At 61.7% G+C, this 67,046-nt stretch overlaps 3 protein-coding genes and 2 long non-coding RNA genes across 8 annotated transcripts in view; all 5 read left to right on the top strand.

Annotated features, from left to right (window-relative positions):
• Positions 1–9,183: 9,183 nt before the first annotated feature.
• ABHD17A (abhydrolase domain containing 17A, depalmitoylase) lies at positions 9,184–17,752 on the top strand. Its single transcript, XM_045491298.1, has 5 exons — positions 9,184–9,320; positions 12,828–13,364; positions 14,551–14,745; positions 16,997–17,176; positions 17,277–17,752. The coding sequence occupies exons 2-5, from the start codon at positions 13,033–13,035 to the stop codon at positions 17,500–17,502; spliced, it is 933 nt and encodes a 310-aa protein (XP_045347254.1). The 5' UTR covers positions 9,184–9,320; positions 12,828–13,032; the 3' UTR covers positions 17,503–17,752.
• Positions 17,753–18,603: 851 nt separating this feature from the next.
• LOC123605033 lies at positions 18,604–26,310 on the top strand. 3 transcript variants are annotated; one of them, XR_006715556.1, is made up of 2 exons: positions 18,604–18,674; positions 25,928–26,310. It is a non-coding gene; the product is annotated as an uncharacterized LOC123605033 (long non-coding RNA). The 3 variants fall into 3 exon arrangements; XR_006715555.1 differs by lacking the exon at positions 18,604–18,674 and adding an exon at positions 18,681–19,879; XR_006715554.1 differs by lacking the exon at positions 18,604–18,674 and adding an exon at positions 18,681–19,879 and having other exon boundaries at positions 25,912–26,310.
• Positions 26,311–27,994: 1,684 nt separating this feature from the next.
• Positions 27,995–39,698, top strand: KLF16 (Kruppel like factor 16). The gene is made up of 2 exons (XM_045491299.1): positions 27,995–28,665; positions 37,471–39,698. Exons 1-2 carry the CDS (start codon positions 28,185–28,187, stop codon positions 37,770–37,772), a joined length of 783 nt encoding a protein of 260 aa, XP_045347255.1. The 5' UTR covers positions 27,995–28,184; the 3' UTR covers positions 37,773–39,698.
• A 5,934-nt stretch (positions 39,699–45,632) lies between these two features.
• REXO1 (RNA exonuclease 1 homolog) overlaps positions 45,633–67,046 on the top strand; it is a 22,576-nt gene continuing 1,162 nt past the window's right edge. The window contains exons 1-15 of one of the 2 annotated variants that reach the window (XM_045491296.1): positions 45,633–45,918; positions 57,275–58,998; positions 60,059–60,163; positions 60,932–61,145; positions 63,214–63,377; positions 63,779–63,910; positions 64,076–64,199; positions 64,931–65,044; positions 65,192–65,329; positions 65,446–65,559; positions 65,666–65,739; positions 66,010–66,120; positions 66,556–66,671; positions 66,766–66,904; positions 67,032–67,046. The exon at positions 67,032–67,046 is cut by the window's right edge and continues 106 nt beyond it. In XM_045491296.1, coding sequence (XP_045347252.1) covers positions 45,762–45,918; positions 57,275–58,998; positions 60,059–60,163; positions 60,932–61,145; positions 63,214–63,377; positions 63,779–63,910; positions 64,076–64,199; positions 64,931–65,044; positions 65,192–65,329; positions 65,446–65,559; positions 65,666–65,739; positions 66,010–66,120; positions 66,556–66,671; positions 66,766–66,904; positions 67,032–67,046 — 3,441 coding nt within the window. In that variant the 5' untranslated portion in view covers positions 45,633–45,761. Of the gene's footprint in view, positions 45,919–47,639; positions 48,323–57,274; positions 58,999–60,058; positions 60,164–60,931; positions 61,146–63,213; positions 63,378–63,778; positions 63,911–64,075; positions 64,200–64,930; positions 65,045–65,191; positions 65,330–65,445; positions 65,560–65,665; positions 65,740–66,009; positions 66,121–66,555; positions 66,672–66,765; positions 66,905–67,031 lie in introns of those variants that run through there. The other variant, XM_045491297.1, reaches the window with a different exon arrangement.
• Positions 48,330–49,893, top strand: LOC123605029. Its single transcript, XR_006715553.1, has 2 exons — positions 48,330–49,038; positions 49,283–49,893. It is a non-coding gene; the product is annotated as an uncharacterized LOC123605029 (long non-coding RNA).

Here is a 67,046-nt window from a genome sequence, read left to right as displayed (position 1 = left end):
CCACACCAGACCCCTGGCACCCACCAATTCCCCTGACTCTACGGATTTGCTCCTTCTGGACATTTCATGTGAGTGGGACACACAGCATCTGTCCCTTTGTGTCTCCTTTCACTGAGTGTGATGTTCTCAGGTCTCACCCCCTCTGTGTGCCAGCACGCTGCTCCTTTTTACAGCTGAATACTATTCCAGCGCGCTGGACCACATTCCGTTCATCAAAGGGTGAACATTTGGGCTGCGTCCCCTTCTTGGCCATTGCAAGTAGTGCTTCTGGGAACACGTGTGCACAAGTTTGTGTGCGGACATGTGCTTTCATTTGCTGGATCGGATGGCAACTCCGTGTTTAACCCTCGGAGGAGCGGCCGGCCTGTTTTCCGCAGCGGCTACACCGTTTCGTGCCTCCACCTGCCTGTGTGCAAGGGTTCTGACGTGTCCGTACCCTCACCAGCACTTGTTATGGCCTGTCTTTTTTTTGTTTTTTAACGTTTATTTATTTTTGAGACAGAGCGTGAGCTGGGGAGGGGCAGAGAGAGAGGGAGACACAGAATCCCAAGCAGGTTCCAGGCTTTGAGCCATCAGCACAGAGCCCAACGCGGGGCTCGAACTCACGGATCGTGAGATCATGACCCGAGCCGAAGTCGGACGCCCAACCGACTGAGCCACCCAGGCGCCCCTGATGGCCTGTCTTTTTGAAGGTAGCTGTCCTAGCAGGTGTGAAGAATCATCTCACTATGCTTTGGGTTTGCATTTCCCTGATGACTCAAGATATGGAGGTGACAATAATTATTGAACACCTACTATGCACCAGCTCCTTTCCTGGGCTCTAGACACAGGGCTCTGGAAAACAGACTTGATCCTTGCCCAGCAGAGCTCCTGAGCAATGGAAGGGGACAGATGACAGTCAAGGAGGACAAAAGAAGGGAGAGGTCATGCCGTTGGGGTGAGTATTCCGCGGAGGGCTGGAGGCAGGTGTGGCCTTCACAGGGACTGAAAGGCTAAGGTACATGAAGTGGTCAGGGAAGACATCTCTATGGAGGTGACACTTTCCCAGAGCCCCAAACAATGCAATGTTTTCTGTGGGAGAGCATTCCATGCATGGGGAACAGCCAGTGCAAAGGTCCTGAGGCGGAGCCTGGCTCAGCATAGTCAAAGCAGGGACAAGATCCTGCAGGTTGGAGTTTGGTGAACTCAGAGGTTCACGGAGGAGAAGCCAAGAGAGCCAGAGAGTGCTGGCACTTTGCAAAACCCTTTGGCAGTTTCCATTAAAGCTATATTCATGCATATTCTCTGACCACACAAATCAACTCCTGAATAGATAAGCACCTGTTATGGACCTAACTGTGCCCCGCCCCCCATTTATACCTTGAACCTGCCAAGGGCTCAGAATGTGACTGGTTAAACACGGAATCTTTAAAGAGGTGATTACATTAAAACGAGGTCACAAGGGCGGCCCTGATCCAGTGTGACCGGTGTTCTCATAACAAGAGGAGACGGGGACACAGAGGCACACAGAGGGACGACCCTGTGGGGACACTGGGAGAAGACAGCATCTATACACCGAGGAAAGCGACCTCAGGAGAAAACGGCAGACACCCTGATCTCAGACCCCCCAGCTCTAGGAGACAGGGGGTGTGACCAGCTCCCCCACCCGTGTTATAGACACGTCCGCACCATAGAGTTGTTTCACTCCCTAAAATTGCCCTGTGCCCCACCCGTGCCCACCCTCCCCAGGCCCCGGCAACCCCACCCCTCCGTGCTGCCTGCCTAGCTCGGCCTGTGCGTGTGTACTTTGACTAAGCTATGCGGGTAAGTTACATGCACGCTACTTTCTAAGGCATATCTTCATTGTCTAAATGTTATTTCCAGGTATGTCTGCGAGGATGTTTCTGGATGAGATTATGACGCGTGTTGGTGGCCTCAGCAGAGCAGAGGCACCACCCCCTGCTGAGTGGGCATCCTCCAGTCGGTCATGGACCTGAACTCGAAAGAATGTGAAGGGAGGGAGAATTTGTGTCTTCTGCCTGGGCCCTGGGGCTGAGCCCCGGCCTGGGACCCACACCACCAGCCCCTCCCGGGTCCCCAGCCTACGGATGACAGATCGTGGGACTTCCAGCCTCCATAACTGCACGGTCCAATTCCTCATAGTAAGCCCCTGTCCGTATAGCCGTTCTCATGTTCTTTTTTTTTTTTTTTTTTTTTTTGAGAGAGAGAGATTTCGAGCACCAGCAGGGAAGGGGCAGAGAGAGAGGGAGACACAGAATCCAAAGCAGGCTCCAGGCTCTGAGCTGTGAGCACAGAGCCTGACTCGGGGCTCGATCTCACAAACAGTGAGATCGTGACCTGAGCCAAGATCAAGATTTGGACGTTTAAGGGGCGCCTGGGTGGCTCAGATGGTTAAGTGCCAGACTCTTGATTCCGGCTCAGGTCGTGATCTCACCTTCGTGAGTTCCAGCCCTGCATTGGACTCTGGGCACGGAGGCTGCCTGGGATTCTGTATTCCCTCTCTCTGCACCCCCACCTCTCCCTCAAAATAAATAAATAAACTTTACAAAAAAAAAAAAAAAAGACACTTTTAGACACTTAACTGACTGAGCCACCCAAGCATCCCATTCTCATATTCTTTTTTGTTTTTTTAAACCTTTTTGGCATTTATTTTTGAGAGACAGAAGGAGACAGAGCATGAGTGGGGGAGGGGCAGAGAGAGAGGGAGACACAGAATCTAAAACAGGCTCCAGACTCTGAGCTGTCAGCGCAGAGCCCGACGCGGGGCTCGAGCCCACGAGCCGTGAGACCATGACCTGAGCTGAAGTTGGACGTTTAACCCACTGAGCCACCCAGGCGCCCGCTGCATTCTCATATTCTTATATGTCCTGTGGTTCTGTTTCTCTGGAGAACCCCGACTAATACAAGCTCCCGGGGGCTCCTCCCAGCACCCCCTTCTCTGCTTCCAAGCCCTACTCCCGCAGTGGGACAGACAGGAGGGACAGAGGACAGGAGGGGCAGGAGGGGCAGTGGGACAGGAGGGACACGAGGAGAGGGGGACAGGAGGGACAGGAAGGGCAGTGGAACAGAAGGGACAGGAGGCCCAGGAGGGACAGGAGGCATGGGCGGGGCAGGGGTGAGGAGTCTGGCCAACTTGGGAGGAGGAGAGGGCTGGATTCCCGGGAGAGGCTTCCTGGGAAGTCCCTGGCCTCCCGGTGCCCCCTCCTGTGTAGCCCCCCCTCCCCACCCCACCCCTAGGCCGCTGGGTGAGTGGTGCTATTTTAAGTCACCCCCCACTTCCTTCCTCACCCCTGTCAGGAGCCCACTTCCTGACTGGGTCTCGCTCGCTCTGTCCTCTCAGGGTGGGGTAAAGACAGACTTGCAAGTTGGGGTGTTTCTAGGGCCCCAGACCCGGAATTTGGGCTTCCCTGTCCTTTGCGCAAACCAGGAGCGGCCACGTAATTTGCAGATCACAGTTCAAAATGAGAATACAGGGCCCGTTGTTCAAAAATCAGTAGGAATTTCAAGACAGCAGCCACAGAGCAATAAACCACGAGTGGGATCCTTCGGAGCCTGAGGCTCTGGGCGACTGCACAGGTCCCAGCCCCCCGAAGCTGGTGCCGCCTTGAACATCTGGGGCTCTCCCCACACCTCGTGGCTCCATAAACTTGTATTTATCTACTTTATTGTGGTTAAATACACATAACACCAAATTCACCATCTGAACCCTCTCCAAGCACACAGCTCAGCGGCATCAGGCGCACTCACACTGTCGTGCAGCGGCCCCCACCATCCGTCTCCGGAACTTTCCATCTCCCCAGACCGAGACCCTGTCCCCATGAAGCACGGACTCCCCGCCCCCTGCCCCAGCCCTGGCTCCCACCATCCGCTTTCTGTCTCTGTGGACGGGACTCCTCTGGGGACCCCCTGTGATATGCGGTGGCAGGTGGCAGGACGTCCTAACTTTCGTGGCAGGTGTGTTCCCCGGTTCAAGTCCCTGCTCTCACTCTTGGGCAGATGCCAAGAAGTCTAAACATTAATTAAAAAAAATTTTTTTAATGTTTATTTATTTTTGAGAGAGAGAGAGAGAGAGTGTGAGCGGGGGAGGGGCAGAGAGAAGCAGCCTCCAAGGGCAGCCTCCAGGCCCCGAGCAAGCTGTCAGCGCAGAGCCTGACACGGGACTTGAACTCATGAACCGCGAGATCGTGACCTGAGCTGAAGTTGGACGCTTAACCAACTGAGCCACCCGGGGGCCCCAACATTAATTTTTTTTAATTTTTTTAATGTTTATTTATTTTTGAGAGAGACAGAGACGGAATGTGAGTGGGTTAGGGGCCGAGGGAGAGGGAGACACAGAATCGGAAGCAGGCCCCAGGCTCCGAGCTGTCAGCACAGAGCCCGACGCGGGGCTCAAACTCGCGAGCTGTGAGATCATGACCTGAGCCGCAGTCGGGTGCTCAACCGACGGAGCCACCCAGGCGCCCCCCAACATTAATTTTTTTAACGGCCAGTCTTCTTTAAGCCATTTCATTTTATTTCAGCCTCCGCCTGATCATAACAGTCAAACCTATCCTCTGCCAAGCAAGACCCGAACAAACTCAAAAGACGCACCAAAGTTCAAAGAACAGAAAACAGCCACCAGAAACCTCATCTCCCTGCGCTGCTGGCCGTTCTCATGGCGGCGTGTTTTTCTCAGAGGGGGACCTGTGGGTTCTTCCTTTCCCGGACCTTCGACCTTCTCCCTGGAATCCCCTTCCTCCAGGGATCTTCCCCGCTGGTCCCTGCCCACCGGCTGCCTTGGGATGGGATCATCCTTGTCCTGGGAGACAGGACCGAAAGCAGGACACTTTATGCGTTGTCTTCCGGACCCTTTATTTTGAACCATGCAAGTATATTTCCTATATAAATGCAAGTAAACATAAAATATTAAAAACAAGCAAACAGGGGCGCCTGGGTGGCTCAGTCGGTTATGCGTCCGACTTCAGCTCAGGTCAGGATCTCGCGGTTTGTGGGTTCGAGCCCCGCGTCGGGCTCTGTGCTGATGGCTCGGAGCCTGGAGCCTGCTTCGGATTCTGTGTGTCTCTCTCTCTCTGCCCCTCCCCTGCTTGCGCTCTGTCTCTCAAAAATAAATAAACATTAAAAAATGTTTTATAAGTACACAAGCAAACGAATAAAAAACAAAACCCAAAGAGCCTTGTATTGGTCTCCATATCACAGGGCTGCATTTTTGTTTGTTTGTTTTTTTTTTAATTTTGAAATCAAGAGTAGACCACGATTTTTTTTATTCTGTCGCCTGCTACACTTTGAGGATGTTGTTATGTGCTTCACCGTTGTAACTAATGCAGGATGGACAGCTATGGGCAGAATTAGCCGCCCTCTTTCTGTATTATTTGCTTAGATCCTGAGAAGGAGAATTCTTTTCCTCCCCTCCCACCCTCCCTTCTCTCCTTCCATCAACATTTATTGAGCACTTACTGAATGTTAAAACCTGACTCAGGCACTGGAAATACAACCGGGAACAAAACAGCACAGATGCCTTTCCTCTTGGAGCTCACTGGCTAGGTCGATGCTTCTTGAACTTTCTGGGCGATGGACACATTCTCTATCTGTATCATCTGGGAGCTACCAGCTGCCCTGTGGCTCTTGAACACTTGAAATGGGTCCTTGCAACTGAAGAACTGAATTTTAAATTTTATTTACTTTTTTAGTGTTTATTTTTTATTTTTGAGAGACAGAGAGAGAGAGTGTGTGCACTCAGGCACGTGAGCAGGGGAGGGGCAGAGAGAGAGGGAGACAGAGAATCCCAAGCAGACTGCCAGAGCCCAATGCGGGGCTCGATCCCAGGAACCACAAGATCATGACCTGAGCCAAAATCAAGAGTCAGAGGCTTAACCAACTGAGCCACCCAGGCAGCCCAAATTTTATTTACTTCTAATCAATTCATTAAAAACATTTTTTTAACGTGTATTCATCTTTGAGAGACAGAGAGAGACAGAGCATGAGCGGGGAAGGGGCAGAGAGAGGGAGACACAGAATCAGAAGCAGGCTCCAGGCTCCGAGCTGTCAGCACAGAGCCTGACGCAGGGCTTGAACTCACGAACTGTGAGATCATGACCTGAGCTGAAGTCAGAGGCTCAAGGGACTGAGCCACCCAGGCGCCCCCTACTTTGAATCAATTCATTTAAATTTAAATAACCACATGGGGCTAATAGGTTCCTTATTGGATGGCATATGGTTGGAATTCAGGGCTCCAGGGTGGGAGCATTTTTAAGACCATTGACTCCTGTGACCGAGGCTGTGTCTCAGGTCAGTAGAGGAGAAGTCCAGGGTCAAGACCGCTTGAGATCTATGCTGGGTGCCGCTCAGATGCTCACAAAAGCTGTCGGATTATCCTCATCCCAAGTGTCATGCATCCACGCATTTGTCAGACATCATGGGGGACAGTTGGGGACATGGTGAACGAGAGCCTGGGTCGCTGCCCTAAGGAGCTCACGGAATGTGGGGAAGACGGGGTAATCAAGGAAACAACCCCCCAGAATGACCAGAGATCAGGGTGCCTGGGTGTCTCAGTCAGTTGTGGGTCCGGCTCAGGTCATGAGCCCACTGTTCGTGGGATTGAGCCTCACATTGGGCTCTGTGCTGACAGTACAAAGCCTGCTTGGGACTCTCTGACTCTCTCTCTTTCTCTCTTAAAATAAATAAATGTAAATAAGAGATCACAAATGGTAAGTTCTATGATGGAAATAAATGAGGCCACGGGATGGCGGTGCATGTGGTAAGGACTCTGGCTGGGGGTGGTCAGGGTGGGCTCTCTGAGGAGGTGATGTGTGAGTGAGGCCTGAGGCCTGAAATGAGAAGATGTTGGCCGCGGGGCTATCTGGGGACAGGGCACCTCAAGCAGTAGGTGCTGCTGGTGCAAAGGCCCTGAGGCAGGAACAAACTTGGGAAGGCCAGCATGGCTGGGGCTGAAGGGGTAGGAAAAAATGGGCTGGCGTCTGGACCATCCAGGACCCTTGGGAAGGGAGGAAAATGGAGGTGACTGTCCTGAAACATTGGGAGGTTTACAGCAGTGCTTGTGTCTTTGCAGAGTTTGCTCTGGTCAGTGGGGGAAGCTCACCGAGCTCAGCAGATCTCATCTGGGTGGGAATGGAGCCTCATCCCCACCTCCTGGGCCCTCCCCCCTTTTCACTGGTAACCGCCAGCACTCCCCTTGAGGCAGATTGGTGCAGCCCACAGGGAGAGGGGCAGGAGAGGAAGGAGGGCTGGAGAAGGAGGCTGCGGACAAGCCTCTTCCTGCTCAGAGAAGTCACGAGGACATCAAGGAACCTGGCATAGTTGTGACCTTTGGAGTTCAGAGGAACTTGAGCTTGACGGAGGCAGCTGGGCAGGGGCACTGTGGGGTCCCTCTGGACAGCCCCCTGACACACAGCTGGGGAAGGTGGCCAGAGGAAATCACAGGAAGCCACCCTGGGCAGCCTGGACCCCCGAGCCCAGGTCCTCTTCTGGCCCCTGTCCGGAGATCTGGGGCCCTGGGGGAGGGCTGGCTGGGAAGCCCAGAGCTTCAGGCTTATCTCTGTAAACAAAACTGAAGATTAGAGTCCCTGGAGAGAAGAGGGAGCTGGGGCTTGCGGTGGGAGCATTTTTGAGCTGGTAAAGCCCTGCATGCAGGCAGAGGTGGCAGAGTGGAGGCCTGGAAGGGCAGGGCTGTCCAACTAATTCACAATCCTGCCTCCAGGCTGGGCTCTGTTGGCTTCTGCAGACTCTGCCTCTGTCCCTGTCACCTCTTCTGAAGGCTGGGCCTGATCACCCTCTCAACAGAGGCTCATCAGTAAACTTCCGCCACGTTCCCCATTTGGCTCCCAACTCTCATCCTCATTCAGCTTCTGTTCCTTCCTTGTTTAATGTTCTGCTCCCTCCCTGCAGCGGGAGCTGAGACTGGACTAGGGCCGGGGCAGGAAGCACTCCCTGAAGGCACAAAGTTTAAGGGACACAAAGAAAAAGCTCAGCTACGAAGACTCAAAGCTTGTGCATTTCTTTCTTTAGAGTAGGCTTGATGTGCAATGTGGGGCTTGAACTCAAGACCCTGAGATTGAGAGTCAAATGCCCCGCTCACTGAGGCAGCCAGGCGCCCCAAGGTTCATAGTACTTTTTAAAATTTTTTGAACATTTATTTATTTTTGGACAGAAAGGGAGAGAGTGTGAGCGGGGGAGGGGCAGGGAGAGAGGGAGACACAGAATCCGAAGCAGGCTCCAGGCTCTGAGCTGTCAGCACTGAGCCTGACGCGGGGCTCGAAGAACCCACAAACCGTGAGATCATGACCCGAACTGAAGTCAGATGCTTAACTGACTGCCCCCCACACAGTATTTTAATCCAATATTTTAAAAGCTGAAACTAGGGGCACCTGGGTGGCTCAGTCGGTTGAGCGAACGACTTGGGCTCAGGTCATGATCTCACGGTTCATGGGTTCAGGCCCCTAGTCAGGCTCCGTGCTGACAGTGCAGAGCCTGCTTGGGATTCTCTCTCTCTCTCTGGGTGTCCCTCCCCTGCTTGTGCTCACTCTCTCTCTCTCTTTCAAAATAAATAAATACACTTAAAACAGTATAAAAATAAAAAAATAAAAAGCTGAAACGAATGCAAAATAATCCACGATAGACAAAATATTAAGATTTTTAAAAAGGTAGGACCAGACCCTGCACTAGCATGACCTTGCCTCGCCGTCCTCACCCTGTCAGGGCCCTGGCTCTAGTAAAATTTTATTTTTTGATAGTCCATTACTATTTTTATCTTGATTACAGAGTTTTCTGGCGCCTCTGTAAATTTCGTTCCGAAGCGAGCGCCTCACTCGCCTCACTCTACTCCTGGCTCCGGAATGAGTGAAAGAACGAATGAATGGCCGTGTCTCTGCGGAAAACCTGGGCTGCAACCCTTAACTCCGCCCCGCGCGCCCTGCCACGCCCGCCCACGGCAGCCGAACCCGCCCACCCCACCATGCCCCGCCCCACCAGCGAGCCAGGCCCGCCCCCAAGCCCACATCCACCAACCATAACTAGGCCCCGCCTACTCCACGCTCGCCCCCGCCTCCAAGCCCGCCCCCCGGTCCCCGGACGCCTGCAGCGCCAGCGCCTGTCCGCAGCCCCTCGGCCCCCGCGCGTACCTTGCGTCACTTCCGGGGCGGTGGCGGGATCGAGGCTCATTTCCGCCTGTGGGGGTGCGGCGGCGGCGGCGGCGGCGGCGGCGGCGCAGGAGGCCGGGCCGGGGTGCCGAGGGACCGACGGACTCACGGGCGGCGGCCGGGAGCCATGGAGCGCGGCCCCGGGGCCGGGGGGCGCGGGCCTCTGCGGTGAGTGCCGAACAGGGGCGAGCGCGGCGGCGCGGGGAGACCTCGGTGCCGCCCGCGGCCGTTTGGGGAGCTGGGCCTGCCCGCGAGGCCGGGACAGCCGGGTGGGACGCCCCCGAGACCCCTCACTGCTGGGGAGGCCGCGGTCCCGGCTGTAGGACCCGCCGACCAGGGACCGGGACCGTGGGCCAACGTGGCGACCCCGGCAGAGCCCTGTCCCCCGGTCCTTTGAGGTCTCGGATGTGGGGTGAGCGCCCACCCCTCTGGTGACGCGGCCCCCGCCTCCGGGCCGGGGCCGTCCGAGTCGCGGACTCTACCTAGTTTCCCGCCCCAGCTCGACACCCGGGCCCGCCGCAGCATCCCTTAGCGGAGTCCTCCTTCCTAAACGTCTCCCGGACGCCTGTACCCCTTCGCGGGCGTCCTCTGGCCGCCTGGGACACCGGGGTAGGCTTCCCGGTCTTCCCTCCAGTTTGATCTCCAGGTTGCAGCCAGGGGACGTACCGCAGCCCCTAACCCGTGGTGTCCGTCCATGCTCCGCCCAGGACTCCAGGGCTCCCCGTTTCCTCCAGGATGAAGTCCAAACTCTGCAGCAGGGCTCACGGGCGCGGCCTGACCCAGCCTGACCCAGCCCTGGCTCCCTCTGGGACCCCTCTACTCACCTCTTCCTCCCAGCGTCCGCTCGACAGGGAGATCAGCAGTTCCTGGAACTCGCCGTCACTTCTGGGGTTTTGCAGTGCCCTGTTCCTTGCCACTCGATCACTTTCTGTGCACCTCTCAGACTGCACCTTACTCCAGGCAGCTTTCCCACCCTGACTGGCTGGGTGAGGTGCCGCCAGGCCGAGCGTATTTAGGTCATCCTGGAGTATCGCAGTTGTTTGTTTCCTCGTTGGTGCTCAGAACACCAGCAGCCCTTACGGGGCCTGGCGGCAGAGTGCCCAGTCCGCGCTCGTGGACCGAATTGCCCCGCTCGCAGGGCATGCCTAGGGACACTCATAAATGTCACACGGGAGGCCCCAGGCGTTCATGGCCTAAGAAAAGACTGTCCTCCTTCCCTGTCAAAGCCGGCAGACTGTAGCTTCCCTCTTTTCTCTTTACCTCTTGTCACTTGCTCTCTTGTTCAGCCAGGGTTCACTGGATAAGAACAGATAGCTGTCCTGCCCTCATGGGGTTTCTCTTTGATTGCTGTCGGGGGTGGTCAGACAGGTAAATACAAGCTGTGGCAGGTGCTGTGGGGACAGACTGGAACCAGGAGAGCTTGTGGCATCTCCCCGTGGTTTGGAAGGCCTCTCCAGGGGCACTGGAAGGTTGATCTGAAGGGTGGGCAGGACAGGGGGCAAGGGCTGGCCAGTGGAGATCGGGGGAGGGGGTCCCTGGCAGGGCAACTGTCTGGGCTCTGGCTTGTCTGGGGAGATCGAGGGGGAGTGAGGCCGCAGAGGTGGGCCCTGGCAGGCTGTGGCAAGGCTTCAGTTTCTACCTGGAAGTGGCAGGAGACCAGAGGGCGTCCAGAGAAAAGGTGTGCTTTCTTATCTCAGGTTTGTGCCGGGAGAGGGATTCTGTGGCTGCTTGGGGAGAGTGCGGGCGGGCAATGAACAGGACCGCACAGCCGTCCAGGTGCAAGGTGGTGGCTGCGTGGACCGGGCGTTGGTTGGATGGAGACCCATCAGGCCCCGGCAGAGGGGGAGTGAAGGATGGCATGCTGTGTCTCTGGCTTGGGCAGTGGGGCTTCTCCACCTTGGTGTGCCCCTTCATTTCCCGGGTTGCGGGGGGCTCCTGCCTGCCCACGGACTCTCAGCCAGGCCTTCTTTCAAAAGCAGTCTTTGCTGTGCTGCCCCAACTCCAGACCCTCTAAGCCTCCCCAGCACCAGGGCAGTGTTGCTGTTTGGGCCTGGATCTGAGAAGACATTGAAGCTGCCTGGGCTTGGTTGACTGGTTGACACTTGGGGACGGATAACTCCCTTGGGGTAATGGGGGAGGACATCCTGTGCTCTGGAGAGCGTCCATCAGCATCTCTGGCCCCCACCCACTCAGGAATGGGAACACCCTTCCCCACTTGTCACAACCCAAAGTGTCCCCAGGAGTTGGCAGGTGTCCTGGGGACAAACTCTTACCTGGGAACAGGTACGACAGACTCTGTCCTCCAAAGGATGCTTGCACGTAAAGTGTGCGTCCCGCCTGCGAGTTCAGGGACCCTGGAAGCTGCCTGGTGTCCCCTCCTGGTGTCCCCACCTGGGCTCTCCCACTCCCTCCTGTGTGCCCAGACTCTGGGCAAACTCAGGCTGTGGCTGTGGCTCTCTCCTGACCTTGGCACCAGATCACAGGCCCAGAGGGAGCACGTGTGTCTCTGGGCCTCAGCCTGCTCTGGTCCGCCCTGAATCTGTGTGTCCCCGGCCCGGTGGTTTTCAAATGCCACGGCCCCAAAACTGCGTGTGCCAAGGTGCTGTGCTGCTGAAAGTGAGTTGTGAGCGTTCCAGTCTGTAAGGAAAAGCCTAGTAAGTGGTTATTTTCTCAAGGCTTTGTATTTCTTACAGTCTCTGTTGGCAACTCCCTGTGGGACTGTTAGTGATTTAGCTGTAGTCTGTGACTTACTGTGCCGCCTCTGAGCCACGCCCCCCCGTCCACCACCTACTTCTCGCTAAGTCCCCGTGGGAGGCAGTGTTGTCTTCCCCAGTAGGTGAGGAAACTGAGGCCCAGGGAAGGAAGGAGCCTTGCCCAAGGTCACAGAGCCCTCCGTTGAGCTGGAGAAGGAAGCCATTCGGGCTCCAGTGCCCCCCTCCCCCGCAGCCTGGCCCCAGCACAGGGCCCAGCCATTGTCCGAGCTCAGTAGGCCTTCCCAGCCTCTAGATGTATCCTGCTTTTGTTACCAGAGCCTTTGTTTCTTGTATTTCCTCTGCCTGGGCTCCACTGTCTCTGGACATTGCAGTCCTGCCCCTCGAGGCCCGGCCCCTGTGAGCATGCTCTTAGGTCCGAGTCCCTTCAGTTGGCAGTCTGTCCTTGCCTTGGCTGCGGTGTGTCACCTGGGGTTGGTGGCAGATGAATCCTTGAAGGATGGCCTGGAGATGGGCTGGGGGGGGTGGGGGAGTCTGGGCCGGCTGTGTGAACAGAGGCGTAGGGAGAGCACCGGGGTCTCTCTGCGCCCAGAGCAGGGGCTGTGTGGGGGAGAGCTGGCGTGAGCCAGGGGTCTGATTGCCCAGTACAGCCTGCTGGCCGAGGCTGGGCTGACTGGGGGGGCTTACCTGGCAAGAGTTGGTGGCTGCATGCTGGGAAAGGGTGCGGCAGGTGGTGGTCCGGTTAGCTTTGGGTCCCACAAAGGGCATATGGGGGGTACCGTGGTCCTTGTGGATGACGAGCTGGGCCCTCAGGCCCATGGGGCGGAGAGTAGACCAGTTTGAGTGGGAGAGGGTGGACTGGGCTGCAGGGAAGGCCGAGAGGCTCGGTACAGACAAGATCGGGTCACCGTGTCCCAGCGGAACCCCGAGGGAACCCCGTTTCTCGCTCCCCCCCCCCCCCCAGGGTTTCCCTCTGCAGGACGTGGAGACGCAAGGCTGCAAGGCTCCCGAGGGCTCGGCTTGGACCACGATGGGGCTGGGCTGCAGCCTCCTAAGGGGGCTCTCGTCTGGGGCAGTGGCTGGGGGCTGCCCTCCGCCCTGCCCGCGTCTCAGAGCACCCCCACCCCTCCCCTGCCAAGCGAGGCCCGCCCTGGGGCCCGGCGCCCGCCATGAACGGCCTGTCAGTGAGCGAGCTCTGCTGCCTTTTCTGCTGCCCTCCCTGCCCTGGCCGCATTGCTGCCAAGCTCGCCTTCCTGCCGCCGGAGCCTACCTACTCGCTGGTGCCCGAGCCCGAGCCGGGGCCCGGTGGAGCTGGAGCCACCCCCTCGGGGACCCTGCGGGCCTCCGCCGGCAGCCCGGGGCGCTGGAAGCTCCACCTGATGGAGCGTGCTGATTTCCAATACAGCCAGCGCGAGCTGGACACCATCGAGGTCTTCCTGACCAAGAGCAGCCGGGGCAACCGCGTCTCCTGCATGTACGTGCGCTGCGCGCCCGGCGCCAGGTGAGCGTCACGGAAGGACGGCACGGGGTCCGGACAGTGCCCGGAGGGAGGCCCGAGAGGTTCCCGGTGCAGAAGCAGAATGTGTCCCGTCCTCGGGCCCCTGGTGTCCTGTCGGAGGCCGTTCCCCGCGGGCCGGAGCCGGGGCGAAAGCCCGTCAGGCGGCACAGGTGCCCTGGGGATTCTTGTTGCCAAAGGGGTGGCAAATGGGATCCACCAAGAGCAGGCCACGTGGGACTGCCTGGGCCCTTACTGCCGAGTGCCCTGCCACGTGCAGCCCCAGCCCCGTCACGGAGGAGTACCCTGGGGCCGGGGGGGGGGGGGGGGGGGGGCCAGTTCCTGGGTGGCCTTGTCGCACCTGCCTGACAAGGAGCCGCCTGCTTCAGGGTCTCCGTGCTCACCTGCCCAGGGAAGGGCCCCTGGGTGCTTGGTGCTCAGTGAGGACTTGGCATCTGCTTCAGGGCCAGGGCACTTGAGGCCTGGCAGGTGGCTCAGGCCAAGTCTGCCTCCTCATCAGCAGAGTGTCCTTGAAGCCTGGAGGCACGGCTCTTCCTGAGTACAACAGCGGGGAAAGAGGTGGGGCCCTTCAGGTGTCTCTGCCTTTAGACCGGGCGGGGTCTGAGTCCAGATCTGAGTTCAAAGGGCAAGCTTTCCCCTTTTAGCTAGGCTGGGGCCCAGGGGTGCTGGAGGAAGAAGACTGTAGGAGTGCGTTGGCCAGGATCCAGCCTGTCGGGGTGACCTGGGGCAGGTCCTGATGGCCAGCAGCATTGCAGGGCGGAAATGAGTTTTGGGGTCATGTTCTGTAGGAGGGGAAGAGATGATGTGAACAGGGATTGATCTGGTTCGTTTGTGGGGGCAAGGGTGGGGGCCAGCTGTCGAGAGGAGCAGCCGCTGTCTCATTCTCTGGAAGGTTCCAAGCAGCGGGCACACGTGCATGCCATCCTTGGGCTGTCAGAGTCCCTCTCAAAGGAGTGATTCCAGAGGAGAGAGCTGCTGTCCCCAGGCAAGAGAGGTGCGGCGGTCACTGTGCTGAGGCCATGGCCAGCAGTCCCCTTTCACGGAGGGGGAGCCATCATGGCCAGAAGAGCCAGGCCGCTTTGTGGCAGAGGCGGCCTCTCTCCCGCATTAGTGCCCTGGTCCACGGGGCGGCTGGGAGCCTCCCTTGCCCTCTGACCTTCCGACCCCCCAGGTACACGGTTCTCTTCTCGCACGGCAACGCGGTGGACCTGGGCCAGATGAGCAGCTTCTACATCGGCCTGGGCTCACGCATCAACTGCAACATCTTTTCCTACGACTACTCTGGCTACGGCGTGAGCTCGGGCAAGCCCTCCGAGAAGAACCTGTATGCCGACATCGACGCCGCCTGGCAGGCGCTGCGCACCAGGTGAGCTGTGTGTTGGGAGTAGCGGGTGAGCACCCAGGGCCTTAGGCCGGCCTCCCTGGGGAGGCCCTGGGGGGTGGTCCTCAGGAGAGGGCCATCAGCGGCCACACTGGGCGGCAGGGTGAGGTCTGACGTGTGTCCCCCTGGTGTGGCGACAGGCATGCTGGTGTGTGGGGAGGTGGGGCGGGCAGTCTTCAGATCTGCCCTCCCCTCCCGGGAACCCCTTGTCCGGCAGGGGTATAGATGGGCTGTACCTAGGGGAGTGGGGGCTCTGCCTGCGCGGGGCGGATAGAGGACCTGGGCCAAGGAGGTGGGCTGTGTGGGCTCTGAGAAAATACTCAGAGTCCTGGGGCCAGGGAGCATTTGGGGTGCAGGGAGGAGTAGGGCTGCTCTGTCATGGTTCTCAGGGCTGACCCATGAGGCATGCATGGCCACTGACGGTGGCCTCCTCCTCGGGGCAGGGCTCCTCTGGGCCTAGAGGGTTCTGAAGAGTTGCAGAAGGTTCTGTCAGGCAGTTTGGTGTCCAGCACAGCATCTGGGGGCCGGCGGGAGGCTAGCAAGCAGAGGCACATACCTCTGTGCTTGACTGAGGGCCACCAGGGCCTCGGCCAAGCCCCCTTCCCTGGACCCCCCCCTCCCAATCCTGTTTATTTAGATCCCAGACAGCCCCTTTCTCTCTCACTGAAGCTCATTTGCTTGGTCTCTGAGCCCAGAGATTCCTCTGGAAGGAGGCCACCCTGACTCTGTCCCTCCCAGACATGGGGCCCTGTCCACTGCCGCCTTGGGGCTGCCCCATCTCAGCCCTGCCTGCCCGACCTGCCACTCCCCCTCCCCCCCCTCCCCACCATTCCTGCAGGGACCAAAGTCAGCTTGGCCTGGGGAGGTGGGGACCCAGGTTGCTGCTCCTGCTGGCTGCTGGTGGCTGGCAGAACCACACTGCACTGTGGTGTGAGGGATCTGAGCTCTGTCCATCCAGCCCATCTGTCCTGCGGCCAGCACTGTCCTCCAGAGACCTGATCCCGCAGAGAGAGAATCAGTAGGAGGGCAGGAGGCTTGGGCCCCACTGGTGACCAGGGGCTGGGGAGGCCTGGGGAAGATTTGCTTCTCCGTATGCCTCTCGTGTGTCCGAGTGTTAGGGCTGGACCGGCTGGTGCTCAGTGCAGTGGTAGCTTCCGTGTCCGGGGAGCAGGCTGAGGAGGAGCGGCGGGGTGGTGGGCAGAAGGCCACGTGGCATTCCTGAAGCTCAGGGCCAGGCGATTGTTAACCTGGAAGGCCGCCGGGACAGAGACAGGTGTGGATGGCCCCTGGGTGGACAGGGAGGTGGACTCTTGCTGCCTGGGGGGGGGGGGAGCCGCACAGGTGAGATGTAGCAGAGGGGTGTTCCTTTGGTATGTCGGGGTCCAGGTCTGTGGAGGCCTTGTACCTGGGGAGGGTGGCTAGTGGGTCCCCAGGCAGATGGGAACGGGCATTTGCAGGCTGTGGAGTTGTCTTGGGGCTGGGTCAGCTGTGCTGGGGGTGGAGGGTGAGACTCTTGGGGGTGGTGGCAGGGTGGGGGAAGAGGCTGGGGCCTGGACGCGGGAGCTGGGGCTGAGGAGGCTCGGGAGGCCACGCTGGAGGGAAGGTGCCCCGAGAAGGAGGTGGTGCCTACCAGCCTGCAGGAGACCCCCTTCTTGCTCTGCCTGTGTTGTGATAAGGTGGACGTGCCGACACCAAGGGGCTGCAAACGGGCCGATAAGTCAGGGGCATGACTGCCATGATTTCCCGTGGCTAAGGGATGGGCGAGGAATGCCAGGAGGGACCTGTTCCCTATGTGCTACTGGGAACTGGGTGTGTCCCTGGGCAAGTGTGTTTGGGGGGGGGGGGTAGGTGTTGGGGGGTGGAGAGCAGGAGAGGCCTGGGGCCTGCCCTGCCCCCAGGAGCCCAGGCGTGGCCTTGGGGCCCTCACCAAGGGCACTCGGCATGTGTGATCCAAATTGGTACTGTTGGTGAGGCAGGGTTAGGGCCACCTGTCTGCACACCTACCCAGGCCCTACTTTCCTACTGAGCAGACTTGTTCATTAATGGGGACAGGGGTGGGGGTAGGGGGCTTGTCACTGGGCCCAACCCTACTGCTTGGAGGCTGTGCAGGAAGGTTGGAGGGGGGACTGCCCCAGGAGGGCAGGCGGGGGGGGGGGGGGGGGTGCGCGGGCGCGCGCGCATGCAGCTCACTCGCCCAGGCTGCTGCTGGCCGCGGCTGATCCTGCCCCACTGCCAGGTACGGCATCAGCCCGGACAGCATCGTCCTGTATGGGCAGAGCATCGGCACGGTGCCCACCGTGGACCTGGCCTCTCGCTACGAGTGCGCTGCAGTGGTGCTGCACTCGCCGCTCACCTCAGGCATGCGCGTTGCCTTCCCTGACACCAAGAAGACCTACTGCTTCGATGCGTTCCCCAAGTGAGAGAGGGGAGGGTGGGTGGGGCGGGGCGGGCGGCCGGGGGCGGGGCTTCGGCGGGGCGGGGCGCTGCTTCCAGACTTGACGCGCCCTGCCCTACAGCATCGAGAAGGTGTCCAAGATCACGTCACCGGTGCTCATCATCCACGGCACGGAGGACGAAGTAATCGACTTCTCCCACGGGCTGGCGCTCTATGAGCGCTGCCCCAAGGCCGTGGAGCCGCTGTGGGTGGAGGGCGCCGGGCACAACGACATCGAGCTCTACAGCCAGTACTTGGAGCGCCTGCGCCGCTTCATCTCCCAGGAGCTGCCCAGCCAGCGCGCCTAGCCTAGCCGGGAGCCGCACCGGGACTTCAGCAATAAGGCGGCGCCTGGACCTTGCCCCCGCCCCGGCCCGGGGGCTGCATGTGAACCCTCGGGCACCCCGGTCCTCCGAGGCAGCTGGAGGGTTAGGGGGCCGGGACCTGCCCCAGCCCAGGGGCCGTGGACGATGTACAGGCGCGGAGCTACGCTCTCCTTTCCTTTTGGAAGCAAAAAGAAGGAAAAACGTGAACACAAATTAAAGATTTAAAATTTTAGGATTCCTCTCCCTTTCGTGGTTCGTGCGTGCTCTCCCAGGGGCCGGCGAGTTGGAAGAGGGAGCTGGGCTTCGCCCCTAAACTTCCAGGACATTTCGGCACAAATGCAGAGATCAAGCCACTGCTACTGTGGAAGAAGGGTTGGGCTTTGAGGCCCAGCCGAGGCACCCCTTGAGGCTCCTGGTTGCTTGGGTGGTGATGGAGGGGAAAGGCAGCATTTGAACCCGGGACCCGTGCCTGCCTTCTCCGGTGCGCCTCCTGGGAGGGTGGTGGGCTCCCAGCATATCAGGGGTGGCAACAGTGGGTCTGAGGTCAGCCTGTTCTGGGGCCCCGGTAAGGTCACCCGTTCCCATGTAGTAGAAGAGGATGTTGGGGTCTGGGAGATATAGTGCAACCTCAGGGCTGCCCTAATTGTCCCGCCCATCCTAGGTGTCCCCTATAACCCCCCCCCCCCTCATTCCCCATTCCCGGACCCCCACAGAGAGTCCCAGTAGGGGCTCTCCAGGAAACGGGGCTAGGGCTGGGGCCATCCGAGCTATGTCCTCCTGGGGTGTCATTGAATGCAGGGCTGAGCCAGGGTCTCCCTGGACCTCAGCTAGAGGCCCACTCACCACCAGCTCCTGGAGTGCCCTCTGCGCCACCCTAGAGCGGGAAGGCCTGTCATTCCTGGCAGCTCAGCGTGTGTTGCGGCACCAGGCGGTGGCGAGGCCAGGACCCACAGCTGCTTCCACATTGCCCTAGTCCGGGGCTTCGTGGGTTTCGCGGCCCCTTTAAGGGGGGGAGGTGCTTCGGTCCAGGGGCGGGGCGACGCCGAGAGGGGTGTGGCCAGGGCGGAAACGGAAGAGGCGGCTTTCGCGCGCTCAGCGGCGGCGGCGGCGGCGGCGGCGGCGGCCGGATCCCGGAGGCGGTGGCGGCGTCGGTGGTAAGTGGCGGCGGCTCGGACCCCGGCAGCCCGCCCGGCTCCCGCGTCCTCCTGCGCGCCTCGTCTTCCCCACGCGCGGAGCGGGCGTGTCCGGAGCCAGCGGAATGGACGCCGAGCGGGGCCGCGCGCCTGTGGGACTCGGTGCTCGGGGTGCTCAGAGCGCGCAGGCTGCTGCCACCGTGGCGGGGTGACCGGCCGCCGACGGCGCGAGGGGTCCCCCCCACCCCCTTCAGGCTACTCTCGGGGCCCACCCTGCCGGTGGAGCCCAGGCCCGGCCCTCTTGCTGGGAGTCTAGTGTCATTTGTGATAAGAAGGGACGCTTACAAGCAAAACTGGACGTGAGATGTGTACTCGCTGGAGTAGTCTAGGGGCCCAGCTCTCCTCCGCCCTTCCCACCACAGGGCCTTTGCTCGGGTTGGTCTTTGTGACTGATATGCCCTCACTACGTCCCGGCTTCGTGCGGATGACTCCAGCATGGCTAATGTTTCTTGCTACAGTATTTCTTCCCCAAAGTGCATCCGTCCCCTCGTGCTCCCCCACCCCCACCCCGAGATGCTGCACTTGTCACAGAGCATGTTGTCTTTTGATCCCATCAGAATGCAAACTCCCTGAGAGTCCGGGATCCACAAATGCATCAAGTTGAAAGCAATTTGCTTAGAATTGGAACAAAAATGTTTTCAGATACACAGAGTAAAAAATTTGGAGTTCGTAACGGTGTTGGGTGAAAATTGGCATCCTTCCGACCCCTGACCTCCAAGACCTGGCTCCCCTTTCCTGGGGCAGTTTCTTATATGTTAACGCAGAAAATCTATGTTTGTACATCCAGTGTATTTATACAAAACTCTGCTCACTGTGCACGGGATCCTGTTACTCAGCATAGCTTGGAGAGCATTGTTTGTGTTCTGACGTAGAGATCTAGGTCGTTTGTTTGCATCGAAGCACCATATTGTGTTAGTCCTATAATTGGGTAGAAATTTAGGTTCTTTCTAGGCTTTTTGTAATAAGCAGCGCTAGACTGATTATCCTTGTCCAAAAGTCTTTGTACCCAAGTAGGAATGTTTTTGTAGGCTACATTTTTTAGTGCAGGAGTGCTAGGTCAAAGGGCTTTTCGTAGGTCTCTAAATGCCTGTGTGATCTCTCAACAGGGTCATACCAAAGGAGGGGCCTAGGGTCCTGCACCGCTGATGCTTGATTTTGCAGATCTGGTAGGCGTAAAATAGTATTTTTTTATTTTTATTCTTTTACATTTATTTATTTATTTATTTATTTTTTCCCAACGTTTATTTATTTTTGGGACAGAGAGAGACAGAGCATGAACGGGGGAGGGGCAGAGAGAGAGGGAGACACAGAATCGGAAACAGGCTCCAGGCTCCGAGCCGTCAGCCCAGAGCCCGACGCGGGGCTCGAACTCCCGGACCGCGAGATCGTGACCTGGCTGAAGTCGGACGCTTAACCGACTGCGCCACCCAGGCGCCCCTATTTTTATTTTTTTACATTTATTTATTTATTTTTTTTGATAGAGCAAGACAGAATGTGAGCGGGGGAGGGGCAGAGGAGAGAGGGAGACACAGGATCCGAAGCAGGTTTCAGGCCCTGAGCTGTCAGCACAGAGCCCGACCTGGGGCTGGAACCCACGGACTGTGAGATACGACCTGAGCTGAAGTCGGACACTTAACTGACACCCACCCAGGCGCCCCAAAGTAGTATTTCATCGTAGCTTTGTTTGGGTTTCCTAGAAGTATAATCAAACATCTGAATGGTTTTGTCAGATTTATTTTTATGTTATTTCTACCTCTAATATAGTCATTTCAAAACTGGAAAGTCTGTACATATAAACATGTATATATTTATTTTTAATGTTTTTAATGTTTATTTTTGAGAGAGAGAGAACGAGCAGGGGAGAGGCAGAGAGAGAGGGAGACACAGAATCTGAAGCAGGCTCCAGGCTCTGAGCTGTGAGCACAAAGCCCGACGTGGGGCTCAAACCCCCAAACCATGAGATCATGACCTGAGCCGAAGCCAGATGCTTAAACCGACTGAGCCAGCGAGGCGCCCCAACATGTATATGTTTAAAAGCCATGTGTATTTTATATTCTTCAACCATTTTTCCATTGGGTCGGTGGTGTTATTGTTTTCTAAGAGCACTTTACATATGAAGGAAATTAGCCTATTTCCTGTTTAAAGTTTTTTTTCCCCCTCAATCTGTAATTTGTTTTTGACTCGGACTGTGTTTTTTCCTTTGATTTCTAAAAAATTCATAGTCATTTGGCCAAGCATTTGAAACCATTATTAGTCATTACTAGTTTTTTTTCATTTATGGCTCCTTCATTTTGTGTCATGCTCAGAAATATTTTCTCTACTCCAAGATGATAAAACATTGGATGTATTTTTCTCGAAATGTAATGGTTTCTTTTTTAAATATAGATTTAAAATTTTGGTGTAATTTTGGAAAGTGCTTCTGGGAAGGAGTGCGGTGGGAACCAGCAACGTGCCCCCCCCCCCAAATCGTTCACCCCAAGTCCATTTCTGGCAGAGGCCACTCCCGCCCTACTGAAGTGTTGCCTTTTTAAAAACAAATTTTTTTTTTCATGTTTATTTATTTTTGACACAGAGAGAGAGAGACAGGGCATGAGTGGGGGAAGTGTTGCCTTTATCGTACGAGTGTGAGTGGTCTGTCCCCAGACTCTGTACTGTCGCAGTTCTTGGAACTCCACTGCCTTCTTTACCGAGGGTCCCAAGACCCCGCCTCCCCTCGGTAAAGTCCAGGGAGGACTCTCAACTTAGAGTCAGCAGTTGAGGACTTGGACATATCGCGCGCAATGCTCGTTCCACATGACAGTCTCATAGAAAGGACTCTGAAAGCTTCAGTGTTTGCCCCCCCACCCCCACCCCCCGGCCATGCACAGGGCACAGTGGTGACCTGGGTTGACGCAGGTGGCTGTTCTCAGTCTGATTTGAACAGCACCGGCCCTTGGGGAGTGCTCACCCTGCTTTTTTCCCCTGGTCCTGCCCATTGCTCGGAAGGGATAAACTAAGGCAGGCCTCTGTGGCCCCCGGGCCCCGCTGTCTCCTCTTTCCATGTGGAACCCTGGGAAGGCTCACCCTCAGCCCCTAGACTGGGGGTGGGGGGGTGGGGGAGCTGGGGAGGGGTTGGGCCATGCCGGAGCGGTGATGGGGGGAAGCCTGTGGTACATTCCAGGATGCGCCCCCCCTTCCTTTCTGCTTGGTATGGCCCATGGGCCAGGCTGCCTGGGAGAAGGGCCAACTTTCGGTTCTCCATTTTGTGGATTTTCCAGAACACATGTGTGCACACCCGGCGGCAGCCTTCCCCTGCTGCCCGGCAGGTCCCTTAGCGCGCACCCCGGCAGGGCGCCCCGCGGCTCACCGGCACCTTTGGTCCCCCCCCGAGACACCTGACCCGGCACACCTCAGACGCGGGCCCCTGGTCGCATGGCCTGGGCTCGCCCCGGGGCCCGGAGACCCCGGGACCCACAGCCTGCGTGGGGGGTGACAGACACAGCTGCCTCGCCGGGCGCGGGCCCCTTTCGAGGGGCGGGTCTGGGGCAGTGTGGGTGCCGCTCGCCCCGGCCGTGGAGCCCAGACCGGACTTCGTGTGGGGTCCCCAGCACCCGAGGGCCGGTCCGCCCAACCTCTCCTTGCCCCTGGCCACCCTGCTTCCCGGCGCCTTCGCAAGGGAGATGGTGGAACCCCGGCTGCTTTCTGTCTCCGCCCATCTCCGCGTGAACTGTGGGCGGGGGGCAGGATTCCGGCAGAGCACCCCCTTCCCTCCAGACAGTGGCCGGCTGCTGGAGGAGCGCTTGCCCAGCAGGGCCCGGACCGGAGACGGGGCCTCTGGTGGTGCCCCTACCGAGCACCCTGATCCGAGGCCTGGGCGCTCCTGCGGGGCGGGTTACCCGTCGGGGTGCGGGACCCACCTGGGAGCTGGGGGGGCCCTGTAGCCGGGGGTGCCAACCCAGCGTCAGGATCCCCTTCCCTTACACTCAGCACTCCTGTCTCAAGCGAACTCTGGGCCACCGGGGTGGCTGTCCCACCGTCCCCACTTACAAGGGACATGGCCCAGGAGGAGAAGTCTCGGGGATCCCAGCTGGGCTTAGGCCCTGGGCTCCCGTGGTGCTCAGTCTCTGGACACACACGTGCCCCTGCCGGACAGCGGGCTCTGTGCTGTCACACCCCAGTGCGTGGCACCAGGCAGAACACACACCAGAGCCACACGTGTGTCCATAGCGCGTGCCCGTCGGGCCTGGGTGGTCGGGGCCTGGCCGCTGTCGCTCAGGGATGCTGAGCCGGGGTACCCTCCGTGGCCACCGCCCAGCCCCGGGGTGAGAGGAGGAGAGGGCCTTAGGGAAGGGCTGTCATGTCGCTCTGCAGCCTGTCCTCCCACAGCCACGGTCTCCAGAACTTAGGAACCCACGTTTGGGCTCGTGCCTTCTTTTTTCCCATTGCAACCGATGCAACAATATGCAGACCTGCCTGGTTCCGTGTGAGTATTTGGGGGGTACCTTTTGGGGGGTACCTTTTTAGGAGTGGAACTGGTGGGTCAAGAAGTACATTTAGTTTTTTTTTTTTTTTTTTTTAATTTTTTTTTTCAACGTTTATTTATTTTTGGGACAGAGAGAGACAGAGCATGAACGGGGGAGGGGCAGAGAGAGAGGGAGACACAGAATCGGAAACAGGCTCCAGGCTCTGAGCCATCAGCCCAGAGCCCGACGCGGGGCTCGAACTCACGGGCCGCGAGATCGTGACCTGGCTGAAGTCGGACGCTTAACCGACTGTGCCACCCAGGTGCCCCAGAAGTACATTTAGTTTTGCAAGACGAAGCAGGGGGGTGTAAAAACTCCGTGGTGCCTCCATGGCAAACTCCCCATACCTCAGGACCCCGTACCGTGTTTGCTTGTAAGTTTTCATCTTTCAGCCTGGGGGGCTCAGTCGGTTGAGTGTCCGACTTCCGCTCAGGTCGTGATCTCACAGTTCGTAGGTTCAAGCCCTGTGTCTGGCTCTGTGCTGACAGCTTGGAGCCTGCAGCCTGCTTCCGATTCTGTGTCTCCCTCTCTCTCTGCCCCTCCCCTGCTTGTGCTCTGTCTCTGTTTCTCTGTCTTAAAAATAAATAAAAATTAATAATTTTTCTTAAAATAAAATTTTCATCTTGAGGGCACCTGGCTGACTCAGCCAGTGCAGCCTGCAACTTCTTGATCTCAGGGTTGTGAGTTCGAGCCCCATGTTGGGTGTAGACATTACTTAAAAAAAAAATTTTCAGGGGCACCTGGGTGGCTCAGTCGGTTGAGCGTCCGACTCCGGCTCGGGTCATGATCTTGCAGTTCGTGAGTTCGAGCCCCGCGTCTCGCTCTGGGCTGACAGCTCAGAGCCTGGAGCCTGCTTCGGATTCTGTGTCTCCCTCTCTTTGCCCCTTCCCCGCTCATGCTCTGTTTCTCAAAGATGAATAAATGTTAAAAAAAAAAAAAAATTTCAGGTGTGCCTGGGTGGCTTCGTCGGTTGAGTGTTCAACTCTTGATTTGGGCTTAGGTCAGGATCTCATGGTTCCTGAGGTTGAGCCCCGTGGATGGCTGTGCCCTGACGGCATGGAGCCTTCTTGGCATTTTCTCTCTCTGCCCCTCCCCATCTCGCTCTCTCTCTCTCTGTCTCTCTCTCTCTGAAATAAACATTTAAAAACCCTTCATCTCGGAATACTTTGGGCTCTACAGAAAAGACAGCAGTGAGTCCCATCTACGTCTCACCTGGTGCCCCTCATGTTAACATCTTGTCGGAACCAAGAAGTTCACGTGCGTTAGCGTTAACCACACTCCAAACTGTATTCCAGTTGCTTCGCTGATGTCCTATTGTGTTCCAGCATCCCTCATGCCGTTTACCCATTTTGTCTCCTGAGTCTCTTAAAATAGGACACTCCTTCATGTTTCTTGTGTTTCATGACCTTGACAGTGTTGGGGACTAGTCAGGGGTTTTGTAAGATGTCCCCTGACCTGGGCCTGTCTGAGGCTACGTGAGGGTTATGGGTTTGGGGGAAGAACGTAGAGTCGAGGTGTCCTTTTTGTCACCTCCCATGAAGAGTCCTTGATGCTCCCCGGACATCATCCTGAGTTTGACCTTGATCTTGACCACCTGGCTAAGGTGGGGTCTACCAGGCCTCCCCACAGTCAGGTTACTGCCCTCCCCTTCCCTGCTCTGTTCTTTGGAATCCAGTCCCAGAGTACAGCCTACACTTCAGTGGGAGGGACGTGTTTAGAAAAGAAATTTTCATATAGAAAACCATAAAAAAGAAAGGACACATGGCCTGTAATTGCACTGTTTAGGTACCTGCTGACATTTAAAGAGAACAAATAATACATACACACGGGTTCCCAAAAAGTTGAATTGCATAAAGTAGTATTAAAACTATTGCCGTGGGTGCCTGGGTGGCTCAGTCAGCCAAGCATCTGACTCTTGATTTCGGCTCAGGTCATGATCTCACGGTTTGTGGGTTTGAGCCCCAAGCCAGGCTCTGCGCTGACAGCACAGAACCTGCTTGGGATTGTCACCCTCTCCCTCTCTCAAAATATTTAAACATAAACAAACAAAAAAACTATTAAAAAGAAAGTCTTCACTTAAACAAACAAAAAAAAAGCTAAGGTCATTCCAGCACGTGTATACACACATTCGCACACTGGAGCTTTGATTCTGACCCTGACCTATCTGGGGCACCTTCCTCGTGGGCACACGGTCTGGGGCATCCGCAGCAGGGACGTCCCCACTGTTTGGAACTCTCCGCTCACCTGTGCCCCCAGGAGTCCCTCCCTCCCACAGCTAGTGACTGCCCCCTGCCCCTGCTTGGGTCTTGCAGCCGGGTGAGAGCCCTCCTGACTCCTTGGGAACCATCAGGGCAGGGTAGAGACCGGCCCCCAGTCACGGGTGAGGAAACTGAGGTAGCAGAAAGAAAGCACTGGCTGCCGTGGGTGTCCCAGCAGGTGTGGACTCAGGCCGCCTCTGTATTTTCCCCAAACCCTGTGCTGCCTCAGCTTTGCCCACAGGCAGGCCACTTCGCCGTTCTCCCCCAGCCTTGGTGTCCTCATCTGTGAAATGGGGATGCCACTTGTAGGGTCGTAGTGAGAACAGTGACAAAATGAGGCAGAGGTGCGCATGGGGTCAGAGTGGGGCGGGGATGGTCGAGCTGTGCGGGTGATAACTGAGCACAGGTCCCGCGGATGCTGCACGGGCTCCCACGCAGGGACTCCTGCCCACAGAGCGGCCGGCACAGCCCACAGATGAGGTCTGAGATCCCAATTACTGCCAGGAGTAACGACTTGTGGGGCCACCCTGTGGGGAACAACCAGGACGCAGCCCCGACCGCTTTGCGCACATCCTCTGCAAGAAGGTGCCTGCCTCTGCCCTGAGTGTGGCCTCGACCCACACCTGCTGGGGGGACCGCGTGCTCCAGGCCCCAGGTGGGGCTGCTGATGCCATGTTTCCCCAACCACCCCCCTCTTCCTCCACTCTGTAGGTCGGTGCCCACCTACCACCTATGCCCTGATCTGACTCCCAGCTGCCTTGCCCTAGACCTTGAGCCCCTTGAGGGCAAGATGCTGGGGGGAATGGCTCTGAGCTCAATAAACATCCCTGGAAGCAACAAATGATTCCTGGCCTCTTTCTTGTCCTGGTCGTTGCCTAAGTGCCCGGTGCAAGCTGTGGGTGGGGGAGCCTCAAGGTGCTTCTTGCCTTGTCTGAACTTGGAGGGCCCTTTCTGTAAAGACTGGGCAGCACCTAGGGGTGTGTGTGGAGGGGATGTCTAAAGCCCCTGAGGGCTGCTGAGTTGGTGGGAGACTGGGGAACCCGCCCAGGTGGTTCCCCTCCTAGACCTTTAGAGGCCCAGGGGCCCCAGGCCGGCAGGAACGAGGGCTCCCAGTGCCCACCTGGATGGTCCACGGCCTGTCAAAGGGGCTGTTCATCTCTGCGGCCTTCAGTCTGCCGTGTGTCCCTCTCCCGCCCTCCTCAGTACGGCCACGTGCAGGGTGGGGGGCGCAGGGAGGGGCCGAGGGAAGACAGTCGAGGATGGGGCCAGGGTTCCAGCCTCTGTCCACACGCGGGCAAGCAGCTCTGTTCCCAGGAGCCCACCCTGGCCATTGCAAGGCCCTCACAGCCAGCTTAGGAAGGGGCGGTGCTATCGTCACCAGGGAGGGGGCCACCTTGTCCCACTTCCGCGTGACCCCCCCCCCCCCCCCCGGACTGCTGGCTAGGCTGACCCCGGCCATCTGCGTCCTAGCTGCTGTCGAACTTCCTGGCCTGGACGTCCTCAGGGGTTCCACAGGCCCCACTTTTCCCCTCCGAGTCCCAAGGATCCCTGCCCAGCGTCGGGGAACGATGTTCCCAACCCTTGTGTAACGCCGGGCCGGAATGCTCTGCCTCGCCGAGGGGTCCCGAGCCCGGCCCTTTGCAACCCCACCCGTCTCCTCTTCCCGATGCCCCGACCCCGCTCCTCCTCCAGCGGACACCGGCCTTCCCCACCCGTGAGCGGGGCGCAGGAAGAGAGACGAATGCAGGTTCACTGGGCGGGGCACCCCACTCCTCCCTTGTCCAGCCGCGGGGCTCCGGGAAAGGCGAGAGGGATTCCCGCAGAAGGGGGCGAAGGAACGAAGGGGAGCGCGGTCCGGCAGGGCCCAGGTCTGGGGAGAGAAGAAGGGGGGGGAAGGGTCGCGCACGTGGCCGGGGGGCGGGGCTGGCCGCTTCCGCACCCCCACCCGGCCACGTGGGGAGCGAAGCCCTCCCCCATCGAGAACGGGGGCGCGCCCGGGGCCGGGGTGGAAGCGTCCGGGGAAGGGGCGGGCTCCCGCCGGCCGCGCGCCCTGGCGTGGGGTGGGCGCGCCCGCGAGGGGGCGGGGCGCGCGCCGGGGAGGGAGGGAGGGCTGAGCCGGGAGGGGGTGGGGCCGTCCGGGGAGGGAAAGGAGGGACGTGCCGGGACGGGGCGGAGCGCTCCCGGGAGGGAGGATCATACCGGGGGAGGGCGGAGCTTGCCGGCGTGGGGAGGGGGTACTCCGAGAAGGGCCCGGGGGCGCGCGCCGCGGGTTACGGAGGCGGGGTCTCTGGCTGGGGGCCCGCGTGGGGAGGGCGCGCTTGGAGAAGCAGGCGGGGGCGCGCTCCAGGGCCGGAGTGGGCGCGCCGGGGGCGGCTCCTTCGGCCCGGACCCCGCCCCCGGCGGCCGCGCGCCGCTGCCAGGGCGGTGGAGGGCGCGCCGGGCGGGGGGCGTGGCCGCGCGCCCCGAGGGGGCGTCCTCCGGGCGGGGCGGGCCGCGGCCGCCCCCGCGGGCTCCGGTGCGTCAGGGCGCGTCAGGCGGGGCGGGGCGGGCCGAGCGCGGGCGGCGGCGGCGGCGGCGCGCGCCGGCCTCCTCCTCCTCCTCCTCCTCCTCCTCCGCCTCCCGCACTCGAGCAGCCGCCGCCGGCCGGACGGGCACCGCTCCCGCCGCCTCCTTTCAGCCCGCTCGGCCCGCGCCGCGCGCCTTTGCCCGGCATGTCGGCGGCCGTGGCGTGCGTGGATTACTTCGCTGCCGACGTGCTCATGGCCATCTCCTCCGGCGCGGTGGTGCACCGCGGGCGACCGGGCCCCGAGGGCGCGGGCCCCGCCGCCGGCTTGGAGGTGCGCGCGCCGCGCCGCGAGGCCGCCCCACCCGGGCCCCCGGGCCCGCCACCGCCGCCCCCCGCCGCCTCCGGCCCGGGCCCCGCCGCCACCACCGCCGCCGCCGCCGCCGCCGCCGCCGCCGCGCCCCACCTGCTGGCCGCCAGCATCCTGGCCGACCTGCGCAGCGGGCCCGGCGCCGCCCCGGGGGGCGCCTCGCCCGCCTCCTCCTCCTCGGCCGCCTCGTCCCCGTCCTCCGGCCGCGCCCCCGGCGCCGCGCCCGCCGCCGCCAAGAGCCACCGCTGTCCCTTCCCGGGCTGCGCCAAGGCGTACTACAAGTCCTCACACCTCAAGTCGCACCTGCGGACGCACACAGGTGAGCCCCGCTCCCCTGTCCCGCGCGCGCGCGCGGTCTCCTGCACCCCTTCCCCCTCCGGGACCCCAAAACTGCGTGGCGCGTGGGGGGCGGGGAGGGGGGCGCGCCCGGGCCGCCGCCGCGCCGGCCGGGCGGGCGGGGCCTCGGTGGGTGGGGCGCGCGCAGGGGGCGTGGCGGCCACGCGGTCGGGCGGCGCGCGGTTGGCGGGCGCGACGGTGGTGGCTGCAGGCGCTCTCGGGGCGCGCGGCGCGATGGGGTCCGTGGGCGGGATCGGGGCTCCCGGACCGTCCCCTCCCCCCTCGGCTCCGTTTCTCCTTAATTTCCTGTGGCGTTTGGGTCTGGGGAGTGGATACTGTGGTTGGAGCACGTAGTTCTGAGATGGCTGTGTTTTCCTTTCCCTGTCTCAGTTTCCCTATCTGGAGAGGGAGGAGGAGCCGCGCCGCCGCCTCCGGGGTGGCATCGAGGATTCACCCCCGAGGGCAGCAGAGCGCCTGGCGCGGGAGCCGGGGCGGGGGGGGGGGGTGCCCGCGCGTTTTTTTTTTGTTTTTTTTTTTTCCTTATGAGTTTTAATACGGCGGAGGGCGGGGCTGAGAGTGAGGGTTGGGGCCAGAGTCGGGGTGGGGTGGGGAGAGGGATTTGAAAGGGGACCCTTGAGGGAGTCAGGTCCTCATCGCGTTTGGAGGCAGGCTTTGGGGGAGGGTTCAGCGACATTTGTCACCTCTCACAGCCGATCGAGGGGGGGGTGCGGCGAGGGGACGCCTGGAGGAGTCTGAGGCAGGGCCGCCGTCATCACCCTGTCACCCCCTCCCTTGTCCCCCTCTGGGTCCACCACCCTCGACGCTGAGAATGGTCTCCGGCTGGGAGTTTGGGGTGTCGGGGGGAAGGTGGGTCTTGGTGGCTGGCCTGGACTTGAGTGTGGAAGGCGGTCCTGCCCTGGCGGTGGGCGTCCGGCCACCGGCTGTGAGGATGTACTTCGATTCCAGCCCTGCCCCTCTCCAGCACGAGGCCTGTTCCGGAGCTCAGTTTTTTTATCTGTGTAAGGGGCTCACGAAAGTCTGCCTTCTGAACGTCACTGTTTCTTGGGTTGCAACACTGGCTCTGTGGACACACTCTCATTGTGGAGAGAGGGCAAGAAAGCAGGGCTGGCCATAGTGGTGTGGTGGGGACATGGTGGGGCAGCCTCAGGCCATTTGCAAGGCCTCGGATGCCGGGCGCCCTCCTCCCTGCTCTGCCCCCCTCCCTGCCTCATGCCTTGTTCAGTCCCCATCCTGTCCACAGGGACATACAGGCCCTGCTTGCTAGTGGGAGTAAGGCAGGACAGGGCAGCCAGGGCAGACTTGAGGGGGGAGGGTCTGTATTTCCTGCAGGATCCTCCTTCCTTTTCTGAGCGGTCCCTGGGTGTTACCTACACTTTGAGGCACTGAGGCGTGTGTGAGGGACACCTGGGGGGCCGTGAACACAGAGAGGCATCTTTATGTGGATCTGAGGGCAGATTCCTCTCTGGGTGGGGGGCTGGGGTCAGAGCAGAGCTCTGGCTCCTGCTAGGTGAGTTTGCCTGTCTGAACAATGGGGGTGCTGGAGCGGGAGACCAGCCAGAGAGGGACCTTGTTTCTCCCACTGTATTCCTCCGCCTGTCCTAGGTAATTGTTGCCTGGCGAGGCTCTGGCGCACTGATTTGCTTTTCCCTTCTGGGTCGGTTGAAGGGGGTGGCCAGGCCACCTCCTACAGCAGCTCCCAAGAGACCCTCCTCTAGGGTGTCCTGGAGTGCTTCAGAGCCTCCATGGGCCCCCAGGCAGTGGCGGCCGTCTCCCTAAGCCCTGGGAGAGGAGGGACTCCTTACTGGGCCCAGGACGCCAATGTTGTCATCTGTGTTTCAAACGAGAAAATTGGGCTCATCCGGGGAGTGTCCCGGGGGAGGGTGGCCTCCCTGGATGGATCCCTCGTGCCAGTGGGAACTGTAACTCTGGGTATCCTCTCCCAAAGCCCTCTTTCATAATTATGGTGTGGGGACCCAGAGAACGCAGCTCCTGGGCCAACCCTGCTATTCCTGAGATTGGAAATCCTGGACTTAGGCACCCCTGGTGTTCTGTTTCTCGAGGGTTTCACACACTTGTCTGCTTAAGACTGTGGGTTCAGTGTATCTGTGATCCCCCCCCACCCACCCCGGACCACAGAGCCCCGCGTAGCTTTTCTGGCACCTAGTTGTGGGGGGGGGGGGGAGTCACTGCCGTTATACCTGGCTTGGGGGTGGGGAAGCCATGCTTGTCCCTGGTGCCCCAAGGCTAGCTTGGTGTTGCCCATTCACAGGGGCTGGCCTGGGGACAGATGTGACGAGGAACAATAATTAGAGGTCAGCTGTCTGCCGATTGTCCCCAGAGGCCTGTCTCCCCCTGCTCTGCCTGAGGTTCACTCCTCCTCTCAGTAAAGGGAATGAACTCCAATCCCAGCCTAGCTCCATTTCACAGATGAACAGACTGGGATCAGGTGCCTGGCCAGGGTCAAGTGTGGTACCCCCACCGTCCCTGCTCCGCTTGGCTTGGGGGTGGTGAGGCTGGGAGGGCAGTGGAGTCTTTCAGAGGGCCACCCAGCTGCAGGGGCAGGGCTGTCCTGTGCTCCCCCGGGGCCTGGCCTGCAGCCCCAGCACAGAGCTCTCCTGTGTGGGGTGGGCAGGCACTTCGGAAGCTTCAGGAGAAGTTGACGCTGTTGCTATGGATACGGAGATGAGAGGAGATGGGGCGGGGGTGGGAGGAGAGGCTGGCTGGCTGCTCCCTGCTCTCCCAACCTCCAGATCCGGACTGCTCCCCTGCCCCAGAGCCCCCAGCTCTGAGCACGCGGTGAGCCCTGCACCTTCTGGGGTCTCAGGCTCCTTCCTGGCAAGACGGAGCTCAGATCTGGAAGTGGAGCTTCTAGGCCAAGGTCTGATCCCCGGGGCACAGCTGATGCCATTCTGTGTGGGGCGTCCTGGGCACCTTGGGGAGTTCTGCAACATCCCTGGCCTTGCTCACTCCATCCCAGGAATCCCAGGAACGTACCCGGTTGCGACCAATGACAGATGTCCCCTGGGGGAGTTGCAAGGTCATCCCCCAGGAGAGACCCCCTGTTTTACTCTAAAACCCTCTCTCCTTAAGTTTGAGGAAAATCAGGTAAGGGTCCAGTGTGGTGCAAGGTACTGCGGGGAGAGCCCAGTCCCTGTGCCCTTATATTCTGGAACCTTGGGAGGGGGGGACAGTGGCAGTGACGGAGGAAGAGGCTTCTCAGCTGATAGGATGGGGTCCTGTGGGGCAGGAAGGGGTGTGTCCCCAGAGAGGGGACCACACCCTGGCCTCAGGGGATGGGGGCAAGGGCCCTGGGGCATGAGTTTTGAGGATGAGGTGGAGAAGTGAGGTGGGGAGGGTCAGAGCAGGTGAAGGGTTCCATTTAATCCCAAGGGCAGGGTGGAGGGTGGGCAGGAAGGCAGGCCCGGCTTTGCAGAGGAAAATCCGTTTATGGAGCAGGGATTAGGGTCCCGGGAGAGGGGTTGAGGAGGGCTGTGGTAGGGGAGGGAGAGGGGTGGGCCAACCCACAAACCGGGGCCAAGTAAGAAGCCCCAGGACCCGGAGAGTAGGAGGTGGCTAGGGTGAACCCTAGTTTTTCTGACTGAGCAGCCCAAAGGGGGGCAGGGCAGCAGAGGTGGTATTCTTTGCTGAAGAGCCCCCCCCAGGGGAGAAGCAGATGGAGAAACTGAGGCCAGGAGGGGAAGCAGGCATCGCCCTCCCAGGGCTGAGCCGACGTAGACCCCACCCTCTCCCCCTGGCATAAGGACAGGTGGGGTTCAGGAGACTGGTGGCTTATAGGGGGCAGGGTAGGAGACTGCCAGGCCGGAGGGGGTGGGGGTGGCCTGTGAACTCCCTCCTGTAGCAGGCAGGGTGCAGAGAGCAGCTGGAGCTGACTTTAGGTGCCCGTGCTACCACTGGGGAGTGCGGGAGGGCCCCCAACATTGTGGGGGGCGATAACCACCCCCGCCCAGGCTCCCTGATAAACGTGGCCCAGATGGCCTGGGAGCGGGCAAGTGATACCAGTTCCAGGAGCCGGCCGCCAGGGGAGTGAGGGCTGGAGGGCCGGCCCTCACTGTCACCCTTGCCCAGCACTGTTCTCCCCATCACACATGCTGGGGGTGGGGGGGTGGGGGGGTGGCCGGGGGCGGTGTTACCCTCTCATCCCCAGGCACCAAGAGCCCCCATGCCAAGGATGCCCGTCTGGGTGCCAAGCGGGTGACGGCAGTGTGGGTCTTCAAGGAGGAAGGGGGGATGAGGGGCTGCGCGCGGTTGGCCCTTTAAACAAATGGTAGTGGGAGCCCCTCCCTGGGGGGGTGGGGGCAGGGCGGGGAGGAGGGGTGAACCGCATGATGAACCAACAGTTAAGCCAGCAGCCCAAGCTTGGCTGGGAGCTCTCCCAGTCGTAGACTCTCTCCACAGATGCGTTAGGTGCCCATGGCATGCCAGGCCTGTGCCCTCAGCTTTGCAGTCAGGTGAGGGGGCAGATATCACACCTAGGAGATGCCAAGCACAAGGTTATTGAAGCTAAGAAAGGGGACAGTGAAGTGCACCAGCGGGGCAAAAGGTAAACACTTTCGGCTTTGATCCTGGATCAGGGAGTAGCTCTGGGAGTTCGGAGGGCAGAGCACAGACCGGGCGGCTCAGCCCCAAGCCTATGGGCTACTGCACCAGTCCAGGCAGGAGCTGGAGTCTAGAGCCAGGGTGGGGTCTGGAGATATTGTGAAGGCGTTACTGATGGGATTTGCTGCCCGGTACCACGCAGGCCAAGGTGAGGGACAGAGAGATGGCTGGGGGATGCCTGCCTTAGTTTTCGTGGCAACAACACAGTGCTTGAAAGGGGAACCCTATGGGAGGAGCTGGGATGTGGGGTGGGGTAGGTGGGAAGCCTTGGCTTTTCGGGGGCAGGGCCCGGGGGTGGTTAAAATCACAGAACATGGGCGTTTCGGTGGCTCAGTCAGTTGAGCGTCTGACTCTTTTTTTTTTTTTTTTTTTTTAATTTTTTTTTCAACGTTTATTTATTTTTTTTGGGACAGAGAGAGACAGAGCATGAACGGGGGAGGGGCAGAGAGAGAGGGAGACACAGAATCGGAAACAGCCATCAGCCCAGAGCCCGACGCGGGGCTCGAACTCACGGACCGCGAGATCGTGACCTGGCTGAAGTCGGACGCTTAACCGACTGCGCCATCCAGGCGCCCCGAGCGTCTGACTCTTGATCTCAGCTCAGGTCGTGGTCTCACAGTTCCTGGGATGCAGCCCTGTGTCAGGTCCTGCGCTGACCACACGGAACCTGCTTGGGATTCTCTCTCGCTTTCCCTCTGCCTCCCTGTCCCCCCTCGCTTCTGCACACTCCCTTTCTCAACTAAATTAAGGAAATAATAATAATAAAATCCCAGAACGGGGCACCTGGCCGGCTCAGTAGGTGGAGCATGGAACTCTGCGTCTCGGGGTGAGATTGAGCCCCACATTGGGTGTAGCGATCACTTAAAAACCATGAAATAAAATCGCAGAATAGACAAGCCTCCCGTGGGCTGGTCTTTGTAAAGCCATAATGGCTGCTTGAAGGGGACCCCCTGCCCTGCTCTCCAGACCTCAGCATCTATTTTCCACCTTTCTGCTGTATTTCCAGAACTGCTCTCTAGGCTCTTTCTGGACTACTCAGGGGCCGTTTTCAGGTAGTCTCAGCTGCTCCCCGCCTTCTGTAGCTCTGCGAGAGTGCTCCCTCACTTGTCCTCCCCCATGCAGTCTTCCTGGTAGGTGGGCGTTTGTTCCGGTCAGCTGGCAGACACCCCTCCCTACCCCCTAGGGATGACCTCAGGAGGTCACGGTGAAGGTTAGTTGTCAGAGCCCTGGTCCTTGGCCCCTGGCCCTGCGGGGGGAGGTGGGGCACCCACCCCACGCAGGCCAAGCCGTCCTGGCTCAGGGACCACCTTTGCTCTGTCCTGTATCAGGTCTCAGGACCTCTTGGCCTCCGTTTTTCTGAGCCTGCACGGCACTGTGGTGGCCCCAACTGTCCCGAGGTCACCCCAGCCCAAGTCAAAAGGTTGTGTCCACCAGGGCCCCGCCCACCACATCTTCCTCTAGTCCCTGTTCCAGTCTGCTTTGGGGCAGCCGGTGGCCGTACCTAGGGTCCCCTGTGGCTCTGAGCTTCCTGGTTGCTCCCCACCAACCTCCTGGCTAGTGGGCTGTGGGAGGGTGACAGGGCCTGGTATCTTGCAGGCATTCGCTCGACGTTGTGGGGGCGGCGGGAAGCCTCCGCGCCCAGGTCTCCGCCACCCGCGTGTGCACGTGAGCGCCCCAGCAACTGGGTGTGGGGCGGGGCTGGCGGGCGTCCAGCCGGCGGCAAGTCGACCCCGACCCCCCCCACCCCACCCCCCGCCCTAGAGGGAGCGGGACCACGTGAGCGAGGCCGGCTGGGCTGCGGATGTCCCCGCCGCCACCGAGCTACGTGCGGCAGCTGTGTTCCCGGCGGCTGCATGTGTCCTGCCCCAGTGGGCGCTGGCACCGCTCTTGCAACCTGCTCATTGCAAAGTAGAACTGCCGGAGGAGGGGAGGCTGGGAGGCGGGTACTAGTCCCGCCGCCCGAAATGGGGAAGTGAGCCAACTGCGGGGCGCGCCAGCAGCGGGATGCCCGCCCCCCCCCCCCCCCCCCCCCCGCCGCCCCGCCTGCGCCCTGCAAGATGGCGACAGGACTGCACGCCCCTCGGAAGGGGCGCCGCTCCCCCTGGCACCAGGTCTGGTCTAAAGCCAGCAGCCCCGCCTCCAAAACCGGACTCCCCTCCCCCAGACTGCAGCCCCGGGGAACTGTCAGATCCAAGCCTTCCGCCATCCAGGTGGGGTAGGGGTCCCTTCCGGGCTGTTTTGAGCTCCGTGGTTCCGTAGACGATGCCCTTGCTGAGACCCCTCCCCCTGCCCTCTGGATTGTTCCAGGGAAGGGTGCAGCCCCAGAGATTTAGGGTCTGCGAGGTCTTGGGCAGAGTTGTGTAACCTCCCCTCCCCCCCAGGGGTGGGTGACAACCTCACCTGGGTTCACAGCCTCCTGGGGCATGCCCTGCCCCAGGCGTGAGCCTGAGCCACAGGCAACCCACAAGAAATCTTGGGGGGACCGCTGGACTCCACCTCCTCCTTTGGTGCTGGTGGTAGCCAGGAAGAAGGGGTGGGGGAGGGGAGGTTTTGGTCCCGCTCTTTCCTGGGCCCTGGGAGATGGCAGGAGCCCCTCTGCCTCTTCTGACCCCTACTCCCCTCCCCCACCCCTCCCCAGCGGTTCTCCCCGGGACAGTCCCTTAGCTTTCAGAGCAGACATGTTCCTGGCCTACCCTGTTCCCCCCACGGCCACAGGTCTGTCCCGTGGGCCCTCCTGCTGGCTCCTGGTTACCTCCACCATCGGTCCTGTTTGGGGAGCCTTTCTCTGATCCTAGACCGTGTACCTTCTTCTGGGTGTGTTCCCTGAGACAAGGTCAGCCTGGATCACTGCAGGGCCAGCATGTAACCCAGGATGTGACCACCCTGGCCGCTCTGTGGCCTCCCCCAAATTCCAGCGCTCTACCTTCCTATGTGGGGCTCCATCCAGTGCCACGAAGGGTATAGCACAGGGGTGCGGGCATCACGGGTCGGTGTCCACATTCTGTCCACACCCCCACCACACACACACTCCAGAACTCGTGGACAGAGCAACGCCTGGGGAGGCCAGGGTTCCAGGTGCCGGGCGCGGGGCGCAAGGGTGCAAGCTCCAGGGTGCTTACCACCCCTTGGCCTGGGGCGTGGCGGGGTCCCCGGTGGACCCTGCGTAGAGGTGGGGCCCTCGGCGCTCCCGGGCCGGCCGGCCGGGGAGATGCTGACAATACTCGCTGGGGGTTGGGCTGAAGCGTTCTGGGGCTGAGACCCCAGACGCGAGGGGTGGGTGGGGACAGGCGCTCGGGGCTGGCAGCGCGGTTCGGTTCACGGCAGGATGGGCGAGGCCAGCCGGGGAGGTGGGAGGGGTCTGCAGAGGAAGTTGCAGGGTGGCGGCCCGCCCCTCCCCTCACGGTCTGGTCTGTTCCGCGGGGGCGGGGGCGGGGTGAGGCCAGGGGCCGTGGCCTCCAGGCCCTCCCCTTCCCGGCGGCCGTCTGTGCCTGGGCCTCGTGCCCTTCTCCCTCTGCCCCTGTGTGGGGCTGCAGGTGGCCCTAGAGGCCCTTCACGTGTTCTCCATCCCTAGAGGGGCCACAAGGGTCAGTGGGTCGTTGGGCCACGGGAATCCGCCCAGGCACCCCCACACCGACTTTGCGTCCGGGGTGGTCATTTTCAAAAGGAGGGGGCCAACGGGTTGTGAACACCTGAGAGCCTCCGGTAAGCTCCAAAGGAGAGCGGAGGTGGAGGTGGGGACGGCGGGATCCATTTGCATCGGGAGAAGCCCGTGCAAAACCCCGCGTGCGTTCCGAGCAGGCGCGCACGTGTGTGTGGCTCGTGCACCGCGAGACCCAGTCACGGATGTCACGGAGGCGGTGCGGTGGTGCCGCGGGGGCGGGCCTGGAAGGGCTCGGGCTCCGCACGGTCTTCTTTTAACGCACGGAAACTGCTCTTGGAATTACTACGAGTTCATAGGAAAGAAAGGGCAGGAATACTAATTAGGGGTTCTTGAAGTGAGTGGGGCTTTCCTCTGCACATTTCCACGTGTTGAATTCACGCCCGGAGTTCAGCCTCTAGAACGGGGGGGGGGGGGGACGAGTTGCCCCGCCCCCTTCCCCCCCCCCCCCCCCACTGACCACGCTGTCTGCCCTCTGCCTCCTCTGCCCAGGTGAACGCCCCTTTGCCTGTGACTGGCCTGGCTGCGACAAGAAGTTCGCGCGCTCCGACGAGCTGGCGCGCCACCACCGGACGCACACCGGCGAGAAGCGCTTTCCCTGCCCCCTCTGCTCCAAGCGCTTCACCCGGAGCGACCACCTGACCAAGCACGCGCGTCGCCACCCCGGCTTCCGCCCGGAACTGCTCCGGCGCCCGGGCGCCCGCAGCACCTCGCCCAGCGACTCGCTGCCCTGCAGTCTGGCGGGCAGCCCCGCGCCCAGCCCCGCGCCCAGCCCGGCCCCCTCTGGCCTGTAAGGGCCCTAGTCCAGCCCACCCTGCCGCACCCCTGCTGGGCCTGGGCCTGGAGCACCAGCAAAACGCCTGCTGTCCACAGCCCGGGGCGGGCCACGGACCGACAGCCGGTGTCCCCGACACTGGGGGGGGGGGGGTGGGGTGGCCCTTGGGAGGGGTGGCTGGGGCCCCGTGTGTGTAAATAGCCATGTCGGATAACTCTCTTCCTATGTGTTAAACAGGAACCCCAGGTGGGCAGCCGGCCGGCGCCCCCCTCCCCCCATCGCCACCTCCCTGCTTCGGAGAGGGTGGGTCTGGGGGGAGCGGCCCAGGAAAGGGGCACGTAACCAGTGCTCAGACTTGGCCCCCCAGCCCTCCTCTCCAGGTTGGGATGATGTGTGCAAAGAGCCATAGATGAACCGGGGGTTCCCGCGGCCCCACCCCCACCCCGCCCGGGGCCCCCCACCCCACTGAAAGCCATTGGAGACGTTCAGGGAATTGGGGTGCGGCTCCAGCCGCCCCCATCCGGGTATTCAATCTCAGGTGTCCACAGATCCTGCCCTGCCACCCAGCTCCCCAGCAGTGGGGGCAGGGTGGGGAGGGGGGAGGCCGGGAGGGGGGAGGCAGTAGGGTCCAGGTTTTGCTCCTAAAACTGGGGTAGGGAGGGGGAGAAAGGGGTTCTTCCAAAGAGCATTTTGACTCCCGTTTGGGGAAGGTGGATAACACGGGCTGGGGCAGATGCCTGCTTATTTATTTTCCTCTGTCTCTGCTGGTAGGAAGGAGGGGGGCAGTGAGCGGCCCCCCTCTGGGTGGGTGTGTGAGTGTGTGAGTGAGGACTGCTCCCTTCGGGGTAGAGTCCCCAGCATTGGCCTTCCATAGCATCACATGACAATCAATCCCTCCTGTTTGGGACCATGACAGTCATTGAGCATCGGGCAGCCCTTCCCTGCAGGTGCCCCTGGACCAGAGGTTGAGGTCCTGCTTTGCAAGGGCAGGAAGCATGAGGGCTGACCCCTGAACCCCATGGGATAGCTCGCTTTTTTGGACCGGATAGAATATTTTTTCAGGCGCCAATCCCTTTCTTGATCTGGGCCCCATGGGTGGTCCATTGTCCTCAGGGGGTGTGGGTGTTGGGGGGAAGGTCTGTATGATCCCTACTTATGGTAGGGAGGGGTAAGCACCATGACCCCTCCTGGTGTCTTCCCACTGTGGCTTCGGTTGGATTTCATTTTGGGTAGGGACTGAGGGCCGTGCCCTAGAATGGGACAGACCCAGGGTCCCTGTCCCAAGACCCTGAAAGGACCTATCGCCCACTGTTGGCTGCAGGAGGTTTTTGGCACCCACGTGTGTTCCAGAACCCTTCTGTCTCCCCACTGGGGGCTGGGGATCTGGATGGCGGTGTGGACTGGACCTGCCTTGGCAGGATCAGGGGGTGGGTGCCTGGGGTCCTGGGGAGGAGGCCAGGGAAGCCCTTTGGAGCTGGGCTGGGAAGGGTCTTCTGGCCCAGTCTCTGGGCAGATCTTGGCAGGGCTGGCCCATTCGTGCCCTTAAACCCTCCCTGCCAGCAGTGTTGGTGAGATGCCTTAGTCTGTGGGGGCAGGCTGGGGTCCCATTTTCCTTTATGTCTTTATGGACGTCCTCCTGATTGTCCCATCCCTGGCTGGTGCCTGTCCACAGGACGTGAAGTGTGGGTCTGAGGGCCCAGGAGGCCGAGGACTCGTCCCTGGCCCCTCTCCCGTGTCCAGGGGTCTGGCCAGACCTGTGCCCCACCTCCCCCAAGGAGCTGGAGGTCACCGGGACCTGGTTCCAGCCACTTCGCTGTGGCATCTCAAGGGGAGGGCCCCAAGGGACTCGTGCTGTCAGGTGGCGGGCCCCCCCCCCCCCCACCTTACCCTGCCCTGCCTGGCCTTTTCCTTGTATTTAATTAAACAAGCCCTTTTTTAAACCCGACTCTGGTGACTGTGGTTTTTCTCACCTCTGGCCTTCAAGCGGAGAACTCTCTGAGTCTCTGTGTCCCACGCAACAGGGTAGCCCCCAGGTCACCAGCGTCCCGCTGCAGAAAGTGAGGCAGTGGGGCCCTGAATCTCGGGACCTGGTGGGGGCATGGGATGACGCCCCCTCAGCCCTAAGGCCTGGGGAGGGGGCTGCAGGAAGCAGAGCGCGCTGCCGTCCCGTGTCACCCACGCCTCTCGCAGCTGCGCCCCCCTCCTTCCCGCTCGGTTACCCGGCAACCGAGGCGCGGTGACACGGCGCCCGGGGGCGTCCCGCGCCCGCCCCCTTCCGGCACCGGGAGCCGGGCGGCAGGGGAGCCTGCGCCGCTGGGGCTGCTCGTGGGCGTGACAGGGCTCCTCCCCAGAGGGTCCCCCGCCCCCGCTGTCTGTGCCCCGCCTGGCCCCTGTGCCCAGGGGGCTGCCCACGTTCTGCACGCCGGCCGTGTGCCAGCTCCCGACTGGAGGCGGGGGGGGCCCCTTGGTGAGGGCTTGGCGTCCCCGGGAGCACCGAGAAGCCGATGAGGGTCTCGGACCCCTTCCTAGGAGATAGACACCCAGATTCCAGCGGTCTCCCGAGCCCCGAGGGCGGGTGTGGCTTGGGCGGGGAGCCAGACCCTCCCCGGGGCCTCCCCGGAGTCCGTCCCCGGGGAAGGCGGAGGCTGCGCCCTCTGGCGGCCGCCCCTGTCATTGCACCGCCGGCTCCCGCCGCGCCCTCCTCGGGGTCCGGGGTCCGGCCCTGGCGGCCGCGCAGGTGGCCCTCAACCTGGGCGCGGGGCCCTCGCCCTTTCTCGAGGTCGGCCTCCCTGTTGCATCCCCCTGGCTCCTGCTTCACTTTGTCCCCCTTTCTACTGGCTTCTGCCCCGCAGGCCCGCCGACGTTGCTCCTTGGACCCCTGTCCCACTGTCCCTCTCCAGCTCTTCTGGCCTTTCTGCCCCTTTGGGCAGAGTTCCTGGAATTCGGGGAACGCAGCCCCTGCCTCCAGTGTCTCTTGGACACCATCCCACGTGCTCTGAACAGCTCGAAGATGTCCCCCTCCTGCCTTCTCGACACTCCCTGGTCATGCGGCCTCGGGGACCCCTGACCCTCCCCGATGCCCCCCCCCCCCCCCTCCCAGGCTAATGTTCCCCTCTGGCTGTGCTTTTTGTGCGCTCACCTCCCCTGTGTGCAGACGATACTCCCTGGTCCGACACCGGGACCTCACCCTCAACTCCAGACCCTGAAGGTGCCAACTCTCACCCCCAGGCCGCCCAGTCCCATCCCCCCCTCGGGCACTGGTACCCCCATGTTTCCTGGTGCGGAGGCCCGAATCCTTGACCTTGACTCAGTCTGACTACCACACCCATTTCCATCAGGAAATCTCCCCGGAGTTTTCAGAGCACATCCGAAATCTGCCCACTTGTACCCGGTCCTGGCGTCCACCCAGTCCTCCACCTCGTCTCCTCATCTCAGGCCGTCTCCCCCACCCTGGTCCCCGGGGTCGCGCGGTCCCACCGTCGCCCCGCCCCCGTCCGCCCTGCCCTCAGCGGCCACCAGAGGACGGTCGTGAGCACCCGAGTCAGGCCCCGCCCCCTAATGCCTACAGCCCTGGGAGGCTCCCACCTCCCTCCGTGTGAAAGCCTAAGTCCTCACGGAAGTCCCCAAGGCCCTGTGCGACCTGCCCCCATCCCCCGCATCCCTTCCATTCCCCCGTGTTTCCCGCTTGCCCACTCTGCTCCAGCCACGCGGACCTCCCCTCGGTTCCTCCAACACGCAGGCCTCGTGCTGCCCCCAGGGCCTTTGCACAGACTGTGCCTGCTGCCTGGAATACCCTTCCCCCTCTTTAGAACTGTTCATATCCCACCGTCCTCAGAGGACTACACGGACCACCTCTCAGTCCCCTACCCTGTTCTACTCCCCCCGCGCCCCCCCATAGCACTTACATCATGCCATATCATTTCCTTATTTCCAATTGTCTGTCTCCCCCATTGAGAACACTACTCCCACCAGGGTCGGGATCTCTGCCTCGTTCACCGATGTTTCTAGCCCTGTGTCTGGCATATAGTAGGTACTCGGTGAATATTTGCTGAATGGATGACCAAGGCCATCTTTGGGCGTGGATGGAGACCAGGCGGGCTCTCGCAGAGGGGGCCCCTCGCTTCACCTCGCACGCGCCGTCAGACCACTCTCAGGGGCGCACCCTCCTGTTATTGGCGATGACAGGTGTTGAGAGACCCCTGCATGAGGGGCCTCAGGGCCTCAGGTGGCTGAGGCGAGGAGGGCAGTAGGCTGGGAGGGGGCTCCTCGTGTGCTCACAGGGGTCGGTGGCAATCACCAGCCGCTGGACCCAAGGGTGGCCAACTGTTCATACAGAGGCTGGGATGGCAGCTTTTAGGGAACGTCACCCCAAGTTTTAAACATGGGCGGCAACAGATTTATATCGTTTGAAACACTAGTACAGCACTCAAAAAACCTAGTCCCCAAACACGCACATTGAAAACAAACACACGCTGCACGGCAGCACAGAGCACAACGCCCAGAGACGCGGCAGCCAGCTGCCCTTGACAGGTGAGCGGACATGACCGTGTCCACCGCGCACGCGCACATCCCACGGCCGGGAGCAGGAGGGAGGCGCCCACACCCGCGCCCCGCGGACGGGACCCTGAACACAGGCGCGCCGCGGGACAGACTCTGACCACACGACGCTCACGGAGGGAGCCAGACGCGAGAGGCCACACGGGGTGTGAGTCCTCGTGTGTGAAACGTCCAGAACGCGCTCGTCCACGGCCAGGAGGGGCGTTCGGAGGGGGCCGGGGAGGGGGAGGGCGTGCTGGGGGAGGTGATGGCTGATGGAGATGGGGTTTCTTTTTGGTTTCAGAATATTCTGGAATTACACAGAGGCGATGGTTGCACAGAACAGTGAATGTACCAAATGCCCCTGAATTCTCACTTTTTAAAATCAAGTAATTATTTTTTTGGTAATTTTTTAATGTTTATTTTTAAGAGAGAGAGAAAGTGCCAATGCAGGAGGGGCAGAGAGAGAGGGAGAGACCGAGAATCCCAAGCAGGCTCTGTGCTGTCAGCACAGAGCCCCACAAGGGGCTCAAACCCACGAACCATGAGATCATGACCTGAATCGAAATCAAGAGTTGAACGCTTAACCAACTGAGCCACCCAGGCGCCCTATTAATTTATTTATTAAAGTTTATTTAGCTTGCGAGAGAGAGAGAGAGAGAGAGAGATTGCAAGTGGGGGAGGGGCAGAGAGAGAGGGAGAGAGAATCAGAATCCCAAGCAGGCTCCATGCTGTCAGCAGAGAGCCTGATGCGGGGCTCAGACTCACAAACCGTGAGATCATGACCTGAGCTGAAGTCGGATGCCTAACCGACTGAGCCACCCAGGTGCTGAATTTTCACTTTTAAAATGATTAATTTGGGGGGCACCTGGGTGGCTCAGTTGGTAGAGCATGTGATTCTTGACCTCAGAGTCATAAGTTCAAGCCCCATGTGGGGGGTAGAGGTTACTTAACAATAAAATGTTAAAAAATAAAATAAAATGATGAGTTTTGTTAATGTGAACTTCCCCTAAATAAAAAAGGGGAACGAAGCGGGGAAGAATTTGTCCAGGATGCCCTGTTGTCCCATCCACCCCTGCCCGCATTTCTTGTTTTCAGTCACTAAAGTCTTATCCCAGTTAGCACACATCACATGCGGTTTTCCGCACCCGCCTAGAACTGAGGACACATTCCTTCCTTGAACATTCATTGGTCCATGTTACAGATGTGTGTTTAGGTCCTGTGTCCAGCCGGGTCCTGTGGTCACGGGCCCTGGCCCTGAGGTTCCCTTAGTCCGATGAGGGGTGGGAGGAGGCAGATGTGAAAAAAATTTGTTCGCTGTCGGGGACAGAAAATGTTGTGAGGCTGCCGTGGCGGGAGATCCTCGGGGAGAAATGTGGTTGTCAGTTGGAGAAACCCCACTTCATCCTCCTCCGTGGCTCCCAACCCTTTGTGGCTCCCCATTGCCCTCCTGGTTCGGACAACAAGCACCCTCACACATTCACAGCTGCAGGTTGCCTCTTGCCTGGACACTTGCTCAAGAAAGAGTGTCTGTGCTCAGAATCCCCCCCGCAATATTCCGTGCACCCTCCACTGTCAACGCTTACTGCGTTGGAAACCAGGGGCTCTCAGTGATATGGCCAAAGAGGCAAGGGCTCTCCGCCCTCAGGGCCCACTGACCAGCCACCAGACAGACTTCGGACAAAAATCAGATCGTGTCCTCTGGAGAGTCATCTCTGACTCTCTCCACCCCACCTGCCCTCCATTACTGTCCTTCTTAGTCAATTAATTTGTAATTGCGGTAAAAATACATAACAAAACGTTCCCTTTTAACCACTTGTGAGAGTACAGTTCACTGGCGTTAAGCAAACACACCCTGCTGTGCAGCCACCCCCACCATCCATCTCCAGAACTTTCCATCTCCCCAAACTGAGACTCAGTCCCCATGAAGCACCGACTCCCTGTCCCCTGGCCTCTCCTGGGCTCCCACCATCTACTCTGTCTCTGTGGACGGGGCTCCTCCAGGGACCCCCTGTGAGTTGGGTCACACAGGATGTTGCCCTTCTGTGTCTGGCTTCTGTCACTGCGCACAGTGTCCTCCGGGTCCGTCCACGTGGTGGCAGGTGGCAGGACGTCCTTTCTTCTTCAGGCTGAATAACAACATTTCATTACATGGACAATCCACATTTTGTGTACCCACTCACCTGTTGATAGATGAGGGCTGTTCCCATCTCTTGGCTGTTGTGAATTATGCTGCTGTGAACAGGGGTGTACAAATACCTCTTCAGGACCCTTCTTTCCATTCTTTTGGATATACAACCCGAAGTGAGATTGCTGTATCATAGGGTAGCTCCCTTTTAAACTTTTTGAGGAACGACCATACTATTTTGGCTGCACCATTTTATAATCCCACCAACATACATAGTATGGATTATAAATATGTTTATATATATACTATATATAAGTTTATATGCTTATGCGTGTGTATATATATGTATATACATATATGTGTGTGTGTATATATATATATATATATATATATATATATATATATATACACACACACACACTGTGTGTGTTCATATATATATATATATATGAACTTGAACTCAGGACCCTGAGATCAAGAGTCACTCGCTCCACCGACTGAGCCAGCCAGGCGCCGCATTCTAACAATTTTTCATTAAGATGTTGGCCTAACCCTCCAGGCTCCAGGGACCCTCCCCTCCCCACCATATCCCTCATTTGTCCAGGTCAAGGTAGCATCTAGGGTAGATCTTGGTATACACTAGGCACGCAATTTTATGTGAACACATGAATGAGTGAGAACGGGATTCTTGTGGGTCCGGGACAAGAGTCCAGCGGGGAGAAAGGAAGCACTCATTGACTCAAGTCAGCTGCACGCCAGGGCGGAGGTAAGCTTTGGGGGTAAACGGAGCAGGTTCCCAGGCACAAGACGCGCCTGTAGGGCTCGCCTCGTCCGGCAGGGGGCACTTCAGGGCAACGTGTTCCTAAAACGCAAATTAACAGCAAATGCATGACAGCTGGTCCTGACGGACTTCGTCGTTGTTGTTGTTGTTGTTGTAGTTGTTTTTTGATCAGGCGCGCAGTAGACAGCCCAGGCGCCGTCGGGGCCTCGGGCTCAAGATGGCTTTGCTGCCATAGCTCAGGGCCGGGCGGCGGCGCCGGCGAAGCCCCTGGAGGCCGCAGGCGGGGCCGCCCGCACCCTCCGTCCCTCCCCCCGCGGCCACCTGTCCCTGCCCACGGGTCCGCGAAGCGCCTCGGTTCCTCGAGGGCTGGAGTTTCTGATCAGGCGCGCTGCGGGCAGCCGCTCCCGGGGTCCCTTGCGGCGGCGTCCCGGGGGCCTGCGGGGGCCTCGGAGCAAGATGGCGGCAGCGGGGTCCGTGAGGCGCGGGCGGCGGCGACCGCGGCGCCAGTGAGCGGCCCGGGGGCCCGGGCGGCTCCGGGCCGGGGTCCCGCTTCGGGACGGACCATGCTACGCTCCACCGGTTTCTTCCGGGCCATCGACTGCCCCTACTGGGCTGGGGCGCCCGGGGGGCCCTGCCGGCGGCCCTACTGCCACTTCCGGCACCGCGGGGCCCGGGGCCCCGGCGCGCTGGTCGGCGGTGGAGCGGCGCCCCCCGCGGCAGGTAATGCCCGACCCGGGCTTGGCTCCCCGACCCGGGGCTAGACTCCACGGCTGGGACTTTCCCGGCTCCTCCGTTCTCGGCCCAGACCCCTCTCCGGACGCTGGTGGGCGTCGTCTCGTCAGCTGGGACCGGGACCACCCACCCCGGGGCCCGGTGCAAGCCGCGGGATCTGTGCGAGCCTCCGTTTCCATGAGCGTACGGTGTAACCGTGAGGGGGCATGCCGTCCTAGAGCTGTCGCGAGGGTGCAGTGAGCTAGCGCAGGCCGAACGCTGAGCACGGGGCTCGGGAAACGAGCGCGGCTGACACTGGTCCGCAGGCCCAGGACTCCCCCTGCCTTTCCTCGCACCTGAGTTTCTCGCTGGGGTGACCATCCCCGCCGCGCCCCCAACCCCAGGTGCTGTGGCAGCTCTTGTTTGCTGCTGCGTTGCGTTCCCCCTCCGCGCCTCCAGTAGTGGGGTCGGGAGGGTCTTAGGAGCACCTACTGTGTGTCGAGCCCTGTGTCAGACGCAGCTGGACAGGGAGTAAGCCAAACCCGAGGGACTGGGACGGGAGGGCGGATAGGCTCCCAGGAAATTACCTTCTTTTGGTTGGGCAGAGAATGTTAGCGGGCTGCACGTCGTATCCTCGCGGTGATTGTCATTGTCATGGCAGAGTTTGGTGAAAGCTGGGAGCTCTTCTTGTAGGAGGTGTGGGATTTCAGCGGAGACTTTAAGAAGGGGGAGGGGTGGGGGGAAGGAGGACATCACAGGGAAAGGCTTGGAGGGAGGATTAAGTGGTGTCATTCCTTCTGAGGGAAACTCAGGCTCCCGCTGGTGATCTCTGTCCTTCAGGACTGGCTCTCCCTTTCCATCAGACCCAGACTCCCTCCTTCAGCCTCAATTTCAAATTCCCTCTCTGTCTTTCCCCAGGAAAAGTGTCTTTTATTTCAGAACCGCCTTCGAAAGAGGAGTGTGCCGGCTGGGATTAAATAATAGGCCTGTTTTCCCATTTTGCCAAGGAAAGAATAGTAAGGTTTTTCTAATTTCTCGCACGAATTTGTTTAGCCCCCCGCACCTGCAGCTGACGGTTTGCAGACAGCCAGATGCGAGCGTTCATTGTCTGGCTCCCCACCTGTTCTGGGCACGGGGCATACAGAGCTGCGAGCCACGGGCGCAGCCGTCAGGAACCTGCTGTTGAGAAGACAAAACAGAGGTGCCCCCTGGTACCTCAGCATCGGGTCATTATCGCTCCCGTCTCTCGTGGGGGCCAGGAAGGTGGCGGACAGCACGTTGGAGGCATCTGGGAGTCAGTGCCCAGCTCACGTGTGGAGGCGCGGTTTCTTGACTCCATTTGTTTGCCTCTTGGTGTCGTACGCATTGCTTTGCAAAGAGCCCCCTGGGTTTTGGGTTCCTCTGGGTGAGTCCAGAGAGGGCCGGCCCACTCCCTTTTGCCCCTGACGTTCTGACTTGGCCCCAAGTCTGCATGTTGCCTTCCAGCCTTCCGTTCTGGGGTGTTGATTTCTGTCCTCGTGTGTCCCTCCCGTGGTAAGTCACTTTTCAGATTTCTTTCTACGTCAAGAATGGCCAGTTAGTTTCCTAAAGGATCATTTCTAGGAGCCTGTTTGGTGAGGAAGTCCTGTGTGCCCCACTTGCTACAGGGGAAAAATGCAGCTGTCTACCCCTTTCCATGGTGGGTCCGCATTTTCTTTTTGCAGGGAAGGGAGGGAGGGGAGAGAGGGGAGGGAAGGCCTGCTTTCTGGTAGCGCCGCCTCTCCTGCAGAGGGGCAGGGCCAAATCCCAGCTCAGCCTCTTCCTTGCCGTGCAGCCTCTCTGACCCTCTGTTTCCTTCTCCGTGGCATGCTTCTGGGGTCGCTGCCCTGCGAGGACGCTAGGGGAGTGTGTGTGCCTAGTCCTTTCCCTCCCTTTCAGCTTCCCCCTGCTCCAGATTTTGACAAGCTCAGTTTCCTATGGGTCGGAAGAGGCCGCAGCGGTCCAGATGTGCACAGGGAGGTGCTCTTGCCAGGGTGGGCTGGGCCAGCTTTGCTTGGACTCATTTTTAAGCAACAGTGTTGCTAAGGGGCTTGGTGGACGCAGCCTGCAGGTGGGGCGTTGGGGTCCCCGTGAGGCCCAGCACCTCCAGTCTTGGGCCGCTGGGCGCCTGAGACTTTTGGCAGAGTCTGAGGCCCGTGAGGGGCCGGGGCAGGGATCCTGTTCCTTCCAGAACTTCAGCTCCAGCCCCGTGCCTCCCAGTGTGGGATTCAGGATCCCCACCTCCGAACTTCGGTGTGATATTGCCCAGTTTCGGCAGCACGCACTCGGGCAGGCTCTCTATGACTCTGAATGGTAGGGATGATTGTCCCCATTTTACAGATGAGGAAACTGAGGCCCAGAGATGGGAAGCCACTCTCCTGTGTGCACGTGGCTGGTAAGTGGGGTTATGGGATTGAGTTTGGGCAGTCAGGCCCTCACCCCACGCACCACCTTCCTCCAGTTTCTGCTGCCCAGCACCTGCATGGCTCGCACACACCTGGGCACCCACTGTGTGTCAGGCTCAGCGCTCTGCACTCTGCCCTGGGGCCGGCAGGTCACAGCGAGGCTTGGGAGACACAGAATTGTGACACCTGAACACAAAACCTGAGGACAGGCTGGAAGGCAGGAGCGGTCACGGCCGTGGCAGGGGCGGCGGCTCTCGGGGCAGCCCTGCCCCTGGGCTTCACATTTAGGCCCTTGAAGGCCCTGCGTGGTCTGGAGCCCCGAGAGCGAGCACCGCTTCTGTAGGGCAGCTTTGAGCCCACAGAGTCCTGCAGAGGAGGGGGCTGGAGCCAGAGAAATAGGGCCTCCCAGTAGAGGGTGGGTTCTGTTTCCTCCGCGAGCGGACTCGGGACAGGAAGGGCACGGCCCCTCAACGAACAGGCAGCCCCCGAGGCATGGCCACGCTGCCCCTCTGCTGCTTCCTCTGTGGGCGGGGTGCCGGTGGGTTTCAGGGGGCGACTCCCCCACCACGGAAGTGTGCTTTCCTGCGTCCGGCCCGTCAGCGCTCTGACCGTTTCTGTGCCCTGAGGCCGCGGGAGAACCCCAGCAGAGCCTGGTGTCTGGAGGCCTGGCCGGGCCGAGCAAGGACCCTGCACCGTTTGCTCGCTGGTGGGCACGTGGGCTCGAGCTGGGCGTCCTGCGGGGTCTGGGTGGGAGCTCTCAAGCTGGTTGGAGGAATAGTAGTCCCCCGTCCTCGGGGCCAGGCCTGCCGTGGGGGGTGTGCTGGGCGCCCCCGGTCGTGACGCCCCTACCCCAGCTGCAGTGACAACAGACGTTCCCCGGTGTCACCCCGTATCCCTTGGTCATAGGCTGATTCTCACTGCAGCCGCTTTACGTTGTTTTTCAACTTCAGCCCCTGCCGCTCCCCAGATGCCGCAGCCCCCAGGGGCCCAGCCGCGCAGGCCTCCCACGGGAGAAGCCGTTGGTGCCCTTGGCGGTGCTTCTGCTGTGCCGTTGCTGGTTTTCCGTGAGGGTGGCATTAGAGGAGACCTGTGGGGGTTTTCTGGGCCCCCGCGTGCGCCCTGCCTGTGGTTTCAGGGGCAGAGTCCCAGCCGGTGAAGCCTGCACATGACCTCTGTTCAGAGCACTTCTTTTCAGGACTCGGGTAACGTTTGTTTTAAAAACATTGGACGACCCCCAAAAATCCGAAGAAACACGTGGAAATTGCTGCAAATCCGTGCCTCCTGGCTTGCGGTGTTCCCCCTGGCCTGAGCTGGAGGAGGCCTGCTGTCCTTTCATGTAGCTGTGACCCTGCTGCACCGGTGACGTCGGATCGTGTTTTCCGAGGCTCCGCAGCCCCAGTGAGGAGAGGGGCCGTCCTGGGACCGAGTCCCCAGCTCTCCACACCTGGCAGTCCTCTGGATGCCCGAGGAGCCTTAAAAAACCTGCCTTCGCGCCCCGAGCCTGTCTGGAGCCACACACCTATCGCTGTGTCTGCACATAAAGCTGCTTCTGGCCCTGTGACCCTGCCCCCAGGGGACTCGGAGTGGTGTCTGGGGAGGTCTGTGGTTGTCGGTTTGGAGGAGCTCCACCCGTTCGTGGAGCGGGTGGGGGCGCCCCTTCCCGTGGTGCTGAGCACCCAGCCCCCGCGTGGGGCTGGCTGCGCGGGGCTCTCCAGGGGCTTCGGGGAGGAGGTGCGGCCAAGGCGGGGGTGCGCGGCCCCGAACGAGGGCATTCCTGGCTCCGCTTTCTGTTGTGCAGAGAGCCCGTCTGGCAGGTCAGTGGTACCGCCTGGGCCTCACTTATCCCTTCCGTGAAGCGAGTAATGACACGGGCCCTCGGTGGACAGAGCTGCGGGAACGTTCTCCCCTCTGCAGCCCGTATCCCCGTTGCAGAACAGTCCTTGGGGCTGTCGAGGGGCGTGCGCACGGGGATTCTTTCTGCTCCGTGTGCAGTGGGCAGGCTGGTCGGTGTGATGTGGTGCACGACAAACAGCCGGGCGCCGAGAAGGAAATGGACCGCGGGTAGGAGGCCTGGGGCTCACCGGAGCCTGGAGCCCCCCGGGCGGACTGCCGGGGCATCGGGGAGACGTCTCCTGGCCACCGCGCTCCTCCTTCGCGATAGCTGCGTCCTCCAGAGTTTCTGCCGTTGGCTTGTGCCTTTTGAGGAAGCGGGCACGTGTGCTTGCCGTGTGAGGGCCTCTGGTCTGGCGGCCCCCCAGGCGCTGCAGGTTTCTGGAAACGGCCACGTGGAGCACCGGGGGGGGGAACCTGCTTGTTGCTGTAGTTTGCTGGAGAACAGGGTGGGAGGCTGATGGGGGGCCCAGCTCTGGGGGTGGGGCTTGGCCTGGACACGTGCGTACACACGCAGGTATACCTCGGTTCTGGGTGTCTTCTGTAAAATCAGGAGCCAGCCCCAGGACCCTGCAAGGGCTCTTCCGGATGGATCTGAATTCAGTACATACCTGGGGACCAGGATGGGGCACCGTGGCAGCAAAGGATTGGTGTCCAGCACAGATAGGGGCTGGGGTCTGGGGAACTGGAGGTTGCAGGGACATCGGGCGGGTGTCCCCAAGCAAGTGGTTGCCGAACTGGGTTTTGAAGGGTGAGTAGAAGTTTGCCTGGCGGCTGGAAACAGGGGTGGGCATGGGGGTGGGGAGATGGTAATCCCTGGTTGGGACTGGGAGACAGTGCAGTGAAAGGCCTGGAATCTTCTGTCCTGTGGTTTGAGGGGGGAACTGGGGTGGGGGAGGGGAGGCTGCTCGCCGGCATTGCTGCCATCCCCGGCGGCTCCAGCAGGGGTCAGTGTTGTGACACTGATTCTGACTCCTCCAGCACCGGCCCCTGAGTACTGCTGTGGTCTGGGAGTCCACCCCACAGACTGGGAGGTGGGGGTGGGTGCCGGGGACAGGGGGAGGCAAGGCCCAGGAGGTAACAGGGAGGGCATGTCCGGGTAGCACTGGGACCGCTTTCACTCCAGGCACATACGGGTGAAGCTTGTCCCTAGGTGTCCTAGTTGACGGTCACACAACACTGCTGTTTGTCCTGGGAGACCTGTGTGCTCTTCTCCAGCTGAATGGCCCAGAGGGCCCTCAAAGAGCAGGAATGTGGGTGCTGTTTCAGGAGACAGGGCCCAAAAGCTCTGGGGCCCCCATCCCCACGCACCCATGAGCACAGGCCTGCCCAGGCAGCTGAGTCCCACCGCTTCTGCAGGGACAGTCTCGGAGGGCTGCCTGGAGGAGCCGCTGAGACAGTCCATCGGGCTCTGGGCAGGAAGCTGTCCAAATATGCGGGTGGGGGAGGGGCTGGCCTACCTGGGAAATCTGTCCTCATCACTCCCCACCTCCCCCCCCACCCCCGCCCAGCACCTTCCTGGGGGATCAAGTAATAGAAGCCACTGATGCTGATGGGTGATGTTGGTGTGTGGGCTCTTAGGGGACACAGCCGGCTCCCCCCGTGTCTTGAACCCACGTTCCAGGAATGGCCGTGACGGGCGTGGCCTTCCTTCCCTGCCAGCTTCACCTGGCGCATCCAGAGGACACTGTTCCACGTTCTAAGCCTCCCAGGACCTCCCAGGAGCCTGTGTTGTGGAGGAAGGTGACCCCAGGAACATCCACTGGCCAGCGTGTTGGAAATGCACCAGGGCCAGAGCGAGAGAACTGCTGAAATCGTGTGTTCGGACCCTGAAAGTGATCTGCGCCTGCCGTGGACTGGCTGTGAGGGCAGAAGGGGGGCCGCAGTGTTCCATGCCCATGGTGGCCTGGCCGCAGGAGCAGAGGGGGTGCCGCAGAGAACGGGCCACGTTCAGCTGCACCCCTGGGAGGGCCGTTGTTGCCAGTGCGGCCTAGTCCTTCGAGGGTGCTGTTCTGTTGCGTTTTTGTGCTCTTTAGGGATTTCTGGGTTCTCTTTGGTTTTTGGCCTGTGCCGTATGCTTCCCTGTGTTTTTGCCGCATGGTTGAGCCCCGTCGTATTTAGACTCCGCGACTCCACGTGGGTACTGCTGTCCTGGTCCTCCCAGGATCAGGCCCTGGGGAGAGCATGGAGTGCTGAGCGACCGGTATTCCCAGGTGTGCCTGGGGCCCTGGCCTCGAGCTTGCTTCTGGGCTGGGGGCTTTAGAGCTGAGGGGAGGCTCCAGGGGGCAGAGGGCAGTGAGGGGAGGCCGTCCAGGGGTCGGGCCGTCCAGTGTCATCAGCCCAAGGTGGAGGCGGACCCCAGGCCCTGCTCCCCAGGCACAGCCCAGGTGTCCCTCACGTGCCCTCTCAAACACCTGCTTCTGTTGGCTGTCCCGGTTCTCTTCCTGCGTGTCCGGGGTGCCACAGGCAGCCACAGGCCTCTGCCGTCTGCTCCGGAATGAGTGAGTGGCCAGTTACTTTTTCCCTGGGCTTCAGGCTCCTGCTCTGTCCAGTGGGGCACTTGGATGTCCAGGAGTGGTGTGTGGGGGGCCCCGGGAACAGAGACTCTGGGCCTGGAGGGGAGTAGTGACAGCCAGCCCCTCTGAGGACCTGGGGACTGCCCTGCCCCCCATAGGGGTGGTGAGCGCTCAGAACCGCTGTGCCCCAGTTGGCTGTCTACCCTGCGTTCCAGCCGAGCCAGCCAGGGCTGGCCGTCAGCCAGTGTCCTTTCTGCCACCGTGGGCTTCTGGGGATGTCCCCCCTTTCTGCGAGGCCTCGCCTCCTATGGAGTCCTCAGAACGTGGGTGGGTTTAGTGTCTCCACTTAGGCTCCACACAAGCAGCCAGTGTCTCCTGCTTATCTCTGGTGCTGTAGGCACCGTCTCCTCCTGTGTCCCCGCCGCCCCCGTGTGGGGTCAGCCGGCTGTCACCGCCACCGCCACCGGGGTTGGAGGAGAGCCCCGCTGATGTCTTATCAGAGCTCAAAGCCGGGGTGGGACCGCTGGGCGCTGTGTGCTTATCGGCTTTGGACCTTGGGCCGAGTAGAAGGAGGGGAGCGGCGACGGCCAGCCCTGCAGAAGGCAGCGCCGGCTCTCCTTTCCGGAGGGGGGAGAGGACCCAGGCTTTGGGGTCAGACCTCTCCAGCTGGGCGGGACTGGCAGCTAGGCTGGCCAAGACTCCGGCTCCTTATCTGTGGAAGGAGGGCTCTGTCCATGCCTGAAGTTCCCGGTGGGGCTCACGGACCTCCCCCAGTGTGGCCTCCGTGCTTGGCCGTCTCGTCGAGTCCGCGTGCGTTGTGGACGGGAGGCTGCGCGGTGTTGTCCGGAGCGGAGTGAGGCGCAGAGGCGCGGGTGCGGCCAGAATTGCGTGTCTCCCGGCAGGGGGAAGGGTCGGGGTGACTGGGGCCGGCTGCCCTGTCGTGCTGTTCTCTCAGCCCCTTGTGGTCTCCATAGCGAGCCTTGACCCAGCCCCACATGGGCTCTTGCACTCAGTGACCCACAGCCCTGGAAAGCGGGGGTCTGGCCTTTCCTCGTGGGGATGGGGAAGCAGGCCTGGTGTCCACCACGCTGGAAGCCTGTCCTAGAGGCTGGTGGTCAGAGAGGGTGTCGGGCCTCCACGGCCGGGAGAGCCAGAGGAGGGCGGCTCTGTCCTTCAGCAGGGCAGGTCTGGTGGACGCGTGGCCTCCGAGGGCACAGAACCGAGGCTCAGGCACCGACAGGGGAAGACTTGGCCTGTGTGGGCTGGCGGCAGGGGTGGGAAGAGGCATTTGGTGACTTTCCTTTTCCAAAAATCAGCCCAGTTGATCTCGCTTTTCCAGGGGCAAACCCCCACGGGAGCTCTCTTGGCTCCCATCCGGATCAACCCCCTGATCATTGGAAGACGCCTTCCACGGTGCCCTGAGGGCCGGCCTCACAAGGTGCCACCTGCCCAGAGCCTTCGGCTGTGTCCCGCAGGCGGGTGGGCAGTGCCCCCAGGGCACCCCGTGGCTCGCAAAACATTTTCTCGGGGAGCTCCTCTAGTTCCCACAGGCTCCGCCAGGGACCCGGCCCTCTGGAGCAGGGCGGGGCAGGGACCACGTGCCTGGAACAGGTAGCTTTTGCTCTCCCCTCCCCGAAGCCTCAAGTAGCCTTGGCTGGGGCTCAGCGGGCGCCTGCCTGCAGGGACTGAACTCTGGGCTCCCTGTGCCACGAGGTTGTAACAGAGCTCCTGGCAGCTGCACTCAAAGCTTCTAGACCTGTCTAGAGACCCTCAGGCTGTCGAGGAAAACTTACAGGACCAGTGGGGAACCAGAAGCCCCACAGGGGCGGCTCTTGGCCTTGACCTTCTTAGGCCCACTGAGGGTGTTGCTTTTTGCTTTGTGGTTGTGAAGGCAGCCTCCAGCTGGGACCGAAAGTGCCCTGTATTGGCAGGGCTCGTACCAAGGGGCTGGGTGCTTGGACTGGGCTCAGCGGGGGGCTGCACCCCCTTCAGAGTCTGAGCTGCTGGGACCCCAAGTGCACTCGCCCCTTCCCAGTTGAGAGGCCAGGGTGCTTGGAGGCTAGAGAGGGTGGAGCGAGCCGGTGTGACTGCCCTTACAATGCCGGTATGGGCTCCAAGGTGGAAAACGAGACGGCCTCCCTCCTGGCCTCTCTGCCTCCCGTCCCCCAGAGCTAAGGTGGCCTCAGGCTCTTTGTGGGGCCTCCTCTCTCCCTCCCTTGGGGGGAAACCCTTCCTTTCAAAATGTAAAGTGGCTTCATTACCTGGAACCTGGCTAAGGGGCTCCTGGCTGCCCTGCATTGTTAGTAGCCCTTTTCCTTGGGGAGGGGTAGGGAAAGACCCCCCCCATCGGTGCCTCCCTGACCGGCCCCTGGGGGAGGGGCATTGCCGCTAGGCGGACCCTAACTCCCATCTCCCCCACCAGGGGGAGGACTCTTAGCCAAAGGAGGGCAGCGTGGGGAGTGAGGTGGGCCGGGCCGGAGGCCCCTTTGAGACCCGCCAGTCCAGCCCCTCCAAGCCCCTGGTGGACGTGCCCAGTAAGTGCCGCCCAGCTTGTGGCTGGTCTGGGCGCTTCCGCTTTGCTGGCAGCCAGGACTTCTGCGGGGAGGAGAGGGCAGGGCACTGTCTTCCCTCTGTTCACTCAGGGGTCGTTAGGCTGGGGCGGGTCTCCCATTGGTGCCTTTGGACTGGTTGGGGGGTCAAGGTGGGCTGGGAGGGAGGCCCCCCTCTGGGTGGTCCCTCCACCTCTTACCAGGGGCGGCTGTGCGCCCTGCCCCCAGTCTCCCTCCCCGGACCCTCTAGTGTTCAGCCGTGAGGTGGGGGGCATGGAGTGGCTGCTTCCCCCCGCCCCTCTGGTTTTGCCTCCCTGTCTGTGTCTGAAGCATTTCTGTCCGCTCCCTTTCTCCTGAGTACGACTTAAGATGTGGGCTCCAAGGCAAAAGGCAAGCCACAGGCCGCAGTCTCTTCCCTCCCTCGGGCCCCAGGCGGCCCCAGCCCCAGCGCTGTCCCCTGCAAAGCTCCCTGTCCCCTGAAGGCAGGCAGGCAGCCACACGGTTTGGTTTCCTTTCCTTTCTCGAGTTTCCTGGGGCCACGGTGGCCGGCACCACCACCCAGGGCCTGAAAACAACACAAGATTTCCTTACCCGAAGAGGTCAGAGGTGCAAAATAGGTCTCACCGGACTGCATCCAGGTGTGGGCAGGGCTGGTCCTTTCTGGAGGTTCCAGGGGAGAGTCTCTGCCACACGGTCAACCACAGGGCATCGGCTCTACTGACATATTCTTCGGTGACGGTGTAGAATTATCTCCGGCAAGGTCTTTTAAGTTTGTGAGTAGAGTTGACCTACGCTGTTACGTTACTTTCGGGCGTACTGCTTAGCGGTTTGAAAAGTTTATACGTTACGCTAGGTTTTTTTAAACATATTCTACGCTTTAGATGGGATTTCTAACAAAGTTTCTGAATTCTGGAATACGTCAACACGGCGAACTTGAATCTGGTGTATTGTCCCTTTCTTGGAACGGTGGGCTTCATTTGGTCACATTTTATGGAGAATTTCCGCACCTCTGTCCATGAGGGAGAGTCTCTGGTGGGTTTCATACCGACGTTGGTGGCACTGGTCGTGCTGGTCTCGTAGACCATGCCCTGGAACCTGGAACAGAAGTGGGATTATCTGTCTCACAGCCGCCCCGGGGGTGGGGAGTGGGGGGTGGGGCATGACTGTTCAGACTGATAGAAACGTTAAAAGGACGTGAGGTGGGGCGCTTGGGTGGCTCAACTGGTTGGGGTCCGACTCTGGATCCCAGGCTCGTGGGTTGAGGTGGATGCTGGCTTGCTCTCCACCCTACTTGGCGTTCTCAGAATGCGATGTGAATGTAAATGCTTTTTTCCGCTTTGCTCCGTGGGGCCGCAGCACGGACAGCATTCTGCCTTTCCTGTCCCCTCACAATCGTGTGTGGGTGTCCTTCGTGACTCCGTGCTCCCTGACGGTGGGTCCCTCGGTGGCTCCGTGCTCTCCTGGCGCGTGCACGGCCCCGTGGACGTAACTGCGGGGAGCAAGTTTGTGGGACAGAGCCCTAGAGGTGACACCTCTGGGGTGGCCCTGACCCAGGGGAGGTGGGCGAGGGCCGTGGCTGCTCCCTGCCTGGCCGGCCAGCCTTCCGCGCACACCCTCCCGGCTCCCACCCGTAGGAGGCAGCACGCCGTGGCTTCGGTGTGGGCCAGGTCCGTGGGACTCCCGTTCTCACGCCAGCTCCTGGAGCTAGTTGTCCAGTCTGTGAGGTCGCCACTGCCCCACCCCATGCCGGGAGGTCTGTGGACGAGTGGCCGTGCCTCCGGGGGGCCCAGTTCTGCCTCCTGGCCGGGCCGGCCTCCCTAGGGCCTTGCCAGAGGCCCCGCCCCCAGTTGGTTCTGCTTCTCTGCTCTTCCCCGGTGGCCTCGGGGGCGAGGCCCCGGGCTGAGGCTGTGGCCCGACGTTGGCCCGTGTGGCTGCGGCTTCTTCGGGGGGCCTGCTCACTGCCGTTTTCTCCCGCTTCCCGTTTCAGGGCTTGGATATGACCCGTACAACCCCGAGCTGCCCAAGCCCCCCGTGCAGAGGGAGAATGGCGCCCTGGGCAGCGGCGGGGAGCCCCGCTCGGACATCCTGGAGCTGGAGCTGGTCAACCAGGCCATCGAGGCGGTGCGCTCGGAGGTAGAGCTGGAGCAGCGGCGGTACCAGGAGCTCCTGGAGACGGCCCGCGAGCACCGCTCGGCCGAGGCCCCTGCTGTGGCGCCCCGAGGCCCCGCTGCTAGTCCCGCCGCGGGCCTGGACGAGGATGCCTTCCCGCTGTCCTTCGATTACAACCCTGGCGGCCGCCCGGGCCTGTTAAGCCCCGATGCCGGCTACCAGCCCACTCCCCTGGCCACCGCTGCCGAGGCGGCCGGCAAGTACTCGCTGGCTGTGGATCGCGCTCAGGGCCACGGCGGAGGGGCCGGCGGCGCCTTGGAGTACGTGCCCAAGGCTGTGAGCCAGCCCCAGCGGTACAGCCGCCCTATCCCCAGCGGCAAGTACGTGGTGGATGACTCCAAGCCGTCCACGGACCTGGAGTATGACCCTCTGTCCAACTTCTCTGCCCGGCTGCTCAGCAGGGCCAGCTCCAAAGATGACCGGGCCCCCAAGCGGCCCCGGGGCTCCCGGGGTAGCGAGCCCTACACGCCCGCCCTCAAGAAGCCCTGCGACCCCTTTGCCGGCTGCGACGCCAGGTTCTCAGACTCGGATGATGACGCCGCCGCTCCGGGTGATGGGCCGGTCACCACGAGCCCCCCGCGAGCCCAGGCGGGCCCCGAGGGCAAGGCCCCCGGGAAGCCAGCCTCCAGGGAGGGCCAGGAGGCCGAGGAGGGCAGCCTGCGCGAGACCAAGGAGATGGCCGTGCAGTATGACGTCGAGGACCTCGGGCAGCCCCCCAAGGGTCCCGGTGGGGAGCCCGGGGCCAAGCCTGGCTCCCCGGCCAGGGTCTCGCAGGACCCCAGCGGCCCCAAGGAGGGGAGACCCAAGAAGAAGAGAGGCGGGGCCCTGCCCGCCCCTGGCCGCAAGGACGGTGTCCGGAGGAAGGACCGGGGTAAAGACGGAGAGCAGGGGCGGCCTGCCGGGAAACCCTGTGCAGACCGGCGGGGCGCGCGGGCCGGCAGCCCCCGGCACAGGGCCAAGCAGCCCGAAGGGACCAAGAAAAAGCCATCTTCGGCCACCCCGGTGGCCAGCTCAGGGAACAGCCGGCCCGACCGCGGGGGTGCCCACCAGCTGCCAAGCAGGACGGGCGGGAAGACGCCGCCGGGGAAGCTGGCCGAGCGGAAGGCCCGCTCGCTGGACGAGGGTGCCTCCCGGGACGCCCCCAAGCTGCAGAAGCGGGCGCTGAGCCACGCGGACCTCTTTGGGGACGAGAGTGAGGATGAGGGCCTGGGCCCGAGGCCCGCGGCAGCCCCTGCCCTGCCCTGCCTCAGCTCCAGCTCGGACTCGGACTCGGACTCGGACTCGGACCGCAGCCTGGGCTGCTCCCCCGCTCAGGGGCCGCGCAAGCGCCTCAAGGCCCCACAGCCCCCCTGTCCTGCCCCCGCCCCTGCCCCCGCCTCCCCCTCCTCCTCCTCCTCCTCCTCTGGGGCCGGCGGGGATGTGGACTACTCAGCTTTGGAGAAGGAGGTCGACTTTGACTCCGACCCCCTGGAGGAGTGTCTGCGCATCTTCAACGAGTCCACCAGTGTCAAGACAGAGGACAGAGGCCGGCGGGCCCGGCAGGTGGGCCCTGCTGGGGGGGGTGCTCCCCTCCCTCCCCGTCCAGGAGCCCCTGCTGGCGCCCTGCTGCCCCTGCACCTTGTCCAGAAACAGCGCCAGGTCCCCCAGGCAGGGCCCGTGGCCACCGAGGCCCCGAAACCAGGGAGACTGGGCAGAGTTGGGTGGGGGGGGGGCAGCTCCCCTCTCCCTCACCCTTCATCTCCCGCCCCCCCTCCTTCCCACGATCTCTCTTCCCCTCCCCCCCACTTCCCTCTCTCTCCTTTCCCCCCTTTCTCCACTTCCCTTCCCTCTGCCTCCCTCCCTCCCCCTGTCCCCCTCTCATCCCCCCTCCACCTGCCTCCCTCTCTCCACTTTCCCCAGGCTACTCCTCTCTTCCTCCCCTCCCCACTTCCCTCCTTTTTCTCCTCCTCCTCCTCCTTCTCCTTTCCCACCTCTTTTCCACTCCTTCCCTCCCCCCTCCCTCTCCTCTCCCTCTCCTCCCCCACCCCCCAAACTCCAGTGTGCCCACGTCCCGCCACCAGAGGGTGCTTGCTTTGAACAAAGCCAGAGGGGCTAGTCCCTGCTCGGAAACCTGCAGCTTCTGTGCGTGTCACGAGATCGGGCCGCCTGCTTGGTCCTTCAGTGCTCTGCTCTGTTCACAGACCTTTGAGGTGTTGCTGTTCAGATTTTTTCCCTCTGTTCCCACATTTCTGAGTTGCCCCGTGTGAGCTGGCGAGGGAGGGGAGCAGGAGGCAGTGGTTTGGGCCCGAGACCACCTTGGCCGGGGCCTGGGTCACACTCGGGCTGGGTGCGTCTGCGGGAGTCGCGTGCAGGACTGGCCGACACTGGGGTTTCCCCATCTGTGGGTGGGCAGAGCACGCCTCCCGGTTGGGGGTGAGAGCCCCACATCGTGTTTCCAGACCCGGTAGGCCCTCCCTTGACTGTGTTCCCGCTTTCCCACCTCACTCTGCGTGTCCTTTCTGAGTTACATATTCGCGGGGGGGGAGGCCAAAGGAGTCGCCGCGCTGGTGTGGGGGTGAGGTCTGAGGGAGGAACCTCATCGAGGGTTGAATGTGTGTTTCAGCCTCCCAAGGAAGAGAAGGTCGAAGCCCAGGGGGATTCGGGCCTCACCACTCTGTTCCCGGGGCAGAAGCGGAGGATTTCTCATCTCTCCAAGCAAGGCAAGGAGGTAAAGTCCACTGCTGGGCCCTGAGGGGAGGCTGGCGGGAGAGAGAAGGCCCCCAGCCTCTGCTGACGGCTTCCTCTGGCAGGCACGTGCCTGGCACTCCCCATGTGGTGGCAGAGACGTGCTTGGGGCCCACCTCCAGTCTTCGGTTCGGTGCTGGGGGGGTGGGTGGCGCGGGGCACGGAGGGGCACGGGGGGGGACTGCTGGCTGTGAGCTGTGCTGTGTGATCTTGGACCGGTGGCCCGACCGTGCAGAGCTGGATCCCACCCCAAAGAGAGAAACAGCTGTCGGTGGCATAGGGAAGGCTGGGGCAGAGGACCGGGCTCTCTGCCAAGCACCTGGGAGCTCTGGTGGATTCTATCACCAGACCCTTCCCCTGGCTAAGCTGAAGGCCAGAGAAAACGGAGTCAAGTGGGATTGGATTAGCGTGCCAATCCAATCAGGGGCCTAATGAGTCCCACCCACGCCGCGCCTATATCAGGGCCAAGGGCAGGGCCTAGGCATTCCGAGGCCGGGAGCCAAGAGAGCAGGGCTGCCGAGGTGCCCTGGGACAGCGAGGCAACATGAGTTTGCGGGCTAATGCGTGGAGCTGGCTGGTTCCTGCCAGGGTATCTGAGCACTCAGAGGAGGGCGCTAGGGCCGCGTGCCTGGCCCTGGCCCCGGAGCCCCTGCCTTCCTGTCCGTGGCCCTACCGTCAGCCTCTTGCCCCGTGTGGCCTGCTCTGGGTGCTCCCAGCATACAGACCCCCCCGGGAATTTGTCATCACCCAGGCAGAGCCCGGGAGGAGAGGCCCAGCGCCCCCTGCCCGGCCTCCCACCGCCCAGGAGGTGTGCTACCGGCGGGCCCAGCAGGCCCAGAGGGACTCCGCCGCCTGGCTCCAGGCCACCCAGCAGCCGGCCGAGAAGCCGTCGTCCTCCGTCCACATCTCGGCCCCCGGCGAGAAGAGGAGGATCGCCCACGTCCCCAACCCCCGCCTGGCTGCAGGTGAGTCCCGGAGCACAGGGGCTCGGGGGTGTGGCAGGAGCCCAAGGCCAGGCTCTGCTCCTGCCAGCGATGGTGAACTCCAACAGGGCCCAGCTGGGGCCTCAGTGTGCTGGTCTGTGGAATGGGGATAAAAGTTTCCCTCCACTGTTAGCAGGAGGCTAACTCAGGCCTGATGCAGTGCCCAGCAGCTCCGGGCCTTTCCCCGGCCTTGGTGTTGGTAGCCTTGGGCTGGCTCTGGGGGGTCTGCGGGGTTGCCTTCTTCCCACCCCTTGTCTGTCTAACAGACCCAGAGAGTCTGTCGTGCCGGCTTCCTGCCTCCCTCTGAGGCCCTGACCCAGGGATCTCCCTGTGACTTCCACTCTGTCCCTGCCTGCCTGCCTGGTCTTTTTGTCCTTGCCTCCTCCAGGCTCCTGAGTGGGGGAACCAGGCTCTATACCGTGATACCGGGAACGGGGGGGCTGGCCTCGGTGGTCTGCGGGGCTGGGGTTAGCGAGGCTGTGGCCCCGGAGGCGCTCAGCTTGGTCGAATTGAGCCAGCTGGTCTGGAGGCCCCTGGGGCTGTGTTTCCTTCTGTCTTGTGGGTGCTTCCCCCGCTTGGTCTTGTGCGAGAGTCAGGTCAGACCTGCGTGGTCTGACCGGCAGGACACTCGGTGGCATCTGGAGCTGGGGAAATGTGAGGGGGCCCCTGGCTACTTGGCCACCTGGAGGCCTCGTTCAGACGCACATTCAGCTTCTCTTGGGTTGTAGAGGCCCCCTGCCATCTGACCAGCTTCGGGGGGCACGGGGGGCGTCCTTGCTGCTGGTTCAGATACTCCCTGGAGTCACCAGGGCCCGAGGGGTGGGCCCCACGAGGTAGTCCTCCACAGCCCTCCCCTGCCTCTCCCTGCCTTAGGATAAACCGTCTGGATTCCGCTCCTTCCCCCCCCCCCCCCCCAGAGCTCCCGAGTTAGAACTTGAGGGCAACAAGTGTGCACCGTGGATCTTCAGCGGTGGTTTAGCTGCAGGGACAGGGGAGGACCCCGAACTGTGTGGATCCTGGGACGCGGACTCTCTCGTAATCCCACCCCTTCTGCACGTGACCGGGTCCCCTGGGTCATCCTCCGTGGCTCGGGACAGTCCTTGCCACAGTCATCACCAGACATACCCGGGGTGGCATTAACTCGCAGATGGCCCGGCATCCTTAGACACAGTGGCAAGCTTCCCGAGCTGCAGGGGGTCACCCGAAGTTTAGGAGTCCCCTCCGATGCCTCGTGCTGGCTTTCCTCCCCATGCGCACCCCGGGTGCTGCACAAACAGTCCGTGTGTAAATGAACCTAAGAGCTGTCTTTCCGTTCCGGAAGAGCGCACGTTTTCCGCTCACTCTGCAGAGGCCGGCCCTGGCGTGGGACGGGCCGCGGCCGGCTTGTGGTGCCATGGTGCCTCCAAGAGGCCGGGGACCTGGGCCCCGTGCTCTCCTCACCCGCTCCCGTTCTTTTGTCGGCACAGAAGCCCCGTGCAGGCGTGTGCGCACGCCCGCACCCCGGCCTCCGGCCCCCGCCGCCTCCCCGGAGCCCTCGGAAACAGCCCGGCAGGCGGGTGCCCTCCTCCCCGGGGAGGCGGGAGACTGTTTGGTTTGTGACCTCATCAAAGGGAGAGGCAGAACACACAGGCAGCGGAGGGCCGGGCCCCGCTGGTCACAGTGACTGGGCCGGGGCCATCCTGTACCCTCTGGTCCGCAGCCCAGGAGCGAGGGCCTTTCCTCCCTCACAGGTCAATGCCTCGGAGTCGGGGGCCGGAGCGTGTGGCAGAGGCTTCCCACGCGCCCTGCCACTCGCCGGGCCGCCCCGGCGGAGACGTTGCCTGAGCCGGCCTCCGAAGCCCCATTTGCGTTCCCCCCTTCTCGATGGACTCGCCCGAACGCACATAGAGCCTGATGTCATTCCGTAGCCCCTGCCCCACAGCCCGGCCCGTCCCCCTGTGCTCCGAGATGCACGTCCTGCTGACGCTGAACGACCGCGGCTGCTGGGTGCTGTGCAGCTCGGTCATGGGTGTGCTCTCTTCCTGCTCTCACGTCCCCTGTGCCCCGCCAGCCCCCACAGGTGCCAAGAGGACCCTCGCCGCCAGCAGCGGCCAGCCTCCCAATGGCCCCGAACCGGGCGGCCAGCCCCTGAAGGCGCGCACGCTGTCCGGCATGGCGTCCAAGACCACCGCCACCGTCACCCCCAAGCGTGTTGCCCACAGCCCGTCTTTACAGGTGAGCGCCCGCCCCCCCCGGGTCCCCTGCCGCGGGAACCCGGGCGCCTGGCTTGCCGACGCCCCTGTGCCGCGTGGGTGCTCCTCGCCTTCCGGCTCCCTCTGCTGCCTTTGCTAACAGACTCCCCTCGCCCAGGGCGGCTTCAGTTCATAGACACTGAGCAGCGGGCACGCTGCCATGTACCCCCCCGCCCCCCGCCACGCCTGCCCTCAGTTTCCCCTTTGGCCAACGCTGCCGTGGCTGTGCTGGCCTCAGTGAGCCAGGGATGAGCTCTCTCAGGCCCCGAAGCCCAGAGTTTCCAGCAGGGTCCATCCTGCGTGTCGGTGTCCCGTGGGTTCTGCGATACACGTCAGGGGACCAGGCACGGTATAGGCCGTCTGTGATGGGTCTGTCTTCTCTAGAGTTTAAAGAAGCCCATCATCCCAAAAGAGTTTGGGGGCAAAGTCCCCACCGTCATCCGCCAGCGGTATCTCAACCTGTTCATTGAGGAGTGTCTCAAATTCTGCTCTTCAAACCAGGAAGCCATAGAGAAGGTGTGTGACCCTGGGAGGTGGCCGTGGGCCGGCTGGGGGGACAGCGGGCTGGGGTGTGTGTAGGGGTGGCCAGGTCCTAGGCCGAGGGGCCGGGACCTTCCACCCCCACCCCCCCACCCCCACCCCCCGAGCACGGGGCCACAGGGCTGTGGTGTGTGTCCTCAGGCGCTGAACGAGGAGAAGGTGGCCTACGACCGCAGCCCCAGCAAGAACATCTATCTGAACGTAGCTGTGAATACCCTCAAGAAGCTCCGGGGCCTGGTCCCCAGCTCCACACCTGGTCTCAACAGTAAATCGGGGCGGGGCGGCCAGGGTGTGACATCTGCGAGATTCGGGTCTGCGCCTCTAGCAGAGGGCCACGGGCTCCCCTGATGTGCTGGGGCTGCTCCCCACCCGGGCTGTGGGAGCGGTGGGGCGGGGACCCCAGCCGCCAGCTCTCTGCCGCTCCCGGGGCCGGGTGGGGGGCAGACGGGGACGAAAGCCTGCAGGGAACGTTGGTGGCGGGTGCAGGCTCCCGCTTGTCGGGCCTCTGTCGGAGACGGCTTGGTGCCGTGCCCTCAGAGCAGCCTCTCCTCGCTGTTGACCACGCTCCTTAGAGAGCCGGGTCTCTCGAGCCGAAGGCCACCAGTTAATGGGGCAGCCTCTTCAGAGGCGGAGCTCGGTGGGGCCCGCTCTGTGCGTTAAGCTCGGGGTGGGGACGGGGAGGACGTTTCAGGACTGCCCCTCGCGGGCACGCTGCAGTGTCCGTCTGCAGGCCTCCCGGCTCTCCTGCTCTTGCCTTGGCTCCGGCCCCGGCCCCTCCACCCCCTACAGCTCCCCCTGGGCAGGTTCCAGGGGCCCCAGGAGGCCCGGGACTTCCAGGCCACCTGCAGCCCGTCCCAGAAGAGTTGAGGTCACAGGAGGTCAGGCCTCTCCTGACCAGCGAGGAGCAGGCCAGGGGACAGGGCAGTATGGAGGGGGAGGGTGCACTTGGGAGGGACAAAGGAGACTGAGTGTAGTTTTTACCCCTCCCCCTTCCAGAAACCAGCGGCCGGAGGGTTGTGTCCCACGAGATGGTGCTGGGGGGCAAGTTGGCCACCAAAACCAGCTTCTCACTCAGCCGCCCGAGCAGCCCCCGGGTGGAGGATCTGAAAGGTGACCTGCCTGCCCCTCCCACCCCCCCGCCCCGGGCCACCTGGGGGCCCAGCAGTGGCTGCCGTGGCCGAGCTCCTGTCCCCCCCCTCCCTGCCACGGCTGTCCCGGCCTCCCTGTGGGCTGACCACCTATGCCCGCTGTCCCCAGGGGCCGCCCTGTATGGCCGCCTCAAGGAATACCTGCTCACCGAGGACCAGCTCAAGGAGAACGGCTACCCCTTCCCTCACCCCGAGCGGCCGGGGGGCGCTGTCGTCTTTACGGCCGAGGACAAGAAACCCAAGGACTGTGAGTGGCCTTCAGCACCACCTGTGCTTGAGGAGGGGCAGGGAGACGGTGGCTCCGGGAGGGCCGCGTGGGGACAGGGAGTGGCAGGGCCTGATGCTTCCCCTCCCGCCCCGTAGCCGCCTGTAGAGTCTGCTGCCGCTGTGGCACCGAGTACCTCGTGTCCTCGTCCGGCCGCTGCGTGCGCGAAGAGGAGTGTTACTACCACTGGGGGCGGCTCCGCCGGAACCGAGGTGGGCCCCCCCCCCCGCCCCCGCCCCGCCCCAGCACAGTGGGTGTCGGGGCTGTGCCTGGGGCACGGGGGAGGCCCGGCCCTGACCGCTGCCACCTCCCTTCCAGTGGCTGGCGGCTGGGAGACTCAGTACACGTGCTGCTCGGCTGCCATCGGCTCTGCCGGCTGTCAGGTCGCCAAGGTAGGTCTCCTGGGCCCGCCGATGCTCCCTCATCTCGGGAAGGGTCCCCAGCCTGCCTGGAAATGAGGTGCAACCAGGGCCGGCCCCCTGATCCCCCGTTTCTGTCCTTTGATGGGTCTGTCCCCGACTCTGGCGGTGGCCTTGGAAAGAGGGGGACATCCCCTGGAGAAAGCCCGGCACCAGCCTGGCCCCTCGAGCCTGCCGCCCTCACCCACCCTCCCCTCCCCTCCCCTCCCCTCCCCTGCCCTGCCCTGCCCTCCCCTCCCTCAGCAACACGTGCAGGACGGCCGGAAGGAGAACCTGGAAGGCTTTGTGAAAACTTTTGACAAAGAGCTTTCGGAAGATGCTCACCCGGGCGTTTATGCCCTTGACTGTGAAATGGTGAGCTGGCTGCCGTGGGTGTTCTGTTCGGTGGTCGTCCCGCTGCTGCGCCCACAGCTTTGAGGTGGGGGTGGGGGTGGGGGGTCTTAGGATAGAGCGCAGGTAGAGGGAGGAGCCGGGAGCAGAAGGGGGGTCCTGCCAACCCCCCCCCCCCCGCCCCGCCCCCGCCGTGTGCCGGGCTGCGTCCGTTGCGCCTCCTCGAGGCCTTGCCGGCAGCTTCTGAGAGAGGGCTCCCCCCCCCCCCCGCCACCCCCCACCTCCAGCCAAGTAGACGCTCTGACCTCCCCCCTCAGCCCACGCTGCGGGCCGTATGACACGGCCCTTGCTGGGTACCGGAACGCCGGCCAGAGGCCTCGGGGACCGGGGCGGCCTCGGCCTGAGAGCGCTGGGTGCGGGGCGGGGCGCACGGTCACGGGAGCCCTCTCGGCCCCGCAGTCCTACACCACGTACGGCCTGGAGCTGACGCGCGTCACGGTGGTGGACACAGACATGCAGGTGGTCTACGACACCTTCGTCAAGCCGGACAATGAGATCGTCGACTACAACACCAGGTGTGGCCGCGCCCCCCCCCCCCCAGCCCCCCCAGGAGCGGGCACCCACCTCCCTCCCTGGCTACCTTCAGGCTCCCCGCTCCGCCCACGCCAGGTTTTCAGGGGTCACTGAGGCTGACCTTGTGGACACGAGCATCTCGCTCCGGGATGTCCAGGCCGTCCTGCTGAGCATGTTCAGCGCTGACACCGTCCTCATCGGACACAGCCTGGAGAGCGACCTGCTGGCCTTGAAGGTACTGCCCGCTCCCGGGGGTCCTGGGAATGGGAGCTGTGGGGGCGGGCTTGAGCCCCAGGCACCTGCCTACCCTGGCCCTCCCGGGGCCCTGGACCTGTGGTCTCTGCCCGCCCGCCTGCCCACAGGTCATTCACAGCACC

The sequence above is a fragment of the Leopardus geoffroyi genome, chromosome A2, assembly GCF_018350155.1.
Source record: "Leopardus geoffroyi isolate Oge1 chromosome A2, O.geoffroyi_Oge1_pat1.0, whole genome shotgun sequence".
NCBI classification, from domain to species: domain Eukaryota; kingdom Metazoa; phylum Chordata; class Mammalia; order Carnivora; family Felidae; genus Leopardus; species Leopardus geoffroyi.
This window is presented reverse-complemented; position numbering and strand designations above follow the sequence as displayed.

Excerpts from the sequence above, each read along its gene's own strand:
- KLF16 (XM_045491299.1), top strand. The coding sequence starts at position 28,185 with ATGTCGGCGGCCGTGGCGTGCGTGGATTACTTCGCTGCCGACGTGCTC. Across the intron at positions 28,666-37,470 it reads GCACCTGCGGACGCACACAG|GTGAACGCCCCTTTGCCTGT; the intron begins GTGAGCCCCGCT and ends TCCTCTGCCCAG.
- ABHD17A (XM_045491298.1), top strand. The coding sequence starts at position 13,033 with ATGAACGGCCTGTCAGTGAGCGAGCTCTGCTGCCTTTTCTGCTGCCCT. Across the intron at positions 13,365-14,550 it reads CGCTGCGCGCCCGGCGCCAG|GTACACGGTTCTCTTCTCGC; the intron begins GTGAGCGTCACG and ends CCGACCCCCCAG. Across the intron at positions 17,177-17,276 it reads TGCTTCGATGCGTTCCCCAA|CATCGAGAAGGTGTCCAAGA; the intron begins GTGAGAGAGGGG and ends CCTGCCCTACAG.